The sequence below is a fragment of the Glycine max genome, chromosome 1, assembly GCF_000004515.6.
Source record: "Glycine max cultivar Williams 82 chromosome 1, Glycine_max_v4.0, whole genome shotgun sequence".
NCBI classification, from domain to species: Eukaryota; Viridiplantae; Streptophyta; class Magnoliopsida; order Fabales; family Fabaceae; genus Glycine; species Glycine max.
Window position 1 is genome coordinate 40,203,121 of NC_016088.4, and position 72,089 is coordinate 40,275,209.

At 37.2% G+C, this 72,089-nt stretch overlaps 2 protein-coding genes across 2 annotated transcripts; one reads left to right on the forward strand and one right to left on the reverse strand.

The window, feature by feature from the left end:
• The first annotated feature begins 16,670 nt into the window (after positions 1-16,670).
• On the forward strand, positions 16,671-17,502 carry LOC100783058 (30S ribosomal protein S31, chloroplastic). Its single transcript, NM_001361103.1, has 3 exons — positions 16,671-16,951; positions 17,074-17,138; positions 17,247-17,502. The coding sequence occupies exons 1-3, from the start codon at positions 16,786-16,788 to the stop codon at positions 17,379-17,381; spliced, it is 366 nt and encodes a 121-aa protein (NP_001348032.1). The 5' UTR covers positions 16,671-16,785; the 3' UTR covers positions 17,382-17,502.
• Positions 17,503-18,268: 766 nt separating this feature from the next.
• On the reverse strand, positions 18,269-19,729 carry LOC100781975 (lactosylceramide 4-alpha-galactosyltransferase). Its single transcript, XM_006573286.4, has one exon. The coding sequence runs from the start codon at positions 19,616-19,618 to the stop codon at positions 18,377-18,379; it is 1,242 nt and encodes a 413-aa protein (XP_006573349.1). The 5' UTR covers positions 19,619-19,729; the 3' UTR covers positions 18,269-18,376.
• Between the last annotated feature and the right edge of the window lie 52,360 nt (positions 19,730-72,089).

Sequence of the window (72,089 nt, forward strand, 5' to 3'; positions counted from 1 at the left end):
TCTTTGAAATGTAAATGAAGACATTGTAGTCTTCTGAAAGCATAAATAATTGAAGACATTGAAGTCTTTGAAAAGTGAATGAAGACATTGTAGTATTTTGAATGCATAAATGACTGAAGACATTCAAGTCTTCGAAATGTAAATGAAGACATTGTTGTCTTTTGAAAGCGTAAATGACTGAAGACATTGAAGTCTTGTAAATCATGAAAGCAGAAGACATTGAAGTCTTGTAAAGCATAAATGACTGAAGACATTGAAGTCTTTGAAATGCAAATGAAGACATTGTGGTCTTTTGAAAGTGTAAATGACTGAAGACATTGAAGTCTTTGAAATGTAAAGGAAGACACTGTAGTCTTTTGAAAGCGTAAATGACTGAAGACATTGAAGTCTTTGAAATGTAAATGACAGAGGACTTTGAGTCCTATGAAAGTATAAGGACAGAGGACTTTGATCCTTATGAAAGATAGAGGTGAGGAATTTGAGTCCTATGAAAGATAAAAGTGAGGACTTTGAGTCCAATTAAATATAAAGGTAAGGACTTTGAGTCTTGTGAAAGATAAGAGCGAGGACTTTGAGTCCTGTGAAATCATAAAGCCAAGGACGTTGAGTCTTGTGAAACAAGCCAATAGGTACTAGTACCAAAGGTGATGCAATCCTACCCCGCAAGGGCATTGGATAGAAGACTCCAAGTAGATTGGGTCAGAGATCCAAGGGAAGGCCCTAGGGTTCTCATGAGCCTTACGGTAGATTTCGAGCCCATGGGCTAAGTATGAGCCCGCTTATCTTTGTAAATATTAGAATAGGTTTTTCCTTCGTTTGGGCCTTATATTTTTGGCCATTCTAGTAGTATAGGGTTTTAGCCTTGTATTTCGAGGCATTTTGAGTAGTCTTTGTATTAGGGAATTTTTTGTATTTTCATGTATTTTTTAATGGGGTGAGTTAGCTATTATAGGGGGTGTGTAGCTAAGCTCTAGCTTCTCATCTCAAGGAGGTGAGCTTAGCTATTAGAGAGGTGTGTGTAGCTAAGCTCTAGCTTCTTTAGGAATTTTCATAGGAAGCTTCTCAAGGAGGTGAGCTTAGTTATGAGAGGGGTGTGTGTAGCTAAGCTCTAGCTTCTCAAGGAAGTTTTCTCATAGAAGCTTCTCAAGGAAGTTTTCTCAAGAAAGCTTCTCAAGGAAGCTACCTAGTCTATAAATAGAAGCATGTATAACACTTGTTGTAACTTTGATGAATGAGAGTCTTGTGAGACACAACTCAAAGTTCAACTTCTCTCCCTTTTTTCTTCCTTCAATTCCGTGCTCCCACCTCTTTCTTTTCCTCCATTGAAGCATCCTCTCCAAGCTTCTTATCCAAGGTTCATCTTGGTGGTGAAGCTCCTTCTTCCATGGCTTATTCCCTAGTGGATGGCGCCTCCTCTCACCTCTTCTCCTTTGTCTTCCGCTGCATCTCCATGGTGGAAAACCACCATTAAAGGACCTCATTGAAGCTTAAATATCTAGCCTCCATAGAAGCTCCACAAGCAAGCTTCCATCAAGTGGTATCAGAGCACAAGAGCTTCAAGTAGGTGCTCCTTAAACCTCCATTAATTTTTTTTGCTTTACCTTCTCTTCCATTGTTGTTTCTTTATTTTTCTCTATGTATCTCCTCACATGTCTTGTGCTAAATTTTGTTAACATGATTCTTTAGAGTTTCCACCGATTAAACTTGTTATAGAAGCTAGATTTGATTTTTTATGGTTCAAATTTCTTGTTCTTGTTCTTGAACCATGAATTATGTTGAGTTTAGGTTCCTTTGAGTTTTGTCTTGTTATTTTTTGTGGCTGAAACCTAAACCATAAAATTCTTACAAAAATATTAAAGTAGAAGAAAACCTCAAAAATCTAGAGTGACTTGTTCACCTATTGTAGTTTTGTCATAGAAGTCATGTCTAGTCATGAAACTTGTCACATAAGATTTCTTATGTTGTGCTGAATTTTATTTTCTTGTTTCTTTGTCTAACTCATTTGTTCATGAGTGTATGAAATTCTTTAGCCTATTATTTGACTTGAGTCAAATATTTCATGTTAATTAGTCCTTAACATGTTCATGCAAAATTCTTAGAGTGTCTTTGATTGTGAACCTTTTCTTGAACTGTTAGCTTTCCTTATGATTGTGTCTATCGTGAATTTGAGTTGAATTGCTGGATAAAATGTTGATCCTAAGTGAATATTGAACTCCTAAAACTGTGGTAAACAATCCTAGTGAGTTCAACATACATAGGAGGGTTGAAAGTAAGCCCAAGGCAATCAATATACCATGCTTAAGAAAAATCGCTGGTGCTGGCAGCTTGGACATACAAAGTTGTAAAAATTACTGAGAATTGGTTACTTTGAATTTTGAGCTGAACTTTTTACTGAATTTTCCAGACATCGGGAAAAAGTTATAAAAAAAAGAACCAAGTGATTTGGATAAAAGGAAAAAATACTAAAAATCACACAAGTTGGCAGAAAAATCAGTATCCAGGGAAAAAAAAGTGAAAGGGAAGTGTGCCTGTTGTTTTGGCTTAAAATTTATTCTATAATTGGTGCCTATGTTATACCAACCTTAGTTCTGAAATTTCAATTGAAAACTACTGTGAAAACAAGTGCCAAAGCTAGAGGTTTGTTGAGTCTACTCTAGAGTCATTCTAAGTTTCTCTTTGAGTCCTAGCTTGCTTCTATGTCCTTTTCATTGCTTTAATTGTTGAATAATCCTTGAAAAATTGTCTTGTTAAAACTCCATTGGTTTAGCTTTCATTTCATTTTTTTTTGGTCTTTGGTTATTGTTTGTCTCTTTGTTTCCTTGTTTGTGGGTTGCCATATAGGGAATTGGAAGGAGGATTGGTGCCATCCCTTGAAGAATTTGAGTCAAGAAGCAAGGGGCCAACCACCTTATGAGCTATTGGACTAAGAAGCACTCCAAATTGAGTGAATCACCAAAGATAGAAAAACCACCAAAATTGAGGACCTTTTTGCAATTTTGTAATTGACAATTTACTTTACTTTCATTGCTTTCAAATTTTGTAACAAAAAGGCCTTTCATAGGAAGTAAGTTGGGAGCCTCCAATAGGTCACCCTACTTCCCTTTGTGTGTAATAATTTTAGGCAATTTTCCCTTAGGATTGTGAGTGTTTTGTTGGGAACCTTAAATGTGGTCATCCAAACACTCTTAGGATTCGTCTAGTTTACATTTCTTGCTTACTTTCATAGCTTATTTCTTTTACCTTCCATTGTCAAACCGCCTAGATAGCTTTCCTTTTACCAATTAGTTTTTGCCTTATCTTTCACACCTCTTTTAGTGTTTATTTTGGCTAGTTTCAACCATAGTTTCTTTTACCTTTTGCTTTCAAACCTCAAACAAGAAAGAACCACAACTTTGGAACCAACATGAGTCATCATTCATCTAGTGTTAATGGCGAGGGTACTAGTCATAAAGACCCTTTATCTAGAATCTTAGATGAGTTGAGTTCCCTCAAGTTATGGAAAGAAAAACAAGAGAGAAAAGAAAAAGGAAAAAAAAAGAGTGGAAGAAATAAGTCAAGATGAAAGAAAGAAAATAAGATAGGAAGAAAGAAGAAAAATAATGAAAGAAATGAAAAGAGAAAAGCATGCCTCCTATAGTAGTCATAACTCTTGCAAGAGCCTAAGTGAAGAACTTCGTGACTATTACGAAGGAAGGCATAGATCACATCTTAGACCCCACTCCCATAGTAGAGAAAAGGAAAGAAATCCTCAAGAGGCTAACATTAACCTCCCATACTTCCACGGGAAGGACAATGTAGAGGCTAACTTAGATTGGGAAATAAGGGTAGAGCAACAACTTAAAAGGAAGTCTACTTCAAAATCTTATGGCTCTCACTCTTATCCAAAGAAAGACCAAGGTCAAGGCATCTTAGGGGTGACACCTTCTAAGCCCAAAGATGATAAGAGGAAGACACTAGAAAAACAACCCCTTAAGGCTAGTATGCAAGAGAAGAATAGCTCCATAAAGTGCTTTAAATGTCTTGGAAGAGGACACATTACTTCTCAATGTCCCACCAAGAAAACCATGCTTATGAGGGGCTAGGACATTTATAGTAGTCAAGATGAGGCTACTACTTCACCTTCCTCTAGTGAAAGTGAAGAAGCAAAAGGGGAAGAATCTAGTGAAGAAATCTACCCCCAAGAAAAAGGACAACCTTTAATGGTTAAGGAGGAGTGTAAGGAGGTAAGTGTCTCCTCCAAGAGGTTAGCTAAGAAGGAAAGTCATTTTGAAATAAATAAAAACATTAAAGAAAATTTCCCTCTTAGACAACCTCCACATTTTCTCTTTTGTAAAAAGACACTTGCTAGCATTGCCACAGCTCTTGGGCTTGAGTTTATTCCTCAAGTAAAGAAGTTGTTGGATGAGGCTTTGGTTTGTAAGAGCTTAAATCCTTGTGCTTTGTTGGTGCCCAAAATAGGTATTATTAGGCACCAAGTCCCTAAAATAGGTGGTATGATGAATGTTTTGAGTGGTGCAACCCTCTTTTGTAAAATCACTCGTACACCTAACATCTTCATGGTGTGTGTACATAGGGATTCATTAGGTAGGTTTGTTCTTATTTTTGGTTTTGATACAAACTTAGGTACTCATATGGGAAACCTTAGGTTTGTCATACTTTTTGGTAGGGGTTTCCATGAACCCTAAGAGAATAAAGGTCATTCCTGAGTGGCCTACTCCACCAAGTATAAGAAAAATTTGGGGCTTCCATGACTTAAAAAACTTTTACAAAAGGTTTGTCCCATATTTTTCTATACTTGTAGCACCTCTCATTGAGTTGGTGAGGAACCATGTTCCTTCATGGGAAGATGCCCAGGAAATGGATTTTCATACCTTACTTCAACATACCAAACACCACTAATACATATGTTTTTGTTCTTTTTACAGGTGTTGAGGGAAGGAGCCCAAAGTATGAAGAACCTCGGGATTTGAGGTCAAATCCTTTCCAAGGTGGAGGGAATGATGCAATCCTACCCCGCAAGAGCATTGGATAGAAGAATCCAAGTAGATTGGGTCAGAGATCCAAGGGAAGGCCCTAGGGTTCTCATGAGCCTTAGGGTAGATTTCGAGCCCATGGGCTAAGTATGAGCCCGCTTATCTTTGTAAATATTAGAATAGATTTTTCCTTCGTTTGGGCCTTGTATTTTTGGCCATTCTAGTAGTATAGGGTTTTAGCCTTGTATTTCGAGGCATTTTGAGTAGTCTTTGTATTAGGGAATTTTTTGTATTTTCATGTATTTTTTCATGGGGGTGAGCTTAGCTATTATAGGGGGTGTGTAGCTAAGCTCTAGCTTCTCATCTCAAGGAGGTGAGCTTAGCTATTTGAGAGGTGTTTGTAGCTAAGCTCTAGCTTCTTTAGGAATTTTCTTAGGAAGCTTCTCAAGGAGGTGAGCTTAGTTATGAGAGGGGTGTGTGTAGCTAAGCTCTAGCTTCTCAAGGAAGTTTTCTCAAAGAAGCTTCTTAAGGAATTTTTCTCAAGGAAGCTACCTAGTCTATAAATAGAAGCATGTGTAACACTTGTTGTAACTTTGATGAATGAGAGTCTTGTGAGACACAACTCAAAGTTCAACTTCTCTCCCTTTTTTTCTTCCTTCAATTTTGTGCTCCCCCGTCTCTCTTTCTCTCCCTCTTTCTTTTCCTCCATTGAAGCATCCTCTCCAAGCTTCTTATCCAAGTCTCATCTTGGTTGTGAAGCTCCTTCTTCCATGGCTTATTCCCTAGTGGATGGTGCCTCCTCTCACCTCTTCTCCTTTGTCTTCCGTTGCATCTCCATGGTGGAAAACCACCATTAAAGGACCTCATTGAAGCTCAAAGATCTAGCCTCCATAAAAGCTCCACAAGCAAGCTTCCATCAAAACGGTTCAACCTTATAAGAAGGCAAGAGGTTGACTCTTTGAGAGGGCCTCTCATCCTAAACTCTAAAGATAGGGAATTAGATTTGGGAAATTGGTATATAAAGAGAAATCTATGCACTTATAGCCTAATATGAACATGATTTTTGGGATGCAGATGCATGCAACCTTCATCTTGAAATGTAGTAAATGTAGGCTTTGTATCTAGTAATGCAAAAGGTTTTGAATCATGAAAATTGTGTAACGCTCATGACATTCTTTCCCTAGTGGAGTCGCCATCTGTCGCAACCTACCCTACGGCGGAAGGGCGAGGCGAAATGCCAAAAGGTATGTCTTCTAAAAAAGAAAACGCATAGGAGTTGCCACCAACGTTTATTCGAGGAAAACGTTAGAAAAACCAAAAGGAGGTCTGCGAATATTGAAAATAAGGGTTCGAGAGTTGTTTACGCATGGGGAAGGTATTAGCACCCCACGCGCCCGTCACAAGGAACGAAAGCCTTTAATCAAGTGTTCGCAACGTGACTTCAAAATTATTTACTTTTCCCTTTTTAAATTTTTATTTTTATTTTTTGGGGTCGACAAAGGTGTTGCCCTTGCTCCTACATATCCTCAGGTGCAATGAGGAATTCAGACCTACGTAGTTCTTTAAGTTTGAAAGTTTGTGTGTTAAATTTATTTTATGTTTTTGAAAGAATGATTTTAATTGCAAACAAAAAGTCGTTTAAGGCATTGGACCTTGAAACGATGTTTTAAAATTTGAAAAGCGGAGACAATTGTTAAGGCATGGATCTTGAAATGATCCCAAGTGATGTTTGATGAAAAGCAGAGAGAATCATTACGGCATTGGACCTTGAAACAATCTCAAGTGATATTTGATAAATAAAAAAAAAAAAAGTTAGTTATGCGTTGGTTTTATCTTGGTTTTGTTTATTAACTTTTAATCTTTTCAAAGACAACTTTACAACACTTAGTGATCGGTTTAAGATTGAACTTTATAAAGAAATTGAGATTGACGATGATAGATGGAGAAGATAAATGTGCACAAAACAACAAGGGGGGCCCCTAAGGGTACATAGATCACATTCAATCCTCAAAAACAAAAACTAACTGGCGGTCGCACGAAGAACGTCGAACAAGAAATTAAGTAAGGAATGATCACAGTCGCGATTCGGTAGCACTTTGGCCTCATTTCCTCTTCTTTCTTCTTCTTCTTTCTCTCTTCTCTCAATTCCTGACCTTCTAGACCTTCCACCCCTTGATCAGCCTCCCTTCACGCCTATTTATAGGAAAAACATCCATTTGAGACCATGGCAGACATAGCTATGAAGCAACTGGCTTGCCCAGGTGAGCTGGTTACTTAACATGGAAGTCTTTTGGTGGCCCAGGCGAGCTAGAGGCTAGCCTAGGCGAGCTAGAGGCTGTTGGATCAAGTGGCCTCAGAATAATTAAGAAGGGGGGGTTGAATTAATTATTCGTAAACCTTTACTAATTAAAAATTTACTCTTCTAAGGCTTTTACTTATGTTGTTAAGAGGATAAGGAGTAGAAGAGAAACTTAACAGAAAGTAAAAGCGGAAATTAAAATGCACAGCGGAAAATAAAAGAGTAGGGAAGAAGGAGACAAACACACAAGAGTTTTTATACTGGTTCGACAACATCCTGTGCCTACATCCAGTCCCTAAGCGACCTGCAGTCCTTGAGATTTTTTTCAACCTTGTAAAAATCCTTTTACAAGCAAAGATTCACAAGGGATGTACCCTCCCTTGTTCTCTTTGAACCTAGTGGATGCACCCTCCACTAGAACTGATCCACAAGAGATGTACCCTTTCTTGTTCTCAGTCAAATCCAAGTAGATGTACCCTCTACTTGTACCACAAAGGATGTATCCTCCAATGTGTTAAGACAGAGATCTCAGGCGGTTAAACCTTTGATACTTTGTGAATGGGGATACAAAAGAATTCTCAGGCGGTTAGTCCTTTGAACACTTTTGTATAAGGGAATGGGAAGAATCAAAAGAATTCTCAGACTGTGTCATTTTGAATTCTTTGACAAGGGAGAAGGGAGACACAAAAGAATTCAGGCGGTTAGTCCTTCGTTCTTTTGGAAAAGGGAGAAGAGAGACACAAAAAGAATTCAGGCGGTTAGTCCTTGGCGAATTCTTTTTGGCAAAGGGATAAGAGATGAAAAGAATGAATAGCACAAGTTTTCAAGGTTTAGAAAACCAGAAAACTTTGGAAAGCTTTTGGCACAAAGAAGAAGAAGAAGTTCGAAGAGATTCAAGGCTTGTAAAGGATTGTATAAGATTGATTGGAAAAGTGTATTAAAAGATTGAATGAATGAATGAATCCAAAACAAAGCCTTGCTTTTATAGACTCTTCATGTCTAGTCAAGAGGACCATTTAGAAGAGTTATAACTTTTAGAAAAACTTAAAACCAATTTGAAAAAGTCAAAAACCTTTTGAAGAGTTACATCTTTTGATTTATTCAAAAACAATCACTGGTAATTGATTACCAAATCAGTGTAATCGATTACACAAGGCTTTTATGTGAAAGGAAGTGACTCTTCACATTTGAATTTGAATTTCAACGTTCAAAGGCACTGGTAATTGATTACCAAAACATTGTAATTGATTACAGCTTTTTGAAATTAATTGGAACGTTGTAAATTCAATTTGAAAACTTTTTCAAAAATATTTTGCTACTGGTAATCGATTACAGCAATCTGGTAATCGATTACCAGAGAGTAAAAACTCTTTGGTAAACATGTTTTGTGAAAAATCCATGTGCTACTCAGTTTTTGAAAAATCCTTTTCATACTTATCTTGATTAAGTCTTCTCTTGATTCCTGAATCTTGAATCTTGATCTTGATTCTTGAAGCTTGATCCTTGAATATTGATTCTTGAATTCAACTTTCCTCTTGAATCTTGAAGTGTTCTTCAACTTTTCCTCTTGAGTCTTGAATTGTTCTTGATTCTATCTTGAACAATTTGAACTCATTCTTTGATTGACCTTTGAGCTTTTTGTCATCACCTTTGTCATCATCTTTTGTTATCATCATTGTTATCATCAAAACATCTTTGAATCATTCTTGATTCACCATGAAGCTTTGCTTCTACAGAGGCTAGCCTAGGCAAGCTAGGGGCCAGGAAACTCAATGAAAAGACCCTTTTGCCTCCTCCTTTTGGTATAATCCTTCATTTTGTGCAGTAACTGGTGTCAAACCACACAGTTTGGCTAGCGAGAATCAAAAGCATCTATGAATGATAGTCCCCGGATGAAATTAGGGTATGACAAAGGTCCTATTATGTTTATTACTTGTGCACTAGTTTTACTTGTAGGTATGGCTTATACAAGTGGAAATGCTACTCCACCATCTCCAAAAACCGCAAGGCTCATGGCAAAGATGATCAAACTTTGTGATCAAATGAGAAGAATGAGTTATGAAAATGAAGAAAGGATGGAGACAATGAGAAAAGATAATGAGGAGAGTTTGAGAAGAATACACAAGAGTAGTGAAGCTTTAAGTGTGAGGATTGAAAATATAGAACGAAGAAGAGAGGACAGATCATTTAATTCTTCTCATGGAGAAGATGAGGGGTATGAAGAGGATGAAGGGGGGGTTGAATAGTGACGCTTTCCTGATCTGGCTCATTTTGCACTAACACACTAGCTTTTGAATTGCTTCTTAAGTTGTTCTACTTTGAGAATTAGAAGACTAGTAGGAGTAACCCATTTCCTTACAAGTTCTTGTATTTAATGATAAGTACTATGACAAATCACTAAGTAAACATGTTGGCTACTACTTCATAACCTACTCATAAATAATAAAAAATTTGTTAACAATTTTTTATTTTCACTTGGTTGCACTAAGTAGGAGTTACTTCTCAATGATAAAATATTTTTATAAGAACCCTTTAATCAAAGATCAAGTTTAAGTTACAAAATAGGCTTACGTAAAAACATATTTTAATTGCTTAACAACAATAAATAAGTAGTAAGAGAGGAAACAACACACTAAGGATTTATATTTTTTCACCCAACCTAAGCTACATCTAGTCCCTATAGTTGTAGGCTTGCCACTAAGATCAAGCACCATGTGTAACATCCATGACGAATCACACAAAAATGAGAAGGATTCAAAGGTTGTGCAGGTATGAGATTGTACAATTGATAATGACTTAAAGGAATTAATTGGTACCACCTATACCAACAAGATGCATCTACTTTTTGGTAGCTCATCACTTAAGAACTCCATAGTTAAGCATGTTTGGCTTTGAGCAATTATAGGATAAGTGACCTTCTGGAAGTTTCTTGATAAGTGTGTGAGTAAGGACAAATCACACTAAAAAATTTTGTGTTGGTTTTTTGGGACGATCATTCATTCTAGAAGTAGGTAGAGCTAATTATCGAGGTCTCAAAAAGGGTTACCTATAGAGGGTTTTAACTGGTGGTGGGTTCTAACCAATAAAGATGTTGAGTGAAGTGTTGTAGTGTGTGAGCTACTAAGAAGTCAACAATCAAGGACATTACACCTTGTGGTGTTCTTTCTTTCTTAAAGCATCCATAAGCTTCTACAGCTAAGTATTATTTCTTTCCTGAAGCCTCCCCGGGCTACTACAACCAACATTCTCTAAGCCTTTGTAGGCTCACCCTAGTATTCTTTCAACAAGCCTCTACATGCTTCACTCTTAGTAGCACCTGTTACTTGACACACACAATAACCTATTGTGTTCCCTAGTGTTAACTCCTTGGCAAGCATACCAATTTGTACAAGTAGTATTAAAACGGTAAGATCGAGTATTGAATTCCACAGAGACCATGCTTGTACTCAGAGTTATAAATATCTAACGATTAAGCAATTAGTGACTCAAATTGAATCTTGTTCATTGATTAACTACAAATATAACTAAGTGAATTTACTTCAAAGCAAGGAACATGAAAGGTTAAGAAAACAAACACTCGAAGTTGTGAGATGGTGTTGGTGATGAGTTAAGGAACGTGTTGGGGCTCCACATACTAGAACTACTCTTGATGTAATCATAATAGATTTTTCTCTTTTTTTAACATGAATATGATTATTACTCACACCTTCTAACATACTCTAACCATGATCTCTTAAGTGAGAGAGTCTAAATCACCTAATATCACTCCTAATCTCTTAAGAGTTATATTCAATAATTTGCATTACGAGCATAGATGCATAAATAGGCTAGACAATACCACTCTATCCCTAGACATGGATTACCTAGATATTCTTCCCTAATTCATAGCATATAAACATTTCCCAATACCTAAATCCTAAAATAGTTCATGAAAATGGATGATCAAACCAAATACACGTGAATGAGCACAGAGATGAACAATAATATCAACATCATATTAATAGATAGTTAAGAATTATTACATCAAAGAGAGTTTGGTTTGCAAAGCTCCCAACAATGGGTGGTTTTAGCCTCTTATTGTCATGAGATACTTACAAATATAAAAGTGGGATGAAAGGGAAGAAAATGGAAGAAAAATGGAGTGAAACGGATCAGCCAGAGCTCTTGAAGAGAAATGGCTTATTTACTTCTTATTCTTCTTGTTCCTCAGCTTCTATGGTTTCTTCATGGCTAAGGAAATCAAATGTTTCCTTTTTTTTATATGCTTCACCAAATAATGGACCAATCATAACTTTCCTGTGTGTTTAGCGCGACACTCGTGCTGAGCCTGCATGTCCAACTGGATCAAGTGGTCACGCGCTAAGCTGTAGAATGCACACTTAGCGCGCTTGCTCGTGACAGCTGTGTTCCAATGTGGCTTCTTGCGCTAAGCGGCTTGCTTGGGTTGAGCGGTTCTGACTCGTTAAGTGAAGAGGTCGCCTTGAATCTAACACTTTAGTTCTTCAATCCCCTTCCTTTCCCTTGCTACAACTCTACACAAAATTCAACCAAAATTATTATAAAATCATTAACTTTAGCATCTTCTGGATGAAATCTTAGAAGAAGCTAAGTTCCTATTGTTTTAACACAAAATAAGCAATAAAATAGAAGAAAATGAGATAATTTCTATGTGGTTTCAGTATACAAATGACATATGCATAACACTTATCAAACTCCCCCCAAATTTAAAGTTTTGCTTGTCTTAAGCAAAAGTAAACTAAAACTATACCAAGTTAGACCAATGACAATGTTTAAGCTGTAACCAATCGCAACAACTGAGATAACTGCATACCTTTCAAACAAGTTCAATTTCAAATTCTTATGTTCGTACATGCCATGGTTTCATGATGGAATTATGCAAACAATACACTCAGAGAATGAAAAGGTTAGCAAGCATGACAAGCATTAAAGAAGATTAATCATGCTTCACTCCTTGCAAGGCTAGTGTTTCACTCAACACACAAGTGTTTTAGTTGTGTGTCTATTATTCAAACTGACTGAAATTACAAATCTCATATTCACACATTATCTAATCAATGCAATTGCACACACATAATATGGATCACTAAGGACTTTATTCGACTTGTAACTTGGTTGGGCTAACAAGGAATCATGGTTTTTTTTTTAGAATTCAAACATACAGGTTCTAGGAGAGCATTCTAAATTCCCTATCTACTTGAAGAATCAATTTCTGCTCATGACCATCAAACCTTTGTATCAAGCCACAATTCATAGCACACAGAGATTTTATTGATATGTATTTACCTTCATATCTTATTCCTTGTTTTTGTTGTTTTGCTATTTTTTTAATAATAGATACTACAAGGGAATATGGTTTTGATTCTCTATGTGTTTGTTACTCACTTCCCTGCAACAAAATTCATCTAAGACACTCCCCAAATTTGGAACAAATTTGTCTTGATCCATAACAATGCTCTCCTAAAAACTAAATAAGGTATATGTGTACAACAAAAGCACAAGCATTTAGCTTAGGGTTCAATGGCAAAATTATTCACTGATGTGCCAATATTTTCTCCTATTTCTTAACCCTTTTTGCACCATTTTAAGTGCTGATTAATTTTAATTATCAAATTAATTAGGCAGTTTTATTATTTGGGCTCATTCAGCTAATTTGATGTTTTTAATCTAATTTCAGGAATTAATGAAGCATTAGGCTTGAATCCAGAATTGGGCTTGGATTTGAAGAGGACAAACTATTTTATTCTACAAAATTAGATCTTATCTTATCTTATCTAGATATTATTTAGATTTGATCTCATCTAGATATTATTTCATCTAGATTTTATCTTATCTAGATTTGATTTGATTTTATTTATGGACTTGGATTTAAAACAGATTTGTAAGCTTTGGGGCAGGAAAACTATATAACAGCACCAAGGTTCTAGTTTAGGCTCTCTTCTCTCTTCTCTCTCCCCTATTTTTGTTTTTTTTTAAGTTTTAGGTTTTTCTTTGAGACATTTTTTCGTTTTGTAATTCCAGTAGCAATAAAATATCGTTCTTCAATTTATAAGTTCGTTATCTATTGATTAATGGAAGGCTAAGTCCCCAGCGTTGCTTTCTCTTGAGGATCAAACACATTTCTCTTTGAGGTTCTATTATTACTGTTAAATTTTGTTCAGTTTTTCCTCTTCACTAATTACTCTAAATTTGTTGCTATTAATTCATGCATGCTTAGTGCTTGATTAATTGTCTCTGCGCTTAATTTACGTTCATGCTTAATGATCGTTTATGAGTAATTGGTATATGTGTTGCTTAATCACATAATGAAGGCCTTATGTTAAATTTTGCCTAGTAATTTAATTTAGGGTTGGATTAAGTGGTTACACTGATAAAGGATAAATTCTTGCAACCTAGGATAAGAGACTTGCTTGTGAATCAAGGGGAAGCAACGTATTTTAATTCTGATAATTTTCTAATTCAATTTTACTCGCTATTTAATTTACAAAAGCAAACAACCCCCCCCCCCCCCACCCCCAATTTGTTACTATTTCCTACTATCTGTTATGAACATTTGATTTATCATTGCTAGTTGGGAAACGACCTAGGATCACTTTCTAGTTACTACATTTTAATGTTTATTTGATTCGGGTACGGCCTCGATCATTCACATTTAGGGGATTCAATTATTCATTTACCACAGTGTTAGCTATTTGGCCAAGTGACCGAAGTCTAAAAACAACAAGGCCTTGATCATATCCATATCATGTATGCACTTAAGCAATTCAAGAATCATGCAAAATCAAGAAAATAAAACCAGTTGTTTCTCTCACAATTAAGGTGCACACAACTCACACAGTACTATGAAGCATTAAGGTTATCTTCACAATTTCTTGTCATGCAAGCTAACCAACTCACTCATGCATATTTAATTCACAAAACCATCATTGAACAACAGCGCGCACTCACTCACAAATTAAAAACTTCAAAACATTACTAATTAGGCACAATTTATCTTAGTCATGCAATTGATTCAACTACGTATACTTCAAAAAAAAGTTGCCAAATAAATCAATCCAAATTATACCAAATAATTATCTATCATGCAAAACTTAATTAAGCAGTAAACCAAAGTACTGCAGTGCAAGTAATATCACAAAAAGAAAACAATAAATAAAATAAAGTTCAGAATTAGATGGTCTAATCCGTTGAGACATCAACAATGTAATCCACGTCAAGTCCCTGCTCTGTAGTATCTGGCTCAACAACAGCAACATGCTTTGTCTTGGTGGTGACATCAGTGGGCTCGGTAGTAGCAATAGGCTCACCCCCTCAGTAGAAGCAGACTGGTCTCTGGGCCATGCTATGCACTGGAGGAACTCCTCAATAGACATGATCGATTGCTGGAGCAAGAGGCCAATATGTTGGGGGCTCAACAGTAGAAGAAGCTAGCACTGATTGATGCTCTGTAGTCTGAGATCATCTAGGTTGGAAGTCTGAGAAAAAGAAGGAGGAACAGGGGCTAGAGGAATGACGACAGGTTGTGGTGTAGGAGGAGCCTCCTGAACAAGACTACCCCTGAGTTGTCAAGCAATTTTTTTGGATATACACCAAGTTAATGACGGGCTGAGAGACTCGAAGGTAAATGTGTCAGGCTAGATGCCCTTGGTTTGAGAAGATATCATATGCCTCAGATCCATGTCCATCTTCATGATGATCTCATAAACTAGGTGGGCCCTATCCATGTTGAGGTAGGAGGTGTGGGAGGTGGGAGCAATGGTTCCATGTCTAAGCCAAAGTCATCATGTCATTCCTGAGGATCTTCCATGGGCCCCCTCAGCATTATGAATGAAATGACCCTCAAGCAAGCAGAGCTTGGCCATAATGGCTTAGTGGTCGGGGTAAGTGTGTAGAAATTGGGGGAAGGTAGGATATGTCTCCCCCTCCTGAAGGACCACCGGTGTCTCTAGAAAGGTGTTCAACGTCTGAGCATTGAATCGGATGTTGCACTGTTTTGGTGAGCCGTCCTCAAAACCATAGACGTTGGCATAAAATTCCTTCACTAGAGCCACATTTATGTTCTTCTCTGGAAGCTTGGTGAGCTTCCTGTCCCAATGTCTCCTCTCGAGCTCCTCCAAGAGCTCGTCATAGTCGGTGTAGGCCAGCTGGATGTTCCTCTCCGAAAAAATGTTCCAGAGATGAACATTATCCTAATATCTATGCCAAGCAACCTCAGAGGTGAATCTAGTGGAATACCAGGTTGACTCTGCAACCTGAGGTCTGTTGGTGGAGGCTTGATGTTTCTTGGAGGCCATCTACAAAAAAGAAGGACAAAAGGAAACTAGTAAGTAAAAGATAAAATAGTTAAAGTTAAAAGTAAAAAGTAAAAATAAAGGTAACATGTAGTGGATTGGGCGTTAAGCCCACAGCTCGGTGCTTAGCGCCACCCTTAGCAAAACACTTAGTAAGTGAGGCTAGGCCCACTAGGGTGCACACTAAGCCCAATTTTAAAATAGAGACATTTGATTTTCATATTTTTAAAAATTTATAATTTTGATTCAATTCTCAACTTTCTCTATATTTTATTTATTTTATTTCTTACATTTTAATTAATTAATCATTTCTTGAGAGTACTTTAAAGGAATATGTTATGTCATGGTTCAATTAGATCAAAATAAAAGAAATAAAGTGCAGAAAAATTAAATATTTGACCAAAATTTTTTAAAATAAGAGAATCATATTTCTATATTTTGAAATAAAAAAATCAAAATTATAGATTTTTTAAAATAAAAAGCAAATGTCTCTTTTAGTATAAACTAGTTTAAGCCTTATATTATATATGTTTAATTACTCATTTGATCCCTATAGTTTCACCATTTGTACATTTTAGTCAGTATAATTTGAAAATGATTTTTTTAGTCCCTATAATTTGCATTTTAATCCTCTTTTAGTCCCTCTATCTTGAAATTAATATTTTTAGTTCTTATATTTTATATTTTAATTCTCTTTTAGTCCTTATCAATTACAATTAACTACAAAAATATTAGCAAATAGTTCATAATTAATTTATCGCAATATAATTTGTAATAAAAAATAATTGATAATTTATAACTAATTTTTTTTATATATTTTTGTAATAAGAACTAAAAAATAATTAAAATACAAATTATAAGAACTAAAAAAATTACTTTTAAATTATAAAAATTAAAAAAAAATTAAAATATAAACTATAAGAAAATCACTTTTAAACAATAATAACTACAAAATAATTAAAATATAAATTATAAAAATAAAAAGATCATTTTTAATCTATAAAAACTAAAAAATATAAATAGTAAAACGATAATAAACAAAAGAGTAATTTAATCTAGTATATATAAACTAAAAGGAAAATTGTTGATAATAGTATTTGACAAAAGTACAAAACGATCCAATTACACTGCTAGTAGAAGATGGCAAGCCACCTCCATTTTTTACCCCCTTCTAAAACCTTATCTCTTTCAGTTATCCTCGGCCATGGCGTCTCTACTGCTAGCATCACCTTCTCCACTCTCCGTTCAATTGCACAATTCCACCTGTCACCTTTCCTTCTCTCACTCCCAAACTCTTTCCTCACCGCTCTCCACTTCCTTTCCTTCTCTCTCAGCCTCTGCAACCACCACTCTCTCCCCAACCCCTTCTGGTAATTTCTGCAACAATAAAACAATAAAAAAAAATCAAACTTTTTACTAAATTTGGTTTTTTATGTATGAATTTTAACACCCCATTTCCCAATTTTGCGTTTTTTTTTTTCGTTTCTCCCAGTGTACTGTGGCAGAGGGGACAGGAAAACTGCAAAGGGAAAGCGCTTCGCTCATTCATTTGGAAATGTAATTCTCTTATCCCATTTTCACTTTTCTTCATTTTTTTTACTTTTTAGTTTTTCATGTTGTGTTTTTCTGGTTTCTAATATTATGCTATTTTATGAGGTTGGATAGGCGAGGCCAAAGGACAAGAAGAAGGGTAGAGGGCCACTGAGGCCTTATGCTCCACCGGCACCTTCCAAAAAAGACAGGCTCGAAGATAATGAGGTGGTGAAGATTGAAATTGACGAGTCTCTCTTTTCTGGTTGATTTTGGTGGTGAATTGTAATTTTGTGTCTTCCATGGTTTAGTTGTTGATATATGATTCCATTGTGACATACACAATTCGGCTTGTGCTTATGCTATATCAGTTTTCAATTTTTATTGCCCTTAATCGAGGTCAATGTGCTTTCTTTATCTTGTTTTACACACTATGTTATCTTGCTTTAGAGTTTTGGAGTTGTGAATTGGAAAGACAGTAGTAATTTGCGAAAAAAGGAATATAAAAAAAAGGTGGCTTTTTCTTAGGATTTATGCTTCATGACTTTTTGTATTGGACAGAACATAGATCTAGTTCAATTAAGTATTGATTGTGCAGTTCTCCAATTAGAATTGGAGTTTTGTATTAGTAATCAGCATAATAAAGGTTTATATTAAAGGATTATTGCAGATTACTGAAATGAAACTCTAATTCTGATAGAACAGTAAAAACAACACCCAAGAATCTATACAAGTTTTCTAACTTACAACAACTTCAGAATTTCAAAACTAAAACTGAAACTCAACACTCAAAACTGAAACTAGGTTTAGTTTTTAATAATTTCAAAATTGGAAACAGAAAACCACCCTGAACGGGACCTAAGTTTGCCAGGATTCATTTTGTAAAAATGTGGAAAATATAGATTCAGACAAATGCTACTTAAGGTTTAGATTGTTATGCGGTTATAAATGCATAATGGTTGCGGTTGCGTTTCAGTTACAATAGCTGTGCGAAATTGCAGTGAGTATTGGATTTTAAGCTATTTTTTAATTGAAAGTTAAAGTTAGACATTCAATATCATGGAAGACTGGAAGCAAGTTCTTTTATTACTTGCCAAGTTACTTGTTATTGGCCACAATCGAGTGTTTGCTGTACAGTTTGAAGAATAAGAAAAAAGTATGCAAATGAGAGTTTTTATATTGATAGTCTTGCTCTTTAACAGTATAATATGGTTCCCCTGATTGAAAAAATCTCCACCTTTTTTATAACATCTATTACCTAAGAACTATACCCATTTGTTACAAATGACACAATAATCTGATGCAAGTCTTCCCATGATACTTCCTTCTTCAATTGTCAATCTGCTACTATGTTTGTTCCATAGATGAATCCCATAAGTCTTTCTTCTGAGCTGAAGCAGTTTGGCTTCTACCCATTTTGATTCTTCCTGAGTTTTCGGCTTCATAAAAAGCCCATTTATCTTGTTCCAGTCCACCGGATAAAAGGCCATAGGTGGCAAGACTGTAAAGTTGAAATCATGTCTTTTCCCCAGCCTCTTAATCACTCTGGAAACCAGGTAGGGACCATTATGTCCCCATTTGTTTCCATCAAAAGTTAATGCAAATTCATTGATGAATCTATGCAGAAGTTGATGTCCAATATCAAAAATCAGAACTGCATTATTTAATCTGGTCCAGTGCTTAGAATCCAAATTCATGCTCTGCGCACCAATAGAATTTCTTAACCCTGTTAATGGTTTCAGAACTATAAAATCTGTATCTATGTAGATACCACCATATTTGTAGAGAACTGCAAGTCTTATCAGATTTGATAGATTCTGAGACAAAGGAATCTCACCGGGGTCCTTTCTACCCTTCCTTAGCTCACGAAACCAAGCTTCAACTGGAGTCCCCTTGACCAAAAATGACAAGTCCGGGGCTGTTGCCTGCACTTTGAACCCACGATCAAGCAGTGGTTTCAGGATCCTGTAGCCATGTCTGCTGTCCAAAGTTCTTGATAGAATTATCAGACATGCCTTGGGATGGTTCTTGAAAATGCTTTCCACAGACAGCAATTCTCTCCCTCCAAATAAACTTGCAGGTGAAATCCAAGTCATGAAAAACTGAACCTCGCATTTGCGGCCTAAAAATCCCAAAACTCGAGCATTAAATTGTCGGGTCAAGTTGTTCGACTTGAAGATCTTGAAGTTATGCAGCTGTCCTTGAAGCCATGCTATTCTTTCTTCTTCTGTGGCATTGAATGGGGCAACTAGAGCCTTCTGGTTTCGACTGTTGGCTTCATCCTTCTCTTGAATGGAATGTAAAGGTATGTGAACAAGGGTTGACCCTATTCCTTTTGTTCTGTGATTGTGAACTTCTAACTTCTCTGGAGCTTCGGTATTAGCAGCAGAGTGTAGGGAATCATGGTAGACAATACCATCTGCATAGATATGAAAAATTATGGCAGAGAAAGTGATTAGAGGGAGGACAGATAACTTGGCATGTTTAAGCAGCCGATGAACAAACATCTTTTAGATTATTGTGCCTGGTTAGAGTTGCAATTGGAAAGAACTTATGCAGAACATATGACCTGGGATTGGTTTCCACGTTTTGTTTTTCATATGGTATACTCCAATAAAATTCTTTTATAATTACAAAGTCAAAGTTTATGTAAAATGATACATGAGGAAATTGTTATTTATTTATCTATATATAATATATGGCATGTCACATACGTCAGAGTGATATATAAGAATCTTGCTGAGGTCAAATATCAAACACTCAATGCTTCGTTCGTGTCATGATTCAGATAATGTAAATATGTTGCCCCGTTGATAATGTTACTTGTGTTACAATTAATTATACTTGCACATAACTAAAAGGAGGGTTTTGTTGTTGGAGTGGGCCCCTGCAAATTGCTTTGTCCGTCCTTGATGGAGCAACAATGCCTCGGACCATCCGGCAGCAACTACATATTCTGTTTTGGGAATGAAATTTGTAGGAATAATTTTTTTTGAAAAAAAAATTAAAAATATATTTAATTATTATTTAAACTTTCTTGTGAATAATATGTTCACTGTCAATTGTTTACTAGGAGAATGTTTTGTTCTTATCTATGAAACAAAAAAAAAAAATATTTTTGTTTATTGAATAAAAGAAAATTTTATTCTGTGACTGTTTTTTAGTGTATCATTCATATAAAATTGACTTATAAGGTAAGAAATTATTTCTCACTTATATTATTTTTACCTACAAAAGTTGGTCTAGTTATGAAGGATGGAACTTGTATCTCAGGAGAATGTGAGTTTGAATTTTATTGTCAATGTTAGGACCTTATTAGTGAATGATTTATAAGTATTTTTGTGCTCATTGAGTCTTGAGACATATCCTAATCCTGGTGAGCACCCAAGATCAAACTCACTGATAATTTGAGTCATATTGTTTGTCGATGTGGGATCTCCAATATCTCCATCATTTCAAGGACAAAACATATCAAGAGAACCATGAAATTTACATGATTAAATATTTGTGAGTGGTCACATAACAACTCAAGAGACCCAACAACAATTGCTAGGATAAACATTGATACCACATTAGAATGTAGGTTATGGTTTAACTTATAAAAACTGGTTTATAAAATGAAAATTTCACCCTCATTTATATATATAAATTTGGTCATATCATTGGTCGACATGGAATCGACTTCAAGTTATTTTGATTGATATTGTTGCTTCGGATATGAACATTGTTTGCTTAAAAAAGATGCATATGAATGCAAGGCATCATGTTATATTTTTGGAAATTATATTCTCAAGAATATGATGACCAGAAATATTATTTTTGGGTATACTTAAAAATGTGTTTGATTATATTTCAATATTCTTAAGAATAGTTTTTAAAATTCAAAATAATTTAAATAAAAAAAGGTAGTTATTGTATATTAGAAACTAATTTGTCTTATTCTCATGGGAATATGACTTTTCTATCTCTCCTCGTGAAAATAAGTGTAATAAATTCTGATAAAAAAGGAAATTACAACTTTTTCAGGAATCAACAACATTTAAGAATAATTTTTCAAAATTTGTAACAAACATGAGAATGTTACATTCCCATGCTTACATTCTTGAAAATCAAATTTTAATTCTTGAAGCAAACATACTCAAAAAGATAAAGACATATATAAAGATAATTTTAAGATAATTATTATAAAAATTAATAAAATTATTAAACATAATATTTTTTATTAATTAATCGTGTAAATGCATGTATTATTTACTCTCTCTATGCATAATACCACTTAAATGTCTTGCATGAAGCTAATGACATTATTTACCAAAAAAGAAAAGGCTAATGGCATCCACCAAATCATTTTTAAATTATATTAATAATTCAAAATTGATGGGTTGTATTCCTCAGCCTTTGTTATTTATGATGTTTTTATACCTTAAGGTTCACCAGTTGACCAAAGCTTTATGAAGTCGTGGAACGACTTAGCACGTTTCTTATTATCAACAACACTATTGTATATTATTTAATATGTGTAGCTGAGATTTTTCTGTCATTAAGATTAATATACGCAGTTATGAAGCAAGAAATCCCACTACTTTCCCATTACTTGTGCATGTAGAGAATCTTATCGTGACGTGTATTGTTATCTTGGTAGTCTTTAATTACGAAATTCTGTTTGCAAGCGTTTCCACAATGATTTAAAATCCCAAATTATTCATTTCCAAGCAATAATCTTATAAAAAAATACAATAAAATCATTTCTAGCAAAGAGTCAAGATAAGCCTAATCAGGCCAAACTTAATAAGAAATCTTTTCTCTAAGAATCAAGTTTAGCTTTTCTTCAAGTTCATCAACACTTCAAGCTCTACGACCAATATTGAATCTTAATATTAGTTGTGCTTTTAAACTCAAAGAAATAGGTCTCAATTTGTAGATTAGATATTTTTTTAACATACTTGTCATTATAAATAAGGTGATGATATCTGGATATCCACTAATTACAAACACCGTATCAACACTTCTAGTTTCTCTTTATCTCTCTCTTCTTATCTATTGGTCCTAATCAAATAAGAAGAGCCAAATTTCCTGCACACAAACAAAACCAAACAACAATAAAATATATATATATATATATATATATATATATATATATATATATATATATATATATATGCACTAACAGATTTTGACTAAACAAGTAAAATGAATTATGCAGCAAAGAAAATGCAACAGTGTAGAACAATTCAACAGATGCAATTTATGCAAAAAATTATAGCAGCAAAAACAGAACACTGCAGTATTATGCAACGCATATGACAGCAACACGCAAACGATAATGCAGAAACGAAAATACCCATGAAATTGAAACTTAAAGAGCGGAAAAATACAAGGGAAAAACGGAAGAAAAAATGCACACAAGATTTATGTGGTTCAGTCAATGTGAACTACATCCACCAGAGAGAGCAACTCAACTACGAATCAAAATCTGGATCAAGATACATTAAAGAACCTTTGGTTCTTTCCCCTTAAATGTTTGACATGAACCCACAAGAAAACCCAATTCCACATTCTATTTTCTCTCAATCCCTCACTCTTGTTTTTTGTTATTCTCGTTTTTTTCTCTTTTTCTCCCGCTCCAACCTTTTTTCTACTGCAACCTTCTTTATATTCTTATTGCCATTTATCTCATGATTTAGCAACAACAAGAAAAGGAGTTTACGAAAGGAAAAGTGTAATAACTATCCTATCCATCCCCAAAAAATAAGAGATAAAGAAGGCCCAAAACCAATTTGGAGGCACCGACACACAAATCTCTGCCTTGACTCCAAATCAGAGAAGACTATCGATCCAAGCACCATAGAGTTGCTCTCCCACAAATGAAACTATGTTTCAAAGATATTGACCAAGTCCAAGCAATGCTTGAACTTTACTCTAGGAAGTGACTTAGTGAACATATCCGCCAAATTGTCTTTTGAAGCAATCTTCTCAATCCAAACTTCATTAGATTCCACCACATTTCTAATGAAGTGAAGATGGATATCAATGTGCTTAATCCTTTCATGGTACACTTGATGATTTGTCAAATGTGTGGCATTTTGGCTATCAAGATGGATCGTCACACAACCTTGTATAATTCCCAATTCACCAATCATTTATTTTAGTCAAATAGCTTCCATGACATCTTTTGCAATAGTAATATACTCGGCCTGAGTTGTAGATAGAGCAACCACCAATTGTAAGGTTGCTTTTCAACAAGTAGCGATCCCAAACAAAATGAGCACATATTGGAACAATGATTTCCTAGTATCCATATTCTCCACGTAGTTTGCAGTGACATACCCCTCAATAGCATCTTCACTTTGAGTTGTCTTGTACCTCGAACCACCTTTTAGAGAACCATTCATATACCTCACCATCATGCTCATTTCCTCTTTGGTGCTAGAAGCTTGTGATGCAATCCTACCCCCAAGGGCAATGGATAGAAGACTCCAAGAACATTGGGCCAAAGATACAAAAGAAAGTCCCAGGGTTCTATGAGCCTTAGGGTAAATTTTGGGCCCATGGGCTAAGTATGAGCTCACTTATCTTTATACATATTAGATTAAAGTTTCATTATTTTTGGGCCTTGTATTTAGGGCTCCATAGTGTAGGGAGAGTATCCTAGTAATGTAGGATTTTCCAGCCCTTGTATTTTAAGGCACCTAAACTAATTTTTGTATTAGGGGTAGTTTTGTAATTTCACATGCGTTAAGTGCACTATTTGATGTGTGTGTATTGGGAGAGAAATTTAATTGAATTGGGAGAAACTCAATCCAATTAAATTTTGGACCATCCTAAAGGGGAGGTGAGCATTTGCTTGCTACACCCCATTGCCACATCATATTGTCACACTTTGTGCATGTCTTTCATGCTTTACATGCATCATGACACCTAAGCACACTTAGTGGAGAATCTTGGACTTGATCTTGGATTAGTGGACTGAACCATAGCTAAAATTCACTACTCATAATTAGTGAAATTTTGGTTCCAAATTTAGCTCCACCAATTCAAATTCAAATTCAAGTGAATTTCCATCCAATTTTGGGTGACACTTAGGCTATAAATAGAGGCCTCGTGTGTGCATTTTTTCAACTTTGATCATTTGAGAATTACACTTCAAGGTTCAGACGTCATTTGAGGCACAAAATTTCGCGCTCATTCTCTCCCTCTCCCTCCACTCATCTTCTCCTACCTACAAGCTCTTATCCATGACTTCCTATGGTGGTGAGCTTCTTCTTGACTCATATTCTCCTTGAAGTGGTGTCTCCAATCATCTTTCTTCCATCTTCATTCCGCTATCATTGATCTTCAAGAAGCAAAGGACTCCATTGATGAAGAAGATCCAAGGCCTACAAGCTATACATAGATCTATATCATGTGGTATCAAGAGCATCTTCGTCTAGGTGATGTTCTTTTGCTTCCTCTATCTTTTTGTTTGGTCAATTCACTTTAATTCCTAGTTCTTCATCTTATTCTCCATGTATATCCTCCATTGTCTTGTGGTTTGGTTCCATTTAGAGTAGATTCAAAAAAATAAACCGATTAAATCTTAGATCTACACTTGTTCTTACATTTCTATGGTTCAAATTTTATAGATCTACTCTTGAATCATATTTTTGTGTTGATTTTAGGTTCTATCATTTTTCAGTCATAATCTCCTTGTGCTGAACCTTTAGATCTAAATTTTCTTCCAAAATATTGATTAGAAAAAAAACACAAAAATCTAAGTGTAAATCCCTTAATGTATGTTGTCTTAGAGTCATGTTTAGTCATAATAATTGTCACATTAGGTTCTAAGTTTGTGTTGAATTTTGATTTTGTTGATTTTATTGATTGAATTCTAGATACATTTGTTCATGTATTCTTGTCATTCTTAGCCTATCTTTTGAATTTTGAGTCTAATTCATGCATGTTATTTAGTTCATAACATGTTCTAAATCAATTCCTAGAAGTAGTCTTGTTGTTGAACTTTGTTTTGTTTTCTAAGTTTCCTATATGATGCCTATGAAGAAATTGAGTTGTGGTGATGAGTTGTGGCTAGATTTGTGAATCAAAATAAGTCTTAAGCTCTCTTGAATTGTGTTATTCAAGACAATTGAGCATAAGCAAACACAAATTGTAATTATCTGAGTCTTAAGCAACATAAACACTACTCTTGATTTCTAGGTTGAAATCGCTGATGCTGGCAGCTTGAACACACGAACTTGTAAATATTACTGAGAATTGGTCACTAAGAATTTTAAGCTGAAATTTTACTGAATTTTCTAGACATCTGGACCAAAATTATAAAAAAAGAACCAAGTGATTTGGATAAAAGTAAAAAATACGAAAAATCACACAAGTTGGCAGGAAAATTAGTGTCCAGGAAAAAAAAGAAGTGAAAGGGAAGTGTGCTTGTTGTTTTGGCTCGAAATTTGTTCTATAATTGGTGCCTATTTTATACCAATCTTAGTTTTGAAATTTCAATTGAAAATTAGTGTGAAAACAAGTGCCAAAACTAGAGGTTTCTTGAGTTTTTTTTTTAGTTTTTTTTACTCTACTCTAGAGCCATTCTAGGTTTCTCTTTGAGTCCTAGCTTGATTTTGTTTGCTTTAATTGTTGAATAATCCTTGAAAATTTGTCTTGTTAAAACTCTATTGGTTTAGCTTTCATTTCATTTTCTGGTCTTTGGTTATTGCTTGTCTCCTTGTTACCTTGTTTGTGAGTTGCCAAATAGGGAATTGGAAAGGAGGATTGGTGTCATCCATTGGAGAATTTGTATTAAGAAGCAAGGGGCCAACCACCTTAAGAGCTATTGGACTAAGAAACACTCCAAATTGAGTGAATCATCAAAGAGAGCACAACCACCAAAATTGAGGACTTTTTTGTAACTTTGTAATTGGCTGAAGTAATAATGTTTTTGGCTTTAAGATCATACTGGATTGTTCTTCTATCTTCTTCAGTCCACTTACCTCTAGGTTTTTGTGTTGTGGTGCTAGTGCTTACATCTACTACAATGGGTATGTAAGGTCCTATTTCTATTGCTTCCCAAATGTTTAAATCTATGGCTTCAATGAAAATCTGCATACAGGTTTACCAATAGTGGTAACCTTCACCATTGAAGATAGGTGGCCTATGGATGGAATTTCCTTCAGGAAACAAAGAATTTGAAGAGACCATGAATCTTGAAGTGGTTAAACTTTCTACAAGATACCCGCTTTGATACCACTTGTTGGATCAAGTAGCCTCGGAATAATTAAGAAGGGGGGGGGGTGAATAAATTATTAATGAACCTTTACTAATTAAAAATCTATCCTTCTTAATGTTACTAGATTCAATTAGGCTTTTACTATAATGTTAAGAAAGTAAAGTACAGAAATAGAAACTTAACCAAAAGTAAAAGCGATAATTAAAGTGCACAACGGAAATTAAAGAGTGTAGGGAAGAAGAAGACAAACACAAGAATTTATACTGGTTCGGCAACAACCCGTGCCTACATCCAGTCCCCAAGTGACCTACGGTCCTTGAGATTTCTTTTCAACCTTGTAAAAGCCTTTACAAGCAAAGATCCACAAGGGATGTATCCTCCCTTGTTCTCTTTGAACAACCAAGTGGACGTACCTTCCACTTGAACTAATCCACAAGAGATGTACCCTCTCTTGTTCTCAGTTACAACAACCCAAGTAGATGTACCCTCTACTTGTACCACAAAGGATGTACCCTCCAATGTGTTACGACAAAGTTCTTAGGCGGTTAGTCCTTTGAAACTTTGTGAAGGGGAAACAAAAGATATCTCAGGCGGTTAGTCCTTTGAAATATTTTGTTTAAGGGAAAGGGAGGAATCAAAAGAATTCTCAGACTGTGTCATTTTGAATTCTTTGACAAGGGAGAAGGGAGACACAAAAGAATTCAGGCGGTTAGTCCTTTGTTCTTTTGGAAAAGGGAGAAGAGAGACATAAAAAGAATTCAGGCGGTTAGTCCTTGGCGAATTCTTTTTGGCAAAGGGAGAAGAGAGACACCAAAGAATTCAGGCGGTTAGTCCTTCGTTCTTTTGGAAAAGGGAGAAGAGAGAATGAAAAAGATGAATAACACACTTTTGTTTTCTGTGAAAGAACAAGGTTTGGAAACCAGAAAACTTTGAAAGCTTTTGGCAAAGGAAGAAGAAGAAGAAGATATTCAAAAGTAAATTGGAAAAGTTGTAATAATTGTTCTTGAAATGCAAGTCAAGGTCTTGCTTTTATAGACTCTTCATGTCTGGTCAAGAAAACCATTAGAAGAGTTATAACCTTTAGAAAAACTTGAAAACCATTGGAAGAGTTACATCTTTTGATTTTTAGTCAAAACTTGTCACTGGTGATTGATTACCAAAACCATGTAATCGATTACACAAAGCATTTTATGAAAAGATATGACTCTTCACAATTGATTTTGAATTTCAACGTTCAGATGCACTGGTAATTAATTACCAATATCTTGTAATCGATTACACCATTTTGAAATCAATTGGAAAGTTGCAAATTCAGTTGAAAACTTTTGAAATCAAACTTTGCCACTGGTAATCGATTACAGGAAACTGGTAATCGATTACCAGAGAGTAAAAACTCTGGTAACTTAGAAAATTTGAGAAAACTCTTTTGAAAAACAAAACTGTGCTATGTTTGTTTTTTTTGAAAAAATATTTTCAATACTTCCCTTGTGAAGTCTTCTTGATTTCTTTTCTTGAATCTTGAATTCATCTTCTCTTGAATCTTGAAATCAACTTCTCTTGATTCTTGAATCTTCTTGATTTCTTCTCTTGAAATTAAACTTGATCTTGAACTTGTTGACTCAATCTTGAAATCATTCTTTGGGCTTTTTGTCATCATCTTTGTCATTATCAAAACTACTTGAATCAACTTGATTCATCATCATGAAGCTTGCTTCTACAATCTCCCCCTTTTTGATGATGACAACCCTAAAATCAAGAAACACATACACATTCTTTTTCCTAGTCGATCACTCACTTAATTCTCCATATTCTCCCCCTTTATTTTTGATTTTAAGCTTCACTTGAAATTAAGTTATTTAGTTATGCGAGTTCTTGATTTAATCCCTATTTTCTCTCCCTCTTTGGTAGCAACAAAAAGCCAAAGTGCGTAATAAATATAAAACATACATAAATGATTAATCATACACAAGACATTCATTGAAAAAATCTAAACCAATCATGAAGCAAAAACATGAATAACCCAAATTCAAACATAAACCACATAGTCTTATAACATTAATCATAGATGTTCAGTCATACTAAGAAAATATTAAAAGAAATACTAAATGTTTAAATGTCATAATAATATAGCCAAATACACGGCTAGAAATCTAAGTACTAATAATAATAGAAATCTAAGATGATGGTCGTGGTGGTGGTGGTAGATCAAAGCATGTGCGGATGTGAGAGACATCTCCTTTGACCTTGGTGATCCTTGAATCCATCTCATTGAATTGCATGTCCATTTGTAACTCCAGAGCATCAAACCTTTCACCAAAAGGTTTGAAGACCATCGAACCTGTCCAAAATCCTTTGAAGAAGAGAGGAATCTTCTCCAACTGGTAAGTGTCCTTCTTTATCAATGGGTTGTGCACCTTTTTTCACCCAAGAGCCATCATGCTCTTTACGGTAACCAAAAGATGCAATCACAGCGGCACCAATTAAGAAGGATCTCTTGATTGGAACATAAGCTTCAAAATCAAGAGGGATGTTAAAGTGTTGAAGGAAGAGAGTGACTAAGTGTGGATATGGCAATGGAGCATTTAATCGCAATGCCTTATGCATGCGATATCGGACTAAGTGTGCCCAATCAATTTATCGGCCTGTGTGAAAAGCCCACATGACAATAAGATCTTCTTCAGAAACCTGTGCAAGGTTTGAAGATCTTGGAAGCAAGATACGCACAATGAGATAATGAAGGATGCGACTTTCAAAAGCCAATGAATCGGCAAGAAGCCTTCCGGTCATATCCGCTTGGTTGGTGCAAACCAACCGGCGGGCATCATGCACAGAGAAGTCAAATTTCCAATCATCATTCAGTGTACCTTCAAATGGTACACCTTCACTAGATAATTGGGTCAAGTCATAGAATAGGGATTGGTTAATGACCATTTTTATCCCATAAACTTCAGAAATCAAAGTGCTTTATTGAATTTCAATATTAGAATAGAAGGCTTTAACTAATTCAGAATAAATAGGTAATTTTAAAGACATGAAAGGAATGAGATTGGAGTTTTCAAATGCCTGAATGCATTCAAAACTCTCATTGGAGAAGAAATCCATGTCAATGAATTTTGGATCAATAATGGAACGAGAAGAGAAAAGATTTGTGTACCGTATCCGTTGTTCTTTTGTTGAGAACAATGAGGAAGAGGAAATGGAGGAAGGAATCTGCATTTCCTGAGTCTCGAAATGTCGTTGGCTTCGACTCGAAGAGCCCTTTCGCTTCTTTGATGGTTCCACCATTAGAAGGAATTATTTGAAATTTCAATCGGTTCAAATGAAAGAGAATGAAAAAAGATGAAGTTTGGGCTTTGTGGGGAGTGATTTGGACAAGAAATGAGTGAGATATGGCAGTAGGAAGAATTGGGAACGAGGGTTTTCAAGAAAATGAGAAGTTGCAGTTTTCAGATTTTGAAATCTGAATATATAGGAGCAGGGACGCATTGTAATCGATTACAACATTGGGTAATCGATTACATCTTACTTAACTGCCTTTAATCGATTACACTACTATGGTAATCGATTACCAGAGAGCATTTTAGCCAAAACTAAATGCTGACTGACTTTTAAGGGAAAAAGGATTTGAATGAATATCAAAATACTTTCTTAAAGAAAATATATATTAAAAATACTTTATGAATGAATCTTAATCAAGTAATTCACATATCATATTCAAAATCATGCATAATCATTTAAAGGAAACATATATATATTCAATTATATCACAATAATCAACACAAGTATTGAAGAATAAAGATCATAGATATTATCAAAATATTTAAAGGAGACTTCATGCTTTGAGAAAGAAAATTAACTCAATCAAGAACATATAAACACATACTCACAATTTCAATCAATCAAGACAAACAAATAAAATTTTGTTAGTCATCATAATCAAAATTAATTGAAAGGAAAATTTTAATCAAAATAAAATTTTAAAAGAGAATAGTTTTGATGTTACCTTTTTCATGATTAAAGTATCTAGTTCTTCAAAGATGGAAGTCATATTTTTTACTTTTTGCTTAATCTTCTTGAGAGATGTTCTCATCACTCTCATAGTCCTTGGTTAGAAGGTTGATCTCCTTCTCTAAACCGTCGGATGACTCATTGTCATCCCATGCAATGTAGGCCTTCTTGGTCCTTCTTTCATCATACCTTTTCTTATCACTTTTCTCAGGCCATTCCTCATTTGAAGGACAATTTGCTTTGATGTGACCAAGTTGTTTGCATTTCTAGCATCTAAGAACTTGAGAGTCTTCTTCAGATCTTCTTCCATTGTTGAAGTTCTGACGCCTCTCGATTCTTCTTTTCTTGACAAATTTTTGAAACTTCTTCACAAAGAGTGAGAAGTCTTCTTCATCTTCTGATTCTTCTTTTTCATTTTCTTCTTGCATTGATGAGGAGGCTTTAAGTGCTATACTTCTTTTCTTTTTGTCGGTTTCTTCATTTTGATCAAGACGTTGGAGTTCCATTTCATGTTCCTGCAATTTTCCAAACAAAGTAGCAAGAGACATAGAGGAAAGATCTTTACTTTCAGAAATAGCAGTTACCTTGGGCTGCCATTCCCTACTTAAGCATCTTAAAACTTTATTAATTAAATCTTCATTAGGGAAGATTTTTCCTAAAGATGCAAGATGATTGACTATCTGTGTGAATCTTTTCTGCATACTTTGGATGTTTTCATTAGGGTTCATCCAAAACAATTCATATTCATGTGTAAGGGTATTGACTCTATATCTTTTCACATCAGTGGTGCCTTCATGTGTGAGTTGGAGAGTATCCCACATCTCCCTGGCATTTATGCAATTTGACACTCTAAAATACTCATCTATTCCTAGGACTGAAGTAATAATGTTTTTGGCTTTAAGATCATAATCGATTCTTCTTCTATCTTCTTCAGTCCACTTATCTCTAGGTTTTTGTGTTGTGATGCTAGTGCTTACATCTACTACAATGGGTATGTAAGGTCCTATTTCTATTGCTTCCCAAATGTTTAAATCTATGGCTTCAATGAAAATCTGCATACGGGTTTACCAATAGTGGTAACCCTCACCATTGAAGATAGCTGGCCTATGGATGGAATTTCCTTCAGGAAACAAAGAATTTGAAGAGGCCATGAATCTTGAAGTGGTTAAACTTTCTACAAGATACCCGCTCTGATACCACTTGTTGGATCAAGTGGCCTCAGAATAATTAAGAAGGGGGGGGGTTGAATTAATTATTAATGAACCTTTACTAATTAAAAATCTATCCTTCTTAATGTTACTAGATTCAATTAGGCTTTTACTATAATGGTAAGAAAGTAAAGTACAAAAATAGAAACTTAACCAAAAGTAAAAGCGATAATTAAAGTGCACAACGGAAATTAAAGAGTGTAGGGAAGAAGAAGACAAACACAAGAATTTATACTGGTTCGGCAACAACCCGTGCCTACATCCAGTCCCCAAGCGACCTGCGGTCCTTGAGATTTCTTTTCAACCTTGTAAAAGCCTTTACAAGCAAAGATCTACAACGGATGTACCCTCCCTTGTTCTCTTTGAACAACCAAGTGAATGTACCCTCCACTTGAACTGATCCACAAGAGATGTACCCTCTCTTGTTCTCAGTTACAACAACCCAAGTAGATGTACCCTCCACTTGAACTGATCCACAGGAGATGTACCCTCTCTTGTTCTCAGTTACAACAACCCAAGTAGATGTACCCTCTACTTGTACCACAAAGGATGTACCCTCCAATGTGTTAAGACAAAGTTCTTAGGCGGTTAGTCCTTTGAAACTTTGTGAAGGGGAAAAAAAATATATCTCAGACGGTTAGTCCTTTGAAATCTTTTGTTTAAGGGGAAGGGAAGAATCAAAAAGAATTCTCAGACTATGTTGTTTTGAATTCTTTGACAAGGGAGAAGGGAGACACAAAAGAATTTAGGCGGTTAGTCCTTTGTTCTTTTGGAAAAGGGAGAAGAGAGACACAAAAAGAATTTAGGCGGTTATTCCTTGGCGAATTCTTTTTGGCAAAGGGAGAAGAGAGACACAAAAGAATTTAGGCGGTTAGTCCTTCGTTCTTTTGGAAAAGGGAGAAGAGAGAATGAAAAAGATGAATAGCACACTTTTGTTTTCTGTGAAAGAACAAGGTTTGAAAACCAAAAAACTTTGAAAGCTTTTGGCAAAGGAAGAAGAAGAAGAAGATATTCAAAAGTAAATTGGAAAAGTTGTAATAATTGTTCTTGAAATGCAAGTCAAGGTCTTGCTTTTATAGACTCTTCATGTCTGGTCAAGAAAACCATTAGAAGAGTTATAACCTTTAGAAAAACTTGAAAACCATTGGAAGAGTTACATCTTTTGATTTTTATTCAAAACTTGTCACTAGTAATCGATTACCAAAACCATGTAATCGATTACACAAAGCATTTTATGAAAAGATATGACTCTTCACAATTGATTTTGAATTTCAACGTTCAGATGCACTGGTAATCAATTACCAATATCTTGTAATCGATTACACCATTTTGAAATCAATTGGAACGTTGCAAATTCAGTTGAAAACTTTTGAAATTGAACTTTGCCACTGGTAATCGATTACAGGAAACTGGTAATCGATTACCAGAGAGTAAAAACTTTGGCAACCTAGAAAATTTGAGAAAAACTCTTTTGAAAAACAAAACTGTGCTATGTTTGTTTTTTTTTGAAAAAATATTTTCAATACTTCCCTTGTGAAGTCTTCTTGATTTCTTTTCTTGAACCTTGAATTCATCTTCTCTTGAATCTTGAAATCAAACTTCTCTTGATTCTTGAATCTTCTTGATTTCTTCTCTTGAAATTAAACTTGATCTTGAACTTGTTGACTTAATCTTGAAATCATTCTTTGGGCTTTTTGTCATCATCTTTGTCATTATCAAAACTACTTGAATCAACTTGATTCATCATCATGAAGCTTGCTTCTACAACTCATTGCTTCTCAATGCCCCACCAAGAAAACCATGATTATGAGGGGCCAAGACATTTATAGTAGCCAAGATGAGGTTACTACTTCACCTTTCTATAGTGAAAGTGAAGAAGCAAAAGGGAAAGAATCTAGTGAAGAAATCTACCCCCAAGAAGAAGGGAACCTTTTAATGGTCAGAAGGCTTCTAGGAGGCCAATCTAGTGACTTGAACTAATCTCAAAGAGAGAATATTTTTCACACAAGGTGTAAAATTTTTTATAACATGTGCTCTCTCATTGTAGATGGTGGTTCATGTTGCAATTGTTGTAGCACAAGATTAGTCTCTAAGTTAAGCCTTGCTATCACTCCCCATCCAAAGCCTTACAAACCTCAATGGCTCAATGAACAAGGAGAGATGATAGTCAATCAACAAGTGAAAGTGTCATTCTCCATTGGAACATATAAGGATGAAGTGATTTGTGATGTAGCTCCTATGGCGGTAGGACACCTTCTCTTAGGTAGGCCATGGCAATATGATAAGAAAATCATCTATAATGGCCTAACTAATGAGATAACCCTGATCCACCTTGGAACAAAATTTGTGTTGCATCCTCAAACACCTTCACAGGTGGCCAAAGATCAACTAACTATGAAAGATAAGAGGGATGATGAAGAAAAACTAGAAAAACAAGGATAGTAAGGCCTTGTCTTCAAAGGCTAAGGGGAAAGAAAAAGAGGAAAAGGATTCCTCCAAGAAGATTGTTAAGAAGGAAAATCATTTTGCAACAAAAAGTGATATAAAAAAAGCACTCCTTCTTAAACAATACTTCTACCTTCTCCTATCAAGGGAAACATCCCATAGCACTACCATACCTCTTGAGCCTAAGGTTGTTCCTCAAGTAAAGGAGTTGTTGGATGAGGGTCTGGTTCGTAAGAGCTTAAATCCTTGTGCTTTATTGGTGCCCAAAATAGGTATTATGAGGCACCAAATCCCTATGATAGGTGGAATGATGAATATGTTGAGTGGTGCAACCCTTTTTTTTAAAATCACCCATGCATCCAACATTTCATGATTCATATACATAGGGACTCATTAAGTAGGTTTGTTCTCATTTTTAGTTTCAATATAAACTTAGGTGCTCATATGGGACATCTTAGGTTTGTCGTACTTTTTGGTAGGAATAATCAACATAAAAATACAGAAAAGGTATGTTTTATTGCATTACTCTCCTTAATTTTTTAAATAAAGATCAAGGGGTTCTCACGGACCCTAAGATAATAAAGGTCATTTCTAAGTGGCTCACTCCGCCAAGTATAAGAAAAATTTAGGGCTTCCATGACTTAAAAAACTTTTACAAAAGGTTTGTTCCATATTTTTCTATACTTGTAGCACCACTCATTGAGTTGGTGAGGAACCATATTCCCTTATTGGAAGATGCCCAGGAAATGGGTTTTTAGAGGGTAATCCTTAATAGAAATACAAGGAAGGTCTTACATGCATTAGTTTTAGGGATTAGTCATTTGATAGAGGGTAATTTCTAATGGAACTAAAAGGAAGAGGTATCTTAATAAAATCATTGCTAGACATAGAGTGATTGCATTATGCCCAAGCATCAAAGCAAACATCTAGAATTAGAACTTCATGCATCTTATCTATTGAGTCTTTGCAAAGACATTTGGGAGATAAATAGGTAAGATAGGCTTGTCATCGTGAGACATCAAGGACAAGTATTCTAACAGATGTGGGTAGGAAAAAATTCACCAAATTGATAAAGAAAAATCTAAAATAATACATCTTAGGCAAAGAAGGCAGGCTAGGTCCCAACATTATCACATTCTGACTTTATCTTTCTTTATCTTCACCTTAATCTTTTATTTTTCTTATCTTTTACTTTCCTTATCTTATCTTTTTATCTTCTATTTTTATCTTTAAATCTTTATTTTATCTCCTATCTTTCTTTATATGTTATTTTAAATTCCTTATCTCTTGCTTGTAAATTGGGTTTCCATCAATCTAAGTACAAACAAAGTTCTTGTGGATTCGATACTCAGACTTCCGAGTATTTTACTACTTGTGACAAATTTTAGTGCACTTGCCAACAAGTTAACATGTTTTTGGCGCCGTTGCCAGGGATTTTGATTTTCGTACTTGGTTGTTTGCATATTCCAATTTTAAAGCAATCGGTTTTATCTTTCAACTTTTTATTTTATTTTTTTTCTTCTAAAAAAAAACTATTTTTTTAAATTTTCTTTATTCACTTTTATATTCCAAAAAAAAAACTTTTTCTTTTGAGTCTATGCTTGTAGGGTGGAACCTCAGAAGAACTTGATCCATGAAGACATTTTAAAGATGGAAGATCTTTTTAAGAGGTGGACTAAGTATCTTGAAAGCACACGATTAGGGGTCAGTCACCCACCACCAGTAAATTGTGATTTTTGTGGAGGAGAGCATTACAATGACAACTGTCATCTCTACTCCATGAAAAATTCTTGGTGAGGATAGGAGTTACACCCTTACAATCAATATGAAGAAGAAATAACTCCTAATCTTGAGAGTGTGTTTACGGAATTCATGGCATACCATGCTAGCTCTAAAGCCAATCAAAACTCAATGCAAAATCAGGAAATTCATGTTGGTAAGAGCTACTCCATGGAAAATTATCAGTGGGAGCAAAAGTTACAACCCTACAATCAATATGTAGAAGAAAGAAGTTCTAATATGGATAATTTGTTGATGCAATTCAAGGAAACAACTGAATCTACTCAACGAGCATTTAAAAGTCTAAAAATTCAAGTTAGTAAGCTAGCTAAAGAAGTGGCTAAATTTGTGGCCACAAGGGAAGAAAACTTTGTAGAGGTTGAAGCTCATGAGGAAAGCCTTGTAGAAGAGCATGATTCAAGAGAAAAAGATGAAGAAAAAAGTGAGGCGAAAGCACAATAATGGGAGGAGTGCTCACAAGTAGAAATTTAACAAGAAAGTATTCTCCAAGTCAATACCCCTCCTCATCAACTGATTGTCAAGGAAGAAAGGCATGGAGAACATGATAAATCATTAAGTGTCATTATCTCCTTGACCACCAACACTTCCCTTGCAACAATATGGAAGGTGTTTCCAGGATACATGAATTTCATGGAGTCTCTAGCTAAGAGGCAAAAATGCAAGGAAGATGTGTTCTATGTGACCTTCATGCCACCTTGAAGGCATTTGACCCGTCAAGCTAATGACATTAAAGAAGCGCTTACTGGGAGACAACCCAGGATTTCTTACCCTATCTCTCTTTTAGTTAATTGCATTGTGTTTTTCTAGGATAACTGTGCTATTTCTTTTCTTTATTTATGATTTTGTGAATTTTAATTTCAGAAATTTAATTCTAGTAGTTTAAATTCAATCATTGAATAAAAATTGCATGATATTTATGAAGTCATTGCCAAAGCTTTTTTTGAAGGACTCAAACACTTGAAATGCTGCATACCATTTTTGTGAAACTGTTGGTTCTATGAAGGCAAGCGTAAGTTCAAGTAGTGGAGTATGAATCACAACAGAGAGAGAAAAGGTTAGCCTGGCTGAAAGAAATCATGATGCGGTAAGCCAACAACTTTACTTTGTCCCGGTGAATTGTGTGGAACTTACTTGTGAGAGAACATCTGCTTTTAATTTCCTGATTTTGCATCATTCATAGACTGTTAGATTAATTACATAAGGTGGAAATGACCAAGGCCATGTTTCTTTTTTATTTTCAGCCACTTAGCCAAAAAGCCAACCTTTGTGATAATTTATCCCTTGCACCTTATTTAAGCCAAAATTGATAACTGTTTTCTAAAAAAAAACCCTAAGCCTAATATATCCGATATCTCTTACCTTATTTTAGGGTTCTAAGAGAGCATAAGGGTTTTTAGTCATGATATACCCCTAATTTGGGGCAGGGCTAGGATAAAGATCATCTTAGGAAAGTAAAAACAACACTCAATAAGACACCCTCAAAAATTTAATAAAAAGTGTATTAAAAAAAAGGGCAGAAAATAAATAGGTGCCATAAGTGCTGAGGTTGAAAGACAAATAAATCCAGGCTGAAAAAATAGAAGTTTTTCTAGGATAAATGCTCTCTTATAACCCTAATCTTTGAAATCCCAGAAAAACCATAAATTCTTGATTAGCTAGGCCCCATTACAAGCCAATAAAAGTCCTTAGTGATCCACCAAGTTTAACCAGGATAACTTTAATTGAGATGAAGTGCACAAATTGGGAATGTTAATTGTAGGTCGTAAAAAATTTAAACACTCATCCAAGACACTTGTGCACAGAGAGAAACACTAAGCATTGTGAGGAAAGTAAGACAAGCCGACCTGATTGATTTTTGCTAGCGACCAATTTTATCTCAATGTTGCTCATGCTTCCATTGCAAGATCATGACAAATGCAAGAAGGTCCAGCTGAGGGAAATTGAAAATTTGCAGCTATTGAAAGTGTTGGAGCATTCAGAGCCTACTCTTATGTTTATTTTTGCTTGAGGACAAGCAAAGCTTTTAATTTGGGGGATTTTGATAACTGCTAAATATGAGTTGTTTTTCATAATGAAAATAGAGTTAAAATATCTTTAAAAATAATTATTTAGTAGTTATTCACGCTTAATTATTAGGAATTGATGTTTTTCTTGTTTATGGCTTGCATATATAAAATATGGAGGGATTAAAAGCAAAAAGATGTAGAAAATACAAAAAAATGAAGCATCAGGCCTAGCCCAAGACGTGCTATGCGCGAAAATAGGCACCCGTGCTAAGCAAGGAAGCGGTGCGCTAAGCACGAAAATAGGCACCCACGCTAAGCGAGCAAAGAGTGCTAAGAGTACGCAGACCCAACTCCACCCCAACAATTATAAAAAGGGAGTCAAGCCATGGAGAAAACGATCCTGGGAGACTCAGAGCTCTTTAATGAATACATCCTAAGCCTGAGTGTCTCTAGTAGGGGAAATCTTTCATTTTCTATCCTAAGATAGGCTTGTCATCGTGAGACATCAGGGGCAAGTATTCTAACAGATGTAGGTAGGAAAAAATTCACCAAATTGATAGAGAAAAATACAAAATAATGCATCTTAAGCAAATAAGGCAGGCTAGGTCCCAACATTATCAAATTCTAAATTTATCTTTCTTTAACTTCATCTTAATCTTTTATTTTTCTTATCTTTTACTTTCCTTATCTTATCTTTTTTACCTTCTATTTTTATCTTTAAATCTTTATCTTATCTCCTATCTTTCTTTATCTGTTATTTTAAATTCCTTATCTCTTGCTTGTAAATTGTGTTTCCAACAATCTAAGTACAAACAAAGTCCATGTGGATTCGACACTCGAACTTCCAAGTACTTTACTACTTGTGACAAATTTGGTGCACTTGCCAACGAAGATTCCATCATGCTTATTTCCTCTTTGGTGCTAGGAGCTTGTGATGCAATCCTACCCCCAAGGGTATTGGATAGAAGACTCCAAGAAGATTGGGCTAGAGATGCAAGAGAAAGCCCTTAGGTTCTCATGAGCCTTAGGGTAGATTTTAAGCCCATGGGCTAAGTATGAATGCACTTATCTTTGTACATATTAGATTAAGGTTTCATTATTTTTTTAGCCTTGTATTTAGGGCTCCATAGTGTAGGGAGGGTACCCTAGTAATGTAGGATTTTTCAACCCTTGTATTTTAGGGCACCTAGACTAATTTTTGTATTAGGGGTAGTTTTGTAATTTCACATGCATTAAGTGCACTATTTGATGTGTGTGTGTTGGGAGAGAAATTTAATTGAATTGGGAGAAACTCAATCCAATTAAAATTTGGACCATCCTAAAGGGGAAGTGAGCATTTGCTTGCTACACCCCATTGCCACATCATATTGCCACACTTTGTGCATGTCCTTCATGCTTTACATGCCTAATGACACCTAAGCACACTTAGTGGAGAATCTTGGACTTGATCTTGGATTAGTGGGCTGAACCATAGCTAAAATTCACTAATCATAATTAGTGAAATTTTGGCTCCAAATTTGACTCCACCAATTCAAATTCAAATTCAAGTGAAATTTGAATAAAAATTCAAATTTCCCTCCAATTTTGTGTGACACTTAGGTTATAAATAGAGGCCTTGTGTGTGCATTTTTTCAACTTTGATCATTTGAGAATTACACTTCAAGGTTCAGACGTCATTTGAGGCACAAAATTTCATGCTCATTCTCTCCCTCTCTCTCCACTCACCTTCTCGTACCTTCAAGCTCTTATCCATGGCTTCCTATGGTGGTGAGCTTCTTCTTGACTCATCTTCTCCTTGAAGTGGCATCTCCAATCATATTTCTTCCATCTTCATTCGGCTGCAATTTATCTTTAAGAAGCAAAGGACTCCATTGATGAAGAAGATCCAGGGCCTACAAGCTCCACATAGAGTTACATCAACTTATGTAATAGAGAGCTTCATGTGACGAACCAAAGGTGTGATAACCAGCTTAGATTGATGCATCATATACCATTCTACCACCTTCCTCAAGTAACATGTTGAGATAAGAACAATGCCCCCTTCTTTTGATTTCTAGCAATATCCATCTCAAGTATCCTCTTCGCAATGCCAAGATCTTTCATCTCAAATTTTGAATTCAACTTCTCCTTGAGCTTGCCAATCTCATCCTTGCTAAAGCTATCTATGAGAATGACATCCACATTAAAAACAAGAACAAAATGATTGTAGATAATTGACAACACATACTAAGCTTGTGAGAGAGGATCTTGGTTTGATTCCTAAATAATACATCCTTCGGAAGGGGCAAATAGATTTAAATGTAACTAAGTCTCAGACTGATGATCAGTCTGATGATGAATCCAAAGGACTAAAGCTACGGGGATACATTGGGGTCTCACTAGGAAGCCATAGGCTGTAATTACGGTAGTTATAAAAAAAAATTGTCATAAGGAATATTTAGCATTTCTCATCTCTCAAATTTAGATGTGGGATCCATCTAAATTTGTAATTTCTAAAAAAATTAGTTAATAGTAGAGAGAATACTACTAACATTCCTCATAAGGCAAGTGTTAACTATTAGGTCTAGACAATCACTTTTCACATCTATCTTGGATTTTGATGATTAACAAAAAGTATAAATTATTGATGTTTTGATGAGTTTATAACAAGTGGACATGATCAACGTTATTAAAGGACCTAAATGCTATCTACATACATCATCCACACTCAAAAAGGAAATACTTTGTTAATTATTTAACTAGCACCCAACACGCTAAAACCAAAGAGCGTCCATTCATTATATTAACCAGTATTATACAATGAGTATTGCTATCACTCGCGTCTAACTAGTATGACACTTGTACATATTTTTGAAATGATCAAAACTAAACCAAAAGTCAGTAATAGATGAAAAAGGAAGTAAATGTGGTCTAACTCATAAAAATTCATTTTGACTCTCCTTATTTTGAACTGTTAACATTTGAATTTAAAAAATGATAGAATAGAAAAGAATAGAAGGTATTCATAGAATATTCCTTAGAGGTCACTTTTGATGAGGACAAAGAGCACATGGCGTTGTCTGTACTATTTCCTCACAAATCAAAGCATGCCATGTAGTCTTATTTCCCGGTGTGAGACAACGGTCTTTTCAAGGAATCAAGATTGATCCCGTAACGAATCTTTCAAGAATGTCTATAAAAGATAGTCTCTACCCAAAAAGAAGAACGAAAAAATCATTACGAAAATATTTTTGAAGCAAAACTTTGCTGAAATCCAAGGACGATTGATTTAAGCTTTCATTTGTTTATCTTTTATTTGAGCTTTACTGCTTATTCACTCATTGAATGTTATTGAATACTTGTTTTCATCTTATATTAAAGATTCTTTAGAATTCACGTCAAAGCAATTTGAAGGGGGAACAAACATGTGCTTAGTTGTTCAAGATACAAGGCATAAATCGTGAGTAGTATATGTCTTTGTGTGAAATTGGACATATCTTAGATATAAGCTTGTTGGTCCAAATATAAATGAGAATTTTTCCTTTGACATAGTTAAAACCCACACCCACATGCACACAAGAAATTAGCAAAACACTTTGGTAATTAAATCAAAGTAGAGCAAAGTGATATAAATGATAAAGATAAACATAATTTAACCATAATTGTTACCCGAGTATATATACCATCTTTAAAATGATGCATTTGTAACTCAAATTAAAGGAGTATTTAACATTCTAAGATTGTTTTTAAAAGAAAATCGTCTTAGATAGCTACATCTAAAGATGGTTATAGATAAAAATCGTCTTTAAATTCTGAATTTTTAATTTTATTTAAAGTAAATATTAAATATACGAAGAGAGTTTGCTATCAAATCGATATCAAATATGACCTTCTAAGACAGGTTTTGAATCGTCGTGGAAAGTCAGTACTTTCCACAACATCGACTATGTAACATTCCATTTTTTGTAAACTAATTTAAAAAAGATTTTTATTTGTAAATAAATAGAGTTTTAGAAAAAATAATGAGGTTTTTATAATTAAATAAATAAGGAAAAATAAATGTATTAAAAAGGATATTTTATTTAATCTTTTGATAGGAAAGAAAATAGTTTCTTTTTATAAAATAATAAAAATAAATAAATAGAGTAAATAATAGGCTTTGAGTACCCCTAGCTATAAATAGAGGTATCTTAGGTCAGTTTTCAGACTGACGATACTCTATACGTCTCTTCTTTCTCTCAATTTCGTTTTCTCATCTGCTCCTCCCAAAACTTTCTCTTTTTCCCGCATACCACCAAACCTATCTCAGAAAACCGATGATCTCAGACTCATTCTCCGTTGGATCATCATGAAATTTGAGAACTAGGTTTGGAACTTATTTTCAAACATTCTCACCATTGGTAATTACGAAAAAATGTCGGAGCTGAGAGAAATATCCTTTGTGTCGTAGTTTTTTCCTTTCCCGCAGAAACCCAAAACTGTCTCCGTAAAACTATGATCTCGGACTCATTAACCGTTAGATTGTGGTGAAATTGTGATATATGGTTAGAGATTAAATTCTTAACATCTTGACCGTTGGGATTTTCAAAATCATTGCTGTGTAGGGAATGAAGACCTCAATCCCTTCTCATTCTCTCTAACGTTTGAGAATCCTATCAAAGCAATCAGAGGAAAAACTTGAGAAATCTCACGAAACTGCTAGAAATGCCACTATTGGTGTCACAATACACACATGAGCCCGCTTAGAGGTAAGAGATGAGTTATTCACAATTGGATAGTAGCGAGAACATGTGTAGGGATCCTTAGAGTATCAATTGGAATGGGTTTTGGGGTGTTTCCACAAATTTTGATTCTATCCTTATAATTATAACTGTGAACTATATATGTTTGGCGAATCAATTGATGTCCCAATGAGAAATTGTTGCAAAATTGATGTGTTCTTGTATTGAGTGTGAACCCTTAAAAAAATTGAGTTCTTTTTATTCATGTGACTTATACTCTAAATAATATTATTTAATGACTTATTTTATACAAATTATTATCTTGTTCTAATTTTCCCATGATGATGATCAACATGTTATGTGTATATATGTATTCGAATTGGGGAGATCCGAATTTACACTGTGTTTTAAAAATAAAATTGCATTTTAACGTTGAGAATTCGGGTCGGTTGTTGGTTTTTTTTTAATTTTTAATTTTTCTTAATTTTTTAGAAATATATATAAATAAAGGAAATTAATAAAATTAGAGAATATTATAATATAAATTTTTAGTTACGATATAGATATTTTTTAGTTAAATTTATGTGTCATTGACGGTTTTGTTTCGTTATGTATGTTAATTAAAAAATGGGAAAATTAGTTAGTAGTATTAAAAGAAATTAAAAAATATAGTGAATAAATAATTGATGATATATCTTTCTTATATAATAGACATAAAATTAAACAATGTGATGACTGAGATGATAGATGAAAATAACGAAACATACTAAAAAATACAATTGCAACGCAAATATGAGGAAACTAATGATAGTTTGAAAGATGTTGTGCAGGAGACATGTCTTTTTCCACTTCAGTTACTGGTTTGTTAAAAATAGCTAAAATTTCTATTAGGCAGAATCGTTTCCAATAGATAGATTCTACTAACACCTTTAGCACATCTTCGTCGTTTTTCAACTCAGTTATTTCATATTCGATTAATTTTTCTGAAGACTTAGCATGGTCTGGTTATCGAAAGAACAATCGTTTGACCACCTGTGATTCGTGAATTCCATAGGGGAAAACCCCCATAGGTGCATCTTGCTTGAGTATATCCTTGAGTTTGTCCATGCTACATCCGGAAGAAATGTCAAATCTTATTGGATTTGTTCTAGTGAAGGAGTAACCCAAAAACCCACCTTGGCGTGGTATGTTCCACTTCCCTTTGTAATACAAAATTGCATCATGAGTAGGAGTAATAGTAGATTGAAGCAGGTTGAGTATACCATCTAGTATTCTATTGATGTTACATAATAATTCTACAGGATCAACACACGAGTATTGCTCATTGCACATTAACACTGTGTAAGCATCACCATCATTTTTCAATTGTAGAGATTGAAAAAAATATTGCTGACCTGCATCTATGAATGGCTGTTGGTAGTAGATTTCATCCACTAAATAATTGTTGGTTAGCTGAAGGGTGTTATGCATTCTACTCTTAAGTGTCTCAAAAGAACAGTAATTCGGAACTCGCGCTAGTGTTGGAATAGGACTTTAAAAATAAACACCAATTTGGTTGTGAATGATTAATCCATTTGGAAAAATGAAGTTGGTGAGACATTTATTTTTTAGAGACCTATGCAAATTGCAGAGTGTTGTCAATTTGGATTGTTATTTTTCCCTGGTACCTGATGCAGCAGATGTCCATTATAATTTTCAGAGTGAAAAAGAGATTCTGAGTTATCCATTTTATGTCAGTTTTGTTGGTGAGACATTTATTTTTTTTAGAGGGTGCAAATTGCAGAGTGTTGTCAATTAGGACTGTGATTTTTGCATGGTACTTGATGCAGCATATGTCCATTATAATTTTTAGAGTGAAAAAGAGATTCTAAGTTGTCCATTTTAAGTCAGTTTTGTTGGTGAGACATTTATTTTTTTGAACAGTCTAGTGTAAATTGCAAAGTGTTGTGAATTTCGATTGTTATGGTACCATGCCACCTACTGCAGTAGAAGTAGGTAAACTGGAAATTGTTAACTTAAATTTTAACAAACAATTTATTTCATTACGTACAGTGATCATTGAACACCGACATAAGACACTACAAGAAAACCTCATAGCAGAAACAACTAAGACATGAATCCTCCCCAAATTACCAATCTCGTTTGAATATTGTTTTGTGGGATGGAGACATGTTACTTCCTTCGGGCTCGGAAGAGGAGTTAGTATCAGTACCATGGTTTTTGACCCAACAACTCTCGTATTATTGTTACAAATTATGGAAAATAACTCCATAAATGGTAGTGGAGGGTTGTTGTAAAAAATGTTGAACATTTGTCGAACATCAGCATCATCTCGCAGAATAAAAGATGTGTACATATAACATTGTCTTGACTCAAATATGAGGCATCGAAAGTGGAGATGTTGGATATGTTGTTGTGGCTCAATGTTTAGTTTTTGGTGAACGAGTTCAAGCAATTGTGTAAAGGTTATGGCCTTGTTGACCATGAAAGTTTGTGTTGTTACTAACGAAGCTGGTGCCCTCATTAGTGTTGCAGATTTGGCCATTGTAGTAAGCACAAACATATGCAGTTGGGTGACACATTGTGGTAGGCGTTGAGATGAATATTTGAAAGTTCTACAAATGTATTTAGCTGTAGTGGTATTTATAGAACTTGCTTATAGTTGGGTGAGTCATTAGTGTTAACTGTGCATTTAGATGAACTAGTAAATGGGCACTTAAGCATTGTTGCAAGGGTCCAAATCATAGTTTTTTTTTATTATTTTGTTCTCCTATTTTGAGGTGGTTGTCCATGCAATTGGTGCATGATATATGTCAGACCCTAATTTCGACCGGGGACTATCATTCATTGATGTTTTGATTCTCGCTAGCCGAACTCCGTTGTTCGACACCAGCTATCGCACAAGACAAAAGATCGTTCAATGTTTTGATAAAAAAATGCGAAAGATACCAAAAAGGAGGGAAAAAAGGGTCTTTTCATTGAGTTTCCTGGACCCTAGCTCGCCCAGACTAGACTCTGGCTCGCCTGGGCCCCCAAAAGACTTCAGGGTGAAGGAACTAGCTCGCTTGGGCTAGCCAGTTAATTTAGGAGTAAGTCTCAGCTCTCCTGGTTGAGCTTCAGCTTGCTTGGGTAAGCTTCCATTGTCCCAAGTGCCTTTTTTTCTATAAATAGGCATGAAGGGGAGGCTGAGAAAAGGTTCCAGCATTATGGAGTGAAGGAAATTTAGAGAAATAAGAGAGAAGAAGAAGAAAGAAGAGGAAACGAAGCCAAGGCACTGTCGAATTGTGACTGTGATCAATCTCTACAATGTTCGTTGTTCAGTGTTCTTCATGCGATCAAAAGAAAAATCCCAAAGAAAAACGTCTGATTGATTTTTTTTTATTATTTTACTAAAAGATATTTTTTATATTATTATATTATTATTTTTCCTCTTTCTTGGTTTTAAACGAGGTTACGGCATGACCGAATGGTCGGATTTCATTTCAACAGAAATTAAAAGATGTTACAATACGAATGATCGGTGGAAATTTATTTTATTTTTTATTAGGCGAGAAAATGACTTAAATAAATGACTAAAACACGTCACAAGGGGGTACGGAAAGTAAATGAAATAAAAATAAAAGCACGTGAAACAAATGAGGACCACTAAGGGTACATAGAATGAATTGAAAAGTTCGATTTCGGGAACTTACCGGTTGAAGACCGAAGAACGACGAAGAACGGTTGAAAATCTTCGCGTAATCACCCACGGAAACGTCTCGGAAGCGTTACGGAAGCGCCTCGATTTAGATTTTCTTCACGGAAACAATTTTTCTCACTAATTTTAAGTAATTCTCAGATACCAGGAGGGTTGCACATTTTTGTTCTTCCCTCCATCCCCTATTTATAGGAAAATGAGGGAGGACCTTGCCACCCAGCTCGCCCAGGCGAGCTAGGTTGCTTCCTCCGGAAGGCGGTGCCTTCTGGAGAACTTCCTGGAAGGCCCAAGTGGGCCTGGTTGCTATTTGCACCCCCTTGTTTACTAAATACACCCCCTGCCTTTTTTGTTGATTCTTTTTCCGTAACGTTACGGAACTTTACGAATTTCGTAACAATACTTATTTTCTTTCCATAATGTCACGAAACCTTACGAATTACGTAATCATCCCTTTTTTGCCTTTTGGAATGTTACGGAACTTCACGAATTGTGCAACAATGCTTCCTTTTGACTTCCGGCATGTTACGGAACCTCACGGATTGTGCAACAATGCTTCCTTTTGACTTCCGGCATGTCACGGAACTTCATGGGTTGCCTAACGATGGGTGCCAAGTACCTCGAAGTGGTCAAACGAGGGTCGCATCCCAACAAACGGATGGTCCCCGGACGAAATTAGGGTATAACAGTTGCCCCTCTTTACTTGTCTTTTATTGGAGATAAAAGGGAAGTAAAGATAAGACACTAATTTCGTTCGAGCGAAACACCATTCGGCCGGTGAATCTCCCTACCAGCGGAACCTGCAAAAATTTTGAAAGTGATCAGTACCGACACATCATCCTGATACTGTCAAATTCGTTCCTCTTGGTTGACACAAGGCGCAGAATAACCATAATTTGTCTCTATGCGTTTATCACTCATCGAGTCTTATAGATAGGAAAAGCGTGCGGATGACCATAATTTGTCTCTGCATGTCATCGGGCCCGCCGCCTCTGGATGACAAAGGTAAAAAGTGTAGGACCAAATGGTTCCCCGCATGTCATCGGGCCCGCCGCCTCCGGATGACAAAAGGTAAAAAAAAGTGTGGGACCAAATGGTTCCCCGCATGTCATCGGGCCCGCCGCCTCTAGATGACAAAAGGTGAAAAAGTGCGGGACCAAATGGTTCCCCGCATGTCATCGGGCCCACCGCCTCTGGATGACAAGGAAAAAAAGTGCGAGGCCAAATGGTTCCCCGCATGTCATCGGGCCCGCTGCCTCTGGATGACAAAAGGTGAAAAAGTGCGGGACCAAATGGTTCCCCGCATGTCATCGGGCCTGCCGCCTCTGGATGACAAAAGGTGAAAAAGTGTGGGACCAAATGGTTCCCGCATGTCATCGGGCCCGCCGCCTCTGGATGACAAAAGTGCAGATGACCATAATTGTCTCTGCGTGCCATCGGACACGACTGTGTCTGAATGGCAAAAAGTGAGCCGAATGACCATAATTTGTCTCTGCGTGTCATCGGGCCCGCCACCTCTGGATGACAAAAGGGCGCAGAATGACCATAATTTGCCTCTGCGCGCCATCGGACACGACTGTGTCTGGATGGCAAAAGGTGAGCGGAATGACCATAATTTGTCTCCGCATGTCACAGGACCTCAGGGTCAGTATGACAAAGATTGTGGGGCGGCCGACAAAAGCGAGGCTCTTGCTCTTACGTAACCTCAATGAGGAACTCAGACCTACATAGTTCTGGATAACTTGTGAGACTAAAAATAGTCTCGATGTTTTCTTCACTAAAATGCGAACATGCTTTAGTAAAGAGACAAAACTTCCAACTAATCAGAGCAACATATGCTTTTTGGATGAAAAACAATGTGTCTACCGGGGAAGGAGAGTATGCTGATGAAATCTTCTCATAACCATAAATGAGATTTTGGATGTTAGCATTTCGTTTCAAAATGACCATTTAGAGGAAACACTGGGTTCAACAAAAATAGAAGAAAATCACTCAAAGTGTATCGATCTCGCACAGGTAAGTGCTTCGTCCTAATTCCGAACCATAGATATGTCATGACTTGATTTTGCAAATCATTTCCTATCAAATCAAAGATTACATGCGTGATCATGGATCAATAGGACTTTTCCTCGGGAATGGTTTGTTTCTTGTGGAAAATTTGGCTTTGAGTGTTCTTGGCCTTTTCCTTTTCTGTTTTTGTTTATGTTGGATCGAGTGGCCTCAGAATAATTAAGAAGGGGGGTTGAATTAATTATTCCTAAACCTTTACTAATTAAAAAATTACTCTTTTATGGCCTTTACTAAATTGTTAAGAGAATGAGGAGTACAAGAGAAACTTAATAGAAAGTAAAAGCGGAAATTAAATGTGCAGCGGAAAGTAAAAGAGTAGGGAAGAAGGAAACAAACACACAAGAGTTTTTATACTGGTTCGACAACAACCCGTGCCTACATCCAGTCCCCAAGCGACCTGCGGTCCTTGAGATTTCTTTCAACCTTGTAAAAATTCTTTTACAAGCAAAGATCCACAAGGGATGTACCCTCCCTTGTTCTCTTTGAACCTAGTGGATGTACCCTCCACTAGAACTGATCCATAAGAGATGTACCCTCTCTTGTTCTCAGTCAAACCTAAGTAGATGTACCCTCTACTTGTACCACAAAGGATGTACCCTCCAATATGTTAAGACAAAGATCTCAGGCATTTAAACCTTTGATACTTTGTGAATGGGGATACAAAAGAATTCTCAGGCGGTTAGTCCTTTGAACACTTTTGTATTAGGGAAGAATCAAAAGAATTCTCAGACTGTGTCGTTTTGAATTCTTTGACAAGGGAGAAGGGAGACACAAAAGAATTCAGGCGGTTAGTCCTTTGTTCTTTTGGAAAAGGGAGAAGAGAGACACAAAAAGAATTCAGGCGGTTAGTCCTTGGCGAATTCTTTTTGGCAAAGGGAGAAGAGAATGAAAAGATGAATAGCACAAGTTTTCAAGGTTTGGAAAACTAGAAAACTTCAGAAAGCTTTTGGTACAAAGAAGAAGAAGAAGTTCAAAGAGATTCAAGGCTTGTAAAGGATTGTATGAAAATGAGTGTTCAAGATACTTGAAATGAAAAACAAAGCCTTGCTTTTATAGACTCTTCATGTCTGGTCAAGAAGACCATTTAGAAGAGTTATAACTTTTAGAAAAACTTAAAACCCATTTGAAAAAGTCAAAAACCTTTTGAAGAGTTACATCTTTTGATTTATCAGAAACAGTCACTGGTAATCGATTACCAAATAAGTGTAATCGATTACACAAAGCTTTTGAGTGAAAGGATGTGACTTCACATTTAAATTTGAATTTCAACGTTCAAGGGCACTGGTAATCGATTACCAAAACATTGTAATCGATTATAGCCTTTTTGAAAATAATTGGAACGTTGTAAATTTAGTTTGAAAACTTTTTCAAACTCATTTTGCTACTGGTAATCGATTACCAGTGAGTAAAAAACTCTTTGGTAAAGGTTTTGTCAAAAACTCATGTGCTATTCAAAGTTTTGAAAAAACTTTTTAATACTTATCTTGATTGAGTCTTTTCTTCATTCTTGAATCTTGAGTCTTGAATCTTGATCTTGATTCTTGAGATCTTGAATCTTGAATCTTGATTCTTGATTCTAGGCTTTTTTCTTGAGTCTAGAATTCTTCTTGATTCTTGAACTCTTGACTTGTTCTTGATTCACTTGAGATGTTCTTTGATTCACTTGAGTTGTTCTTTGATCTTTGAGCTTTTTGTTCATCACATTTGTCATCATCTTTTGTAGTCATCATTGTTATCATCAAAACACCTTTGAATCACATTCACCATGAAGCCTTGCTTCTACAATTTAGTGTGAGGTGAACAAGTCACCGACGCACAGGATTTTGGTTGGCAATCAAAAGGAGAGGACCACTTTAGATCATGGTTTCCTTTCTTTTTTTTGTTTACATGGTGACAACTCTGTATTGTTCAGATGTTATCTGGTCCAATGACCTTTCTGCATATTTCTCCTTTTTTTTTTCTTCCGATCCTTGATCGGGAATTTTCTTTCTTTTGTTTTCTTCCTATTTTTGATTGGGAACTTTCTCTTTTTTCTCTTTTTTCTTTTTTGTTTTCTTCCGAGAGCAAGGATGGACATTCTCACCCAGGGTCAAGGTTTATGGTAAGTTGGCATTTCGGCTTATGGTTTGTAGAACAGCTGGACATGACATATGTCAGGGTTTGGGTTTGGCCAGCGGTTCGGGGATAAAGGGGATGTCTCACATTATTTCCATGATACGCATGCAACAATGATGATTAGGAAATTTTACGCAAAACTGGTCATGCATGCACATATGTGGACACTCAAGCATCAAGTTTTTATGGTCATGTGATACTAGGGCTCAGGATTCATTTTCTCTATTTTAGTCAACCCAGTGTTTCCAAAATATGTTCTTTTATCAATTTATGCATTCGTCCGAGTCTATTTTGGGTGTTCGAAAAAACTTTCACAGCATTTACCCTTCAAATGTATACACATTTTTTTTCAAAAACTGGTTATGATCAGTGAATTTTTTCAAAGAAAAGTTGGAAGTTATCTCTTTTCACAAGCATGTTGTTTTCTAGCTAGACAACTTTTTATTTTATTATTTTCTTTTTTCCTTCCTTCTTTTTCTTTTCTTACTTGCGCTCTTTTCCTTTTCCTCTTTTTTTTTCTTTTTTAAGTTATTTATCATTTGTTCATTTCCTCTCTCTTTTTTTTTTTTCCTTTTTTCTCTTTTTCTCTCTGAAAAGGTCGTGCGGACGAGGGTGCACACTACCTACTTACGTCTAACCACAAGGTAAACGAAAAATGCACGAAATGGTAAGTCACAAAAACGGTGAAGAAATAACTGGGAGCCATACCGCCAAAAATTTCTGACAGAAACGAACGATAATAATAGTAATGTTAGTAACCATATGAACAAAAACAGAAAATAATAGTGTCAACAGCAATATAGACAATAACAGAAAACGTCAATAGCAAACTAACAGAAAAATGTCAATAAAAAGGTGTGGTGACCTCGGTCACATGGCTTCGCTTCCTCCCAGGAAACTGAGCAAGTCCGTCATCTCCTCATCCATACGGGCCTCCTCTGCATCGTTGGGGGACCCTGCAGGCGCCTCCCCTGCCTAGGCCTCAGGCCAATCTTCGGGCCATGCGACCTCAACCCTAAACTGATTTGGAGTAGGGCATGCAAAAGGAGCGAAACCCTGCCCCTGCTGACTGAGGCTGAGCTGGTAGAGACACTCATGTATCTGTACCTGCCCCCGGTGGTTGGCCACCTGCTGGCGAACCAAGTGTTGTAGATAACGCTCCATGCCTTATGACCCAACAGGATCAGCCTGATGAGGTGGTGGCGGTGCGTCTGCGGCCTGAGGTACATCACCCTGCGCCTGCCTAGGCGTGCAATACTTCTCAATGAAGGCCCGGGTGATCGGCGATTGGATCACCTTACTAGGAGTGATGGGAACCCCGAATGACTGGCAGAGGCCCGTGATCAATGCCGGAAATCCCAGGGCCCTATTAGACTTATCCGGGTCTAGAGGGTGCCTGGTGGGTGGCATACCTGCAAATAAATAGATGGCGTCAGCAATCAACTGAGCCACATGGACGCTCATCCGTGTCAGGATGACATACACCAGCTGACACTTCGACAGAGGAAGGTCGGAGTTATGATCACTAGGCAAGACATTCATGAGCTGCAATGTCATCCACATCTGGGTCAAGGTGGTCATACTAGTGTGCATGATCCGCACCCGCCTCCCTGCAGCAGTCCGGGCAAAATCCTGCCCCAGTGGGCATAATAGCTGGGCAATGACCTCCTCGTTGAACCCATCGGCCCTGTTCCTCCTCTGACTAAACTCGCACTCTTGGCCTTCCTCCAACACTAGCGGGTCACCCAGGAACTGGCTGAGGGCATCTGCGTCAAAGGGAATCCACTGACCCCTCACCCATGACCGCATGTCTCGCACTCCCTCTTTTGTGGGCCAAGCATTAGCATAAAACTCCAGGACTATCTCAGGGTCAAACTTAGCCATGGAAGTCACCAGCGACATCCAATGTCAGCGAGCAATCTCTTCCTGAAAATTTGTGTACTCATCGTCCCTGAGCTGGACACGTCTCTCTCTGTGGAACGACCATCCTTTGATGGCCTCGAAGCGCTGGTGGTGCTCGGCGCTCCTGAAACGGTGGCTATCAAACTCGGGGGCGGCACTGGTCCCTTCAGCCGCAGCGTCCCTCCTAGATCTCTTCGCGGAAAGCTTTTTCGGAGCCATTTCCTGCGAGGACAAACATTTGGAAAGTTAATTTACAAGGAAATGCTATTTTGAAGCAAAAACGACATCCTAATCTTTTCAATTTTAGAACAAACTTGTGCACACATTTCCTTAAAAAAAGAACATTTATGAACGTGCATACATGCAGAGTATCCTGCTATTTATATCAATATACAAGGACATTCAAAACATCCTAGTTACCATATGTATATATTTTTTTTGAAAAGAATTCATATATGCATGCTGAAGGTATTGTGCCAAAATTACACATGTCCATATTCAAAGTATTTGGCTACCAAAAATTACCTACACACATTTGAAGTATTTTATTAACATACAAAATTTTTTGTTGTTTCATTCACATTTATTTATACATATATGCACATTGGAGAGCCAATCTCATGTCACGTACACACTTGCATTTATTTGAAAAGGAATTTTCATGCCATCTATCTACACTTGAGAGGCAATTCCACACCATATATTCATTTTGGGAAGCATTCTTGTGCCACATTCAAACATGTGTACATTCATAAAGCGCTTGACCACCTATTCAACGTATACACGTTTTATTTGAAGGGTATTTTTGCTATATATTCACACACTTTGCAAGGCATTTTCATGCTATATATTCAACATATATACATACTATTGAAAGGTATTTTTCATGCTACCTAGGTGCAAGGTACTCCTCATGAGGCAGCAAATTCAAATTCTAGTCAAAAACCTCACAAACATGTTCTAATATTCATGCATCTTTTACATTCAAAACCAAAAACTTAGATTCCTAGGCGTAAGTCATGCTTTTGGCACTCTAGTCTAGCTTCTACAAAACTGCCCACACACTCACAATGGCAGCCATATGTGCATAATTCGTTCCACAAGCTAAGTTTCACAAAATCATGCGCAAATGCCATTAAGGCATTTCACCGAACACTTGGTGGGCGCATGTTTGGGCATGAAAATTTGGGGAATGGGGGCAATGTGGCATGCCCCATTATTTCATAATGCAACCTAGGCCTAAGGCCATCCCCTACAACCCCCCAATTCAACAAAAACAAGCAACAATCCAAGGATAAATCCCTCACGTTTTTGAGCAAATGCATGCAACTTAGAGCACCAAAATACATCAATGGAAAGCTAGAGAGCCCAAGAATGAGGTACTTACTTGTTGGAGATGAATAATAGCGCAAAATGGAATCAAAAATGCGGAAAAATGGTGACCTAAGGCTGGAAAACCAAGGAATCCTGTGAGCCTTTGCTTTTGAATGAGGGGGGGGAGAGTTTTTGGGTGCAGAAAACTTCCCCCTCCCTCTTTTAACCCCCTTCGTGCAGGGGTTGCTCCCCTAGGCGAGTCCTGCATTTTTTTTAAGGAAGAAATAAGTACGGCTTCCTACAGGTCGGCGTTCGCTTACTCGAACCCCCTCAGGGTAGATTAGGCATCCAATATTTACTTTAAAGACACAACAGTAATAATTACTGGGAATTTAAAGGATACTAGGTTGCCTCCCAGCGGTGCTTTCCGTTTGTCCAGAGCTGGGCAAAGGACGACGATCTATCAGTCGTGACCCTAGCCTCTACTTGTGTACGTCCCTAAGTACCTGAAAGTAGGAAACGACATTGTGCAGCAAAACTGTGGCTGTGTTTCTGTTTTACCTTGATTGGTTTCTGCCTTCAGCTTCGTCCTGGCATCTGACCACTGCCTAAGACAATTTTGCCCCTGTTATCACAAAATATGCATGTGTATGTGTATGCATGAGTGTTTTCAAATGCAACAATCTTTTTAGTGAAAGTTGGTCAGGTTCAGTTTTAATTAAGCGCTTGGGGCATCCCATGGACTGAGCGAAAAGGCTCAGGTTATCACAAACTGCACATGGTTTAAAGCACAAAGTGAGGAATGAAGCCTCAATCTCATGTTCTCCTCTTTTAAAAGACTGTGACGAGAAAATTATAGCGGACAGGAATCCCAGGGGGAAACCAAGAAGAACACACAAAAATAAAATAACATACCGTGATATCCTCAATTGCCCTAGATTATAAGCGTAGTATTGCTTGACAACATCAAAGTTCATGGGTGAAGGTAGCTCCTCGCCATCCATGTTGGTGAGCACCAGGGCCCCTCCGGAAAAAGCCCTTTTCACAATGAAAGGCCCTTTGTAGTTTGGGGCCCACTTCCCTCGATTATCTTTAACAGCGTGGGACATCTTTTTCAGCACAAGGTCCCCCTCGTGGAACTTGCGCAAGCGCACCTTCTTGTCGAACACATTCTTCATTCTTTGTTGATACAGGCGCTCATGGCCATCAAGCGCTTACCTTCAATAAGGTTGAGTTGGTCATAGCGTGTTTGAGCCTACTCTGATTCTTCTAAGCCTGATTCTGCTAGTATCCTCTGGGAGGGGACTTCTACCTCAAATAGGAGTATTGCTTCCATTCCATAAACCAAGGAGTACGGTGTTGCCCCAATAGAAGTTCGTACTGAAGTATGGTATCCATGCAGGGCAAAAGGCAACATCTCATGCCAATCTTTGTACGACACTGTCATCTTCTGAATAATTTTCGTAATATTCTTATTGGCTGCTTCCACGGCTTCGTTCATCTTTGGCCGGTAGGGCGTGGAATTGTGATGCTGGATTTTGAAATCCGCGCATATTTCCTGCATCATTTTGTTATTCAGATTGGTGCCATTTTCTGTAATGATCTTCCTAGGGACTCCGTACCGACAAATCAGCTCCCTCTTTATGAATCTGACCACTACACTCCTCGTGACATTGGTGTAGGAAGCTGCTTTGACCCATTTGGTGAAATAATCTATTGCCACTAGAATGAAGCGATGATCGTTCGAAGCCTTGAGTTCGATGGCCCCTATGATGTCTATCCCCCACATGGAAAAACGCCAAGGGGCGGACAAGACATTCAGAGGATGTGGTGGGGCATTGACATTGTCCGCGAACGCTTGACATTTATGGCATTTCCTTACATGGGTGCAGCAATCACTTTTCATGGTGAGCTAGTAATAACCTGCTCTCAGAATCTTCCTGGCCATAGCATGCCCATTGGCATGCATTCCAAACGAACCTTCGTGGACTTCCTCAATCATGTGGTTCGCCTCTTTGGCATCCACGCATCGCAGGAGGTTCATGTCATGGTTTCTCTTATATAGTATGCTCCCGCTCATGAAGAAACCGGCCGCCAATCTCCTTAATGTCCTTTTGTCATTATTGAAATCCCCCTGTGGGTACTCTTTGCTTTCAATGAATCACTTGATATCGAAATACGAAGGCTTACCGTCCCATTCCTCTTCCACCTGACAACAATGTGCGTGTCTACCACGACACCAGAACTCAATGTATGGTAGGTCCCCGTGCGGTGTTAGTTGGAACATGGACGCCAAAGTAGCAAGCGCATCCGCCATTTGATTTTCCTCCCAGGGAACGTGATGGAAGGAGATCTCATCAAAGGAATCAGCCAACTCCTTGATATAGGCTTTGTAGGGTATCAGCTTGGGTTCTCTAGTTTCCCATTCCCCTCTCAGCTGGTGAATCACCAGTGTTGAGTCCCCATATATTTTGAGCAATTTGACATTAGAGTCAATTGCCGCCTGGACGACCAGGGCACATGCTTCATACTCAGCAATATTGTTGGTGCAATCAAACCCCAGCCTGGCTGTGAAAGGTATACATTGATTATCTGGAGAGACCAATACTGCTCCAATGCCATGGCCTAGAACGTTTGACACTCCATCAAACCACACGGTCCACTTATCCCGGTCCTCGTCTAGTTTTTCCTTAAACAAGGCCATGATGTCCTCATCTGGGAATTTGGGATGCATGGGCTGATAGTCGTTGAAAGGCTGCTGAGCCAAATAATCTGCCAAGGCGCTTCCTTTTATCGCCTTTTGGGTGACTTAAACTATATCAAACTCGGATAGCAAAACTTGCCACTGGGCAATCCGTCCTGTGAGAGCAGGCTTCTCAAAGATGTACTTAATCGGGTCCATCTTGGATATCAACCAGGTGGTATGGCTCAGCATGTATTGTCTTAGATGGTGGGACGCCCAGACTAAAGCACAACACGTTCTCTCGAGCAGGGAGTAATTCAATTCACAGGTCGTGAACTTCTTACTCAAGTAGTAGACAACGTGCTCTCTCTTCTCGGACTTGTCATGTTGCCCCAACATACATCCCATCGACTCGTCCAAAATCATCATATACAAGATGAAAGGCCTTTCGGGTACCGGCGGCATAAGCACAGGAGGGTTCATGAGACACTGTTTGATCCTTCCAAACGCCTCTTGGCAATCCTCGTTCCAGCGGACGGTTTGGTTTTTGCGTAAGAGTTTGAATAATGGCTCACAAATAGCGATGAGCTGTGATATGAATCTGGAAATATAATTCAAACGTCCTAGGAAACCTCGGACCTACCTCTCGGTACGGGATTCCGGCATCTCAAGGATGGCCTTCACCTTTTCGGGGTCCACCTCTATCCCTTTCTGGCTCACGATGAAACCTAGCAATTTCCCTGATTTGACCCCGTAGGTGCACTTAGCGGGGTTTAACCTCAATTGATACTTCCTATGCCTTTCGAACAACTTCTGCAGGTTGACAAGGTGTTCCTTCTCGGTCTTAGACTTGGTAATTATGTCGTCCACATAGACTTCGATTTCTCGGTGCATCATATCATGCAACAAAGCCACCATAGCCCATTGATAAGTTGCCTCGGTGTTCTTGAGTCCAAAGGACATCACCTTATAACAGAACATTCCCCACAAGGTGACGAAGGTAGTCTTTTCCATATCCTCCGGCGCCATTTTTATCTGATTGTAACCGGAGAACCCATCCATGAAGGAAAATAAAGCGAAATTGGTCGTATTATCCACGAGGATATCGATGTGCGGCAGAGGAAAATTGTCTTTGGGACTGGCTCGATTCAGGTCCCGATAATCCACACACATTCGCCCCTTCCCATCCTTCTTAGGGACCGGTACAATGTTGGCTACCCATTCTGGGTACCGAGTGACAGCCCAAAAACCAACGTCAAATTGTTTCTTTACCTCTTCTTTTATTTTTATGGATGTCTCGGGCTTCATCCTCCTCAATTTTTGTTTTACCGGAGAACACTCAGGATTTAGAGGTAATCTGTGTTGTACGATATCAGAACACAAACCGGGCATATCTTGGTATGACCAAGCAAAGACGTCTTGGTAGTCTTTTAGCAGGGCTATCAATTCTTCACAGATGGGGGCGGTCATACTCGTGCCTATCTTTACTTCCTTTTTCCCATTGCTGGTTCCTAAGTCCACTATTTTTGTCTCTTCTTGATGAGGCCCCATTTCTTGGTCCTCATGGACGACTATCTTTTCCAACTCCAGGGGAAGTCCTACATCTTCGTTCTCTTCATCCTCCATTTGATCCGTTTCTTGCTCGAAATCGATGGTCAGGTCCCAGGTATTAGTACCTTCGAGGGACTCGCCGTCGGATCTGGCGTTTTAAACGTAAGGAAATAAACATGCAAATGGATGAGAATGGGTAGAGACGTAGGAACAGATGAAGAAAGATCTTTATATTATAAACTTAGGAACAAAGACATAAAGCCTTAACAAAAGGAAACGCTAAAGCCTAGGCCCAACTATAGAGTTTAAAAGCCACAAAAGGTTACATTATGCTTGTCGCGTAAATGTCTGAGCACTCCTCCACTCGCCAATTTCCTAGTCGGAAACCAGGAGGACATGGTCGTACCAAATCTGACCCACTCGGAGAATCATCTTCGCATATCGCAACGACTTGGCCTTCGTGTCCTAGACCCGCGCCTATAAAGCTCCTACTGATGTGGCAGGGCGGGTCCCCTTCGACTTCTCGTCCCAATCACGAGTCTTGACCTCCGCTCTTCCTTCCCGCAACGCTTTTCCTTATGTCCGCTTGAGTGGGTTTATAGCCTAACCCAAACTTCCCACAGTTTCCTCTGGCGCTTATCAGGCTGGTTATGCCGCCGTTGTCCTTACCTAAACTCATTCCGGGCTCGTAACCATTCCCCAACATCCCTCGGGCCACCATTACTACCGTATCGGATAGGAAAGGCTGCCCAGAGAAGGAATCTACAAAGGCAATGCTTACCACCTCAAAAGACTGGAAGGTTGTTTCTAATGACTCCTCCGCGGCTTCCACATATGGCATAGAGGACGGGCAACTCACCAAGATGTCTTCCTCGCCCGATACGATAACCAAATGTCCCTCTACTACGAATTTCAATTTTTGGTGGAGTGTAGAAGGAATGACTCCCACCGAGTGGATCCACGGGCGTCCCAAAAGGCTGTTGTAAGCGGGGTTAATATCCATTATTTGAAAGGTAACCTGACAGGTATGGGGGCCTATCTGTACAGGGAGGTCGATCTCTCCCCGAAGGCACGGACCACCATGGAACTTGGTTTTAGATGGGAAGCATTAAATGGTAATTTCTCCAAAGTGCTTTTGGGCATTACGTTTAAACTGGAACCGTTATCGATGAGCACCTTGGCCACAACGTGGTCCATGCATTTGACTGATACATGCAAAGCCCTGTTATGCCCTCTCCCCTCGGCAGGGATTTCTTCTTCAGCGAAGGCGAGATAGTTGTTGGCGGTGATATTATTGACGAGTCCTCCAAAGCCTTCTACAGAGATATCTTGGGCCACATGGGCTTCGTTCAAGACCTTTACTAGCAAAGCTCAATGAGGCTCAGAGCTCATAAGTAGTTCTAAAAGAGAGACCCTGGCCGGGGTTTTGTTGAGCTGCTCAATAACCTTGAACTCGCTTTGCTGAATAATGCGGAGAAACTCGCTTGCTTCCTCTAGCGACACTTCCTTCTTGTCACAACCATCCCTTTTCTCCGGAAGACCTTTCACTGGAATATCCTCGTTTGAAGTGAGGGTCGTTTTGTCATTTTGTTCTTCCACCATCTTTGCCTTCCCTTAACTGCCTGAGAATTCTTTGTCCCAACACATTGGAGGGTACGTCCTTTGTGGTACAAGTAAAGGGTACATCTACTTTGGGATTGTTATATTGAGAACAAGAAAGGATACATCTCTTGTGGGTCAGTTCAAGTGGAGGGTACATACTGTTAGACAAGTGGCCTCAGATATCTTAAGAAGGGGGGGGGGGTTGAATTAAGATATTCCAAACTGTTTCCCCTAATTAAAAATCTATTTCACTTTTTACTCAAGTTATGAATTCCCTTAATGACAATCTTCTTAAATATTAATTCAAATGAAACAATTTGAATATGAATATAAAGCAATAATAAATAAAGGAGATTAAGGGAAGAGAAAATGCAAACTCAGTTTTATACTGGTTCGGCCACACCCTTGTGCCTACGTCCAGTCCCCAAGCAACCCGCTTGAGAGTTCCACTATCTTGTAAATTCCTTTTTACAAGTTCTAAACACACAAGGACAATCCTTCCTTTGTGTTTAGAGATCCTTTACAACAAGAGACTCACAGTCTCTTAATCCCTTAGAGAATGAGAAGAAGAAGAAGAACAAATCTCTCTAGAAAGAGATGGATTTTACAGATTGAGCACTCAAATAATTCCTTAATGAATTGCAATTGAATTGGCCAAGGAATTCTTAAGAGGATAAAATGAATTTGCTCTTTGAGAGGATAAACACTTTGTTGTTCTGAAAATCTCTAAGCAATTTCGTGTTTAAGTCACATATATATAGACCATTGGTGGTCATGAATAAAGCCTTTGAAAAGTTGTGACTCTTGAAATTATTTTTCTGAAAATCCTGTCTGGTAATCGATTACAGTAATTGTGTAATCGATTACAGCTTTTAAAATTTGAATTAAAACGTTTACTAACTGCTGGTAATCGATTACCAAAATTGTGTAATCGATTACACAGTCTAAAATTTCGAATTCAAATTTTTGTAGCTGTTATAAAACGTATTTGGCCACTGGTAATCGATTACATCCTCTGGTAATCGATTACCAGAGAGTAAAACCTTTGAGAAACACTTTTTAATTTAAATCACTTGGCCAAACCTTTGCTAATTCAATTAGGAATTCCCTTCCTAATATTCTAGTGATCATCTTGATGTTGTGACTTGTAATCTTGAAGTATTGTCTTGAATTTTAATCTTGAAAAGCCCATTTGCATCAATTGCAACACATCATCATGATCATCATCAAAACATCAAAGCCAATTGCATCTACAATCTCCCCCTTTTTGATGATGACAATACAATACCTTTTTAATCTACAATCTCCCCCTTTTTGATGATGACAATACAATACCTGAAATCAAGATTCAAGCAAGCAACAAACAATTGTATATAGATAAAATATGCATGCGTTTACTCCCCCTATATTTCAGAATATATGATCACTTGATTTCTAAGTTTGTTAAGCAACCTTTTCTCCTCCTTTGGCAACATCAAAAAGCCAAAGAACTCGGAAATCAACACAGATATAACAATGGAGTAGCAAGATATAAATATCAGAGTATTAAACACAATAAGCCAAACTCACAAACAAGAAATAATCAAACCAGAATTCAAATAACATAAAATGTCAACAACCACAAAATATCCAAGACTGAAATTTAAAAACCAAAAGATAAATAAGCAAAGTACTTAGCATAATAATGTAAATTCTAAGAAACTAAAAGCCAAAATACACGGCTTATAAAAAGACATATAGTCAGAAACTAAAATCTAAGAAGATGGAGGTGGTGGAGGAAGATCAAAACTCTGACGAATGTATCCGACATCCTCTTCAAGCTGTGTAAGGCGAATGTCCATACCGGCAAAGCGTGAATCTAACGAGTCGAAGCGGTCACTAACATAAGAACGAAGACCCCGTAATTCGGAGAGGACTTCATTCATGAGTGCGGAATCTTCACGTTGAGGGGGAGGTGAAGGAGTACGTTCATCTTGAGGAGGGAGTGCATCCTTCTTCAGCCATTGTCCATTCCGATCTTTACGATACCCAAAGGAGGTTACTGCACCAGCACCAATTGCAAAGGAACGCTTGACTTGAACAAAGGGTTCATCATCAAGCGGAATTTGAAAATGACGCAAAAACAGAGTAATCAAATGTGGATAAGGAAGAGGTGCGTTGGCCCGTAATGCCTTATGCATTCGGTACCGAACCAAATGGGCCCAGTCGATCTGACGACCGGTAAGAAAAGCCCACATAAGAATCAAATCCTCCTCAGAGGCTTGTGCTAAATTTGAAGACCGAGGAAGCAAAATTCTAACAATGATATAATGCATGATGCGATTATCAAAAGTTAATGACCCGGCCAGCAATCTACCGGTCATTTCAGCTTGATCATTGCAGACCATGCGACGAGCATCATGACTTGAATAATCGAATTTCCAGTCATCAACAATGGTGCCCTCAAAAGGTGCACCTTGACTGGGTAAATGAGTCAAAGAAAAGAAAAGTGACTGATCAATGACCATAGAAGTACCATGCACCTCAGGCATAATAATACCATCCTGAATTTTTAAATTGCAGTAGAAGACCTTAACAAGTTCAGGATAATATGGCAATTTTAATGACATGAAATCAACAAGACCAGAATTTTGAAACACTTGATAGCAATCAAACGTTTCATCATTAAAGAACTCTACGTCTAGGTACTTAGGATCTAAGATTATTCTAGAAGAAAACTGAGAAAGGTACCGTAGACGTTGATCATCGGATGAAAACAGTGTTGATGATCTTGGAGATGACAAAGAAGGAGGAATAGGTGTTGTGGGTGCTCCGGATGGGCCGTGACGGCGATGGGCAGCAGCGGTAGCGGTGGAGGATGATCCCTTTCTCTTCTTTGATGGCTCTGCCATTTGATGAAGTTTTTCTGGATTTTGATCGGTGGAAGTGAAAGAGGAGTGAAAAAGAGGAAGATTGGGCTTTACGGGACGTGATTTGGTGAAGAATTGAGTGAGAATTGAAGGTTTGAAGTTCTAGGTATGGAGGAAAACGTGGAGGATGCTTTGGCTGCGCAGCAGCTCTAATTTCGTGAGTATTTATAGAAGATGACGCATTGTAATCGATTACAGGCCCAATAAGCCTTCTGGTAATCGATTACAGGATGTTGTAATCGATTACAGGCTGCCTGTTCATGTGTAATCAATTACACTGGATGGTAATCGATTACCAGAGCCTATCCTAGGCTAGTTTCTTAAGAGAATATCTATATTTATGCTCAAATACATCCTATATGACTAATTTTTACTACTAATACACTAAACTCAATCATTCAATTATTATATACACAAGAAATCATAAATTCTATCATAAAAACAAGAATTTAAACAAGATCAAACAAAACTATCTATAATCAAAAGGTAAGAGTAAATCAACCAATCAATCAACCATTCAATCAACCAATCAATCCCTATTCTTCTAAATCTCTTACATCTAAGAGACCTAATTCTCTTCTAATAGAGAAGAACACTTCCTTGGGGAGAGGTTTAGTGAAAATATCAGCAAGTTGATTCTTAGTATCAACAAATTCTAATACACAATCTCCCTTTAGGACATGATCTCTAAGAAAGTGGTGTCTAATCTCTATATGTTTAGTTCTAGAATGTTGAACTGGGTTTTTGGATAGATTTATGGCACTAGTATTATCACACTTAATAGGTATGCGATCAAGAATGATGCCATAGTCAGATAATTGTTGCTTCATCCATAAAATCTGTGCACAACAACTACCGGCAGAGATATACTCCGCTTCAGCAGTAGATAAAGCAACACTGTTTTGTTTCTTACTATGCCATGAGACAAGAGCCGATCCAATAAATTGACAAGTTCCACTTGTACTTTTTCTATCAGTTTTAGATCCGGCAAAATCAGAATCAGAATATCCTATTAAGTTACATGTTGAATTCTTAGGATACCATAATCCTAAATTGATTGTTCCTAATAGATATCTCATGATTCTCTTTACTGTACTTAAATGTGATTGTTTGGGGTTGGATTGAAACCTAGCACACATGCATACACTAAACATAATATCAGGTCTACTAGCAGATAAATAAAGAAGAGATCCGATCATACCTCGATATTGTTTTATGTCTATAGACTGACCAGATTCATCTTTATCTAAGTAACAATTAGTGCTCATCGGTGTAGACATGTGTTTTGCACTATCCATCCCAAATCTTTTGATCAATTCCTTGCAGTATTTGGATTGATTGATGAATATACCTTCTTGAGTTTGCTTGATTTGTAATCCCAGAAAGTACTTTAGTTCTCCCATCATTGACATTTCAAATTCACTTTGCATATCAAGGGAAAACTCCTTGCACAATGAATCATTAGTGGATCCAAAAATTATATCATCAACATATATTTGAACCAACAAAATATCATTATGCTTTCTCTTTATGAACAATGTGGTATCCACTTTACCTCTGGAGAAATCTTTTTCTAGAAGAAAATTGCTTAATCGTTCATACCATGCCCTAGGGGCTTGTTTCAAACCATAAAGAGCCTTTTGTAATTTATAAACATGGTTTGGTTTATCAGGAATTTCAAAACCAGGGGGTTGTTCAACATATACCTCTTCTTGAATTAAGCCATTTAGAAAGGCACTCTTAACATCCATTTGATAAAGTTTAAAATTCATTATGGATGCATATGCCAATAGCATTCTAATGGCTTCTAATCTTGCAACAGGAGCATATGTTTCTTCATAGTCTATTCCTTCTTCTTGATTATACCCTTTTGCTACTAACCTGGCTTTATTTCTAATAATTATGCCATGTTCATCTAATTTATTTCTAAAAACCCATTTTGTTCCTATGATAGGATAATTTTCAGGTTTTTCTACTAATTTCCACACATTATTTCTTTCAAATTGGTTTAATTCTTCTTGCATGGCAATGATCCAATTATCATCTATTATGGCTTCTTTTATATTTTTAGGTTCAATCATGGATACAAAAGCCATATTATTGCATAAATCTTTAAGAGAGTGTCTAGTTGTTACCCCTTTTGAGATATCACCAATAATGTTGTCGAGGGGATGATCTCTTGAAGTTTTCCATTCTCTTGGGAGTGCATCATTGGATTTGGCTTCTTCTGGAGGATCTTCATTGTTTCCTTTGTCATTTCCTTTGGAATCTTGTTCATGAATGTTCATATGTTCTAAAGAATCTGCAATGTCATCTAGCATATTCTTTCTTGACAATATAGCATTAGATTCATCAAAGGTAACATGAATGGATTCCTCTATATTCATAGTTCTCTTATTATATATCCTATATGCTTTGCTTTGTAATGAATATCCAAGAAAAATGCCTTCATCAGATTTTGCATCGAATTTTCCTAGATTATCTTTACCATTATTAAGTACAAAGCACTTGCAACCAAAAACATGTAGATGAGAGATATTAGGTTTTCTACCATTAAATAACTCATATGGGGTTTTCTTTAAAATAGGTCTTATCAAGGCCCTATTCATGATGTAACATGCAGTATTGACAGCTTCAGCCCAAAAATACTTTGGAAGAGAAGTATCATTTAATAAAGTTCTTGCAATTTCTTCCAATGACCTATTTTTCCTCTCAACAACTCCATTTTGTTGAGGGGTTCTTGGTGCAGAAAAATTATGTTCAATACCATGTTCATCACAAAATAATTCAAAATCTTTATTTTCAAATTCACCCCCACGATCACTTCTAATGGATGCAATCTTGAGATTTTTCTTGTTTTGTATGACTTTAGCAAGTTTCCTAAATGCTTGGAATGAATCACTTTTATGTGTAATAAATAGTGTCCAAGTATATCTAGAGAAATCATCAACTATAACTAGAGCATAGTAATTTCCTCCAAAACTCATGGTTCTAGATGGACCAAATAGATCCATATGCAATAACTGTAATGGTCGAGTGGTTGAAACAACATTTTTAGGTTTGAATGAGACTCTTGTTTGTTTGCCCTTTTGACATGCATCGCATAGTTTATCTTTTTCAAATTTCAATTTAGGCAAACCAACTACTAAATCTTTTGAAATTAACTTATTTAAGTGATCCATGTTTATGTGAGCAATTCTTTTATGCCATAACCATGGATCATCATCTTTACTAAGAAAGCAATGATTGTTTTCTTGTTTTATGCTTAAGTCTATCATGTAAACATTATTGACTCTATGTCCTACATGCTTTATATTAATATCATGCTTATGTTCTATAAGACATTTTTGAGAATCAAATGATACTAGATAGCCTTTGTCACATAGTTGACTAACGCTAAGCAGGCTGTGCTTAAGGCCTTCAACAAGTAGAACATTTTCAATGCAGTTTGAAGAATTTGTACCTATTTTACCCACTCCAAGAATTCTACCTTTGTTGTTGTCACCATATGTTACATGCCCGCTTTTCTTTGGAGATATATATGTAAAATTTGATGCATCTCCAGTCATATGTTTTGAGCATCCGCTATCTATGTACCACTTCTTTCTCAAAGATACCTGCATAATCAAGTTTTTGACTTAGGTACCCAAATTTTATTGGGTCCTTGCATGTTAGTATAAACTGAGGATCCTTTTGGGACCCATATCATTTTAATGTTACTGTAATTTTTCTTGAAGTAGCAAGTTGATATGCCATGTCCTCTTCTTCCACAGTAAAAACAAGTGATAGAATTAGAATTACATTTTTGTGTGAAAGTGGAAAAGTTTTTATGAACCTTTTGTTGTTTTTCAGATTTATACCCTAGTCCATTTTTATTAGACACATATCTTTGTTTACTTAATATAACATCTAAATTATTTCTACTATATGAAAATTTTGCAAGTGAATTTTTCAACTCTTTAATTTCTTTTACATATTTATCACAACAACTACAAGAATCTGTTATTTTCTTGTCATTAATAGTGGAGATATTAACTTTTTCATTTGTTCTAGAGATTGAGACTTCATTTCTAAGAAGATCTAATACTTTGTTTAATTTCAAATTTCATTTTCTAAATTTGAAATTGTTTTCTTTGATGATGAAACTAATTTTGCAAGTTTAATTGATTCTTTATGCAAATAAGCAAATGCATCTTGCAATTCATCAAAAGAAATAGATAAGTTGTTTGAAGATGTTACCTCTTCATCACTTTCGTAACTTTTGGTCATAAGGCAGAGATTTATCTCTTCATTTTCAGAATCTTCAGAGGATTCCAAATCATTTTCATCCCATGTGATGTATGCTTTCTTCAGTTTCTTTTCACTATGATTTTTCTTTTCAGATTTTTCCATCTTTTTCTTGAAGATGGGACAATCAACCCTCAGATGTCCAGGTTGATAGCATTCAAAGCATTTTAGAATAGAGGATGAATTTTCTGTCCTTCTCTTTGATTTAAAATTTGGTCGCCTCTGATTTCCTCTTACTTTAAGAAACTTGTTGAATCTTTTTACAAAGAGACTTAGATCATCATCATCATCTGGATCATTATCCTGATCACTTTCTTCTTGAATTGAGGATGATGCTTTAAGAGCAATTCCTTTCTTTTTCTTGTCATTTTCTTCATTTTGGTGCAATCTCAATAGTTCCATCTCGTGTTCCTGCAACTTACCAAATAAAGTGGCAAGAGACATGTTAGACAAATCTCTTGATTCAGAAATAGCCGTTACTTTGGGTTGCCATTCTCTACTTAAAAATCTTAACACCTTGTTTATAAGATCCTCATTTTGAAATTCTTTGCCTAAGGCTGCTAGATGATTTACTATATGTGTAAATCTCTTTTGCATACTCTGAATATTTTCATTTGCATTCATTCTAAATAATTCATACTCATGAGTTAGTGCATTTATCCTAGATCTTTTAACATCTGTAGTTCCTTCATGTGTTAATCGAAGAGTGTCCCACATTTCCTTAGCACTCTTACAATTTGAAACCCTGAAATATTCATCCATTCCTAGGGCAGATGTTATTATGTTTTTGGCTTTTAAGTTGTATTGTACTCGTTTTCTATCCTCTTCGGACCATCTATCTCTAGATTTTTCTATGGTTATGCTTTCACTTGATGAACTACCATCTATTGAAACTCTTTCTACTGTGGTGGGTATATAAGGCCCTATTTCTATGGCTTCCCAGATATTTAGATCTATTGCCTCGATAAAAATTTGCATTCGGGTTTTCCAGTAGTGGTAACCCTCTCCATTAAAGATTGGAGGTCTATTGATAGAATTCCCTTCCGGAAATAAGGAATTTGCTGAGGCCATCTTTTTCTTGAAGCTTCTAAACTTTATACAAGAATGAAGCTCTGATACCACTTGTTAGACAAGTGGCCTCAGATATCTTAAGAAGGGGGGGGTTGAATTAAGATATTCCAAACTGTTTCCCCTAATTAAAAATCTATTTCACTTTTTACTCAAGTTATGAATTCCCTTAATGACAATCTTCTTAAATATTAATTCAAATGAAACAATTTGAATATGAATATAAAGCAATAATAAATAAAGGAGATTAAGGGAAGAGAAAATGCAAACTCAGTTTTATACTGGTTCGGCCACACCCTTGTGCCTACGTCCAGTGCAACCCGCTTGAGAGTTCCACTATCTTGTAAATTCCTTTTTACAAGTTCTAAACACACAAGGACAATCCTTCCTTTGTGTTTAGAGATCCTTTACAACAAGAGACTCACAGTCTCTTAATCCCTTAGAGAATGAGAAGAAGAAGAAGAACAAATCTCTCTAGAAAGAGATGGATTTTACAGATTGAGCACTCAAATAATTCCTTAATGAATTGCAATTGAATTGGCCAAGGAATTATTAAGAGGATAAAATGAATTTTCTCTTTGAGAGGATAAACACTTTGTTGTTCTGAAAATCTCTAAGCAATTTCGTGTTTAAGTCACATATATATAGACCATTGGTGGTCATGAATAAAGCCTTTGAAAAGTTGTGACTCTTGAAATTATTTTTCTGAAAATCCTGTCTGGTAATCGATTACAGTAATTGTGTAATCGATTACAGCTTTTAAAATTTGAATTAAAACATTTACTAACTGCTGGTAATCGATTACCAAAATTGTGTAATCGATTACACAGTCTAAAATTTCGAATTCAAATTTTTGTAGCTGTTATAAAACGTATTTGGCCACTGGTAATCGATTACATCCTCTGGTAATCGATTACCAGAGAGTAAAACCTTTGAGAAACACTTTTTAATTTAAATCACTTGGCCAAACCTTTGCTAATTCAATTAGGAATTCCCTTCCTAATTATTCTAGTGATCATCTTGATGTTGTGACTTGTAATCTTGAAGTATTGTCTTGAATTTTAATCTTGAAAAGCCCATTTGCATCAATTGCAACACATCATCATGATCATCATCAAAACATCAAAGCCAATTGCATCTACACACGGGACTGCGTGGCTGTTTCGATATGGGAAAGGAACAGGTTTAACTACCGAGGGGTATCGGGGCTTTGGTGAAGCTGCGTCCTTGGTGAAATATATCACCAAAGGTTTAGGCCTTTCAAAACTTCTCTCATCTGCGGACTGCATACATATATGTTGCTCTTCCCTCCCCTCATCGCCGACTTCCAGTCGACCTTGATCTATCATCTGTTGCAAAAAGTCCTCCACTGCTAAACATGTTTCTATGTTATGTAGCTCGCTGGGATGCAACAAACAAGAATCCTCTTTATGCCCACTGTGGGGAATTACACCCCCCTTTTGTAGGGCCTCATAGATAAACCTCCTGGGGGTCGCCACGTCCATTAAAGGTTTAGACCTACGCGACCTATCCGACTCTACGGCATTAACTGCTCCCCCTCCATGATTGGCGAGCGGGTTTGTTTTTATGTTGGGCTGATCCTCTTGAAACGTCAGCCATCCGGCGTCTATCAAATGTTGGACCTTGTATTTAAGGGCCAGGCATTTTTCAGTGGAGTGGCCCGGGGTTCTCCCATGGTACGCGCAAGTTGCATCAGGGTCATACCACTTTGGGAAAGGATGTTGGTAGATCTTCCCAGGAGTTATTACGGCCATTTGGTTGGCAATGAGGGACGGCAAGAGGTCTTCGTACGTCATTGGGATCGGGGTGAATTCTGGAATTGGTCTCGGGAGATAGTTCCTCATCGCGTTGGAACCGGCACCATAGTGGGCATTGCCGGCCGGGCGAGTCGTGGTTGGGGCCGGAGCTTAGGGGGCCTCCCTCTGGATGGGGGCAGGCACTCTAGGCTGCACGGGTGCTGAATTGGAGGAGTTCCCGACGCAAGCTGAGAAGCTCGGATGATATTGCGCGTACTGTTAGGTACCATGAGAGGTCTGCAGAGGCTTGACCCATGCGAGCGCCAAAGTGACGGCATGGGTATCTTCTTCCTTCCTTTTTGCCCCAGCTGCTCCAATTCTCCTAGCATTAGTACTTGTGGAGGAGACGTAATCAAACTTCCTTCTCTTCAACCCTACTTCGATTCTTTCCCCGGTGAATACCAAGTCCGCAAAGCTGGAAGGCATGTAGCCTACCAACTTCTCATAGTAAAACACTGGCAATGTGTCTACCATCATGGTAATCATCTCCCTTTCGACCATGGGAGGGGCCACTTGTGCTGCCAGGTCTCTCCACCGCTGAGCGTACTCTTTAAAGGTCTCACTTTCCTTCTTAACCATGTTCTGCAGCTGAGTGTGATCGGGAGCCATATCGGAATTGTACTAATATTGCCTGAGGAAAGCAGTAATCAAATCCTTCCAAGTACGAATGCGGGAAGCTTCCAGATTAGTGTACCAAATAACCGCGGCTCCAGCCAAGCTATCTTGGAAAAAGCGCATTAACAACTTTTCATCCCTAGAATGTGCCCCCATCTTGCGACAATACATCTTGAGATGGTTTTTAGGACAAGTCGTCCCTTTGTACTTGTCAAAATCAGGTACCTTGAGTTTTGGGGGGATGACGACATCCGGTACCAAGCAAAGATCCATCATGTCCGCAAACGGATAGTCACCAAAGCCTTCAACAGCTCTCAATCTCTCCTCGAGGAGATCGAGTTTCCTTCTTTCTTCCGCCGCTGGGGGTGGTCCTTCTGTGGACAAGAATATAGGTTGTGTTGTGAGGTTGTGATGAGGCAATGTGTTGGGTGCCGGCCCCTCAACGGGGATCGGGGGGTAGAAATCGACATCCCCTTGGGCATACTCTTGATGATCTTCACGGACCTCGTCGGGCTGTCAAGGAGGCTCCCCTTCAAGGATGAGGGAAGAGACATGACCCGCGTCATCATGCATGACTGGCGGCATGTAATTAGGCAGTAATCCATAAGGGTAAGCCACCCGGTTGTATCCTAAATGGGGGTTGTTGCTGTTCCCCAGTGTGCTCCTTTCTCGTCCTACCGCATTTGGGGGAGGATGGTGCGCGGTAGCTAGGAGAGTTAGGTCTGCTTCGACAGCCGAACTAACAGTGGCAGCGGTGGCCACGTTTTTCTCCATGAGTTGTCTCATTCCTAACATGGCCTCCATCATGGAAGCCATTTGCTCTTTCAAAGCCGACATGCCGGCTTTCATCTGTTCCTATGTCTCCTCTTGATCACCCATCGTTCTAGATTTGGATCTGGTGCGATAGGGATGCCTTGGGGCGCGTTTAGTTATGGTGTTTTTCCTAAAAAAACCAAACGTGAGGGGTAGGTAAAGAAAAATGAATGCATGCTAGAGATAAAATGCGGGAGTGATTTGATTCGCACTGACTTTGGAGTAAAAATATGGGATAAACTCATTTTATTCAGAAAGTTTTAACTAGTCAAGATCTGAGTGACAATACAAGCTTCCTAGCGGTTTCTAATTATATAGGCCATTAAATCTATCATATGTTGACAATAGTCGAGAAGTCCGTGGATCTCCTCGAGGGCAGAGTGGGTGTCCGCCATCGCTTTGGCCTTGGCTAGCAATCGGGGAAGTTCTTGACTCCCGTTCAAGGTAAGAGCAAATCGGTCCATCCACATTGTTGCCTCTTGATGTAACGAGTCGATCACCCTTCCTCTAGCCTCCTTTTCCGCGTACACTCAGGCATACTCGTCCGCCACTTTATGCTCATGGGTCGTGGCTAGATTTAGCTCTTCTTAGTATTTGCTGACGATAGCTAACATGTTGGTCTCTGTCTTGCATAACCGCTGAGACAGGTTTCTTTTGGACCTTGAGCAAACCTTCAACTCATCTTTCAAGATCAAACTGTCTACTCGTGATTGGTCCCTTTCCTCTCTCTGGAGCTTAAGCTCGTTGTTGTTGCCCCACAGAGCCCCTCAGAACTTGTTCCGGCCGTGCTCTTCCCTATGAGCCCTCTTGGTCTCTTGTTCCAAGGCTTTGGTGGTTGCTATATTTATATCTCTCAGTTTGGCATTCTTCTTTCGGATCTTCAGAGCTGCTGATTTGAACCTTTCTTTGACTGTTTGGGCTTGCTCGAGTTCTGCCCTAAGGGCATGCACCTCTTCGTCTTCCTCCGGTGCCTCAACTTCCTCCCTTTTAGCGGTTCTCAAACTCGGGAGCCAATCCAAACCTTGCACGTGGGCTTTCAACCACTTACGGTAGCCACCGATGGGCCCATTGTTACTACCCCTAAGTTCTTTATCCATCTTTTGCACCACCTCCCTTGCCTTGCGGACCTTCTAAAGTGTCTCCACGTTGGTCTTATT

Bases quoted from the DNA above. Each gene is read 5' to 3' on its own strand.
- LOC100783058 (NM_001361103.1), top strand. From the start codon at position 16,786: ATGGCGTCTCTACTGCTAGCATCACCTTCTCCACTCTCCGTTCAATTG. The intron at 16,952-17,073 runs GTAATTTCTGCA...CGTTTCTCCCAG, and splicing joins TCTCTCCCCAACCCCTTCTG to TGTACTGTGGCAGAGGGGAC. The intron at 17,139-17,246 runs GTAATTCTCTTA...GAGGTTGGATAG, and splicing joins TCGCTCATTCATTTGGAAAT to GCGAGGCCAAAGGACAAGAA.
- LOC100781975 (XM_006573286.4), bottom strand. From the start codon at position 19,618: ATGTTTGTTCATCGGCTGCTTAAACATGCCAAGTTATCTGTCCTCCCT.